Source organism: Lutjanus erythropterus, chromosome 3 (assembly GCF_056507025.1).
Source record: "Lutjanus erythropterus isolate fLutEry1 chromosome 3, fLutEry1.hap2, whole genome shotgun sequence".
Classification (NCBI taxonomy): Eukaryota; Metazoa; Chordata; class Actinopteri; order Lutjaniformes; family Lutjanidae; genus Lutjanus; species Lutjanus erythropterus.
The window spans coordinates 4,298,316-4,363,880 of NC_139319.1; the positions used below are offsets into that span (position 1 = coordinate 4,298,316).

Below are 65,565 nucleotides of genomic sequence, written 5' to 3' on the forward strand. Positions count from 1 at the left end.
TCTTCTGGCTGTGGCTGACAGCTCTGTCGCGTCTCCAGCATACTGAAAACATTGTCGCAGCTCATTTAAAATCGATGTGGGAATAAACACTCTGCGGTGGTACTCGGCTTGTTTTAATTTCTATCCTACAGCACGTTTCCTTTCTTCCAAATCTATTTTTCAAATAGTGCATATTAGCCGAAACAAATAAACTGCATTCCTTGTCCTGCTTCACAGACTCAGTGAGCAGAAGTGACATATTTAAATAGTTAGTCACAAAAGAAAGTGCCTCGTTAAAGGAACAGTTTGAGTTTATTTTGGGAGGCTCGCTCATTCTCACATATTCTTGAAATGAGAGGGACAGTTTAGTTTGGCATAAAGGCTGGAAAAAGGGAGAAACAACCTGAACGCTCTGCCCAAAAGGTAACAAAATTTGCCAAATAGAACCACTAAAGCTCACCAATACCACGGCGGGGTCACGGTGTTAAGAACAAGATACCAGATGCAAGATAGCGTTATTGGTTTTCTTTTTTCAGGATTTATTTCTGGGGTATGCAGCCTACTGAATATACTCAGGCCATACGCTTTTCAGTGGCATCAAAGATTTTGTTTTTGTTGTTGGCTTAAGGAAAGTTTTACAAATATAAAACCTCAACAGGTCAAATATTCAACATGGAAAGTCATAACTGACCTTGTGTGCAGGATGAGGTGAACTTTGAACAGTTTTACAGGCATCTCTTAATAATTCTGGCTTACGGGGAAAATCATTTGTGAGCCACGGGGGAATCTGTTGCCGCAATATCACGAGTAGCCACCGGCAAAAACTGGAACCAAGGCTCACATCCACGCATCCATGGGCTGGGTTGGCGCACAGTTACAACCTGGAGCCTTGTCATCGCTGTGAGGTTGCCAGGCAACCAGCGGAGACTCAGGGAAATCACTGTGCCTGGCTCAGAAAAGGTCCTGCACACAACTGCTTAAAAACCATAAATAAGCTTGTTAATCACTGAGCTTTCGAGGTACTAGTAGGCAGATTTTGTTGCCTCTGGAAAGAGCCGGGCTCGCCGTTTCCAGTCTTTATGCTAAACTAAGCTAACCAGCTGCAGGCATTTAACATGCAAACAATAGTGCGGTCTCAGTCTTTTCATTCAACTCGACATTTTTATAAATTTGCAAGTGAAATGCATTGGTGGACATTAGCTGCGAAACTGAACTGAACTTTTGAAATGTCACCAAAAAGAAAATATGATTTATGTGCGTTTCCATCAACAGATTTGGAGCAAATAAGCTAAGTAACGTAAAGCCTATTTCTGTGAGACGTGGGCAGTTTAAGCTACGTCAATAAACAGAGTAGAAGAAGTAGAGGTTGCGAACTGGAAACAAAAACCAGCTGGACTCTTTTTTCGAAAAAGGCAAAAACCACCTCAAGCGAGTGTAAAATTCCATCAAACTTTTCTAAAGCAATACTTCAAAATGTTGCAGGAAAATACGATAATGGAAACATGGCTACGATGGCGGCCGATCGTCTCTGGCAGCTGCGACAGAGCCGCGACACAGCGCAGCCACATTCGGTGGACATGTGGGGTGTTCAGTTGTTCGAGGTACATCCTCCAAACAATCCACAAAAGTGACTAACAGAAGATCGAATACTTCTGGGCACAGATTTCTTCATTAGCAGCCCCGCTTAAACACTCGACATTTCAGGAACGTGGTGAGCTAAATCTCTCCTGTGTACATTTAACATCGAATGTGCTCTTGTCAAGCTGTCGCTGCCCCCCAATAAACCAGCTGAAGTGGATCCAGCCTCCACTACGAGGACAGAAAAACTCTCTCTTTCCTAAAAACTCTCCTTCTCAGAAAGAGGCAGTGACTGACAGTTTCAGGATTGTTTACTTCTCTCTTTTCTCTGGCAGACGGTGACACCCAACGAGGAAGCAACTCAGATAAGAATCATCCCGATTTATGCAGACTCACTGTCCATATTAGGTCACAGTTGGCTAAATGTGTGAGCTGAGAGCATCGGTTGCGTGTTCTTTAAGTTGCAGCTGTTCCTCGGTTGAACCGGGCTGAGCTCAGCCTGTGATGACCGCCATTAAACGGCCACATGACCCGACAGCAAACATCTTTAGGTCATTCCAGTTTCCCCCTCGCATATCTGCCTCCTGCTTCCAGGTACACATAAACACAAGCTTTCTGGGAAACTGAGTCAGGAATGTGAGCAGAGACAAGTGGCCTTGCCAGCAGTGGCCACTCCCCATTAAAGCTTTACAGTTAAAGGGATATTCCACGATACAAACATGTTTTTTTTTAAAAGAGGAATAATGCTACAGTTTCAATTTGAGCCCTTATGAGCTCAGAAGTCGCGTACACGGCGTCACGTCTTGTTTGTTGTTTGGATCTGTGGCAGGAATTCAATGTGTTACAACAGTTTTCTCTTCAGTTCAGTTTTTGGCATATAGATGAATGTACACAGCAGATGGTGTTTTGTGTTACATAACACCACTTTGGAGGAAGGAAAACATCAGGACAAACTTGTGCATTCAAAGTGGAATCCCTCTCAAACCCAAAGACGTCGCCCTCCGTCGACGTGCCAGATGGTTTGCACAAGATTTCAAACTTCGGGATGATGTACGCAGTTGTTTTTCAGCTGTTTCCTCTCTTTTTGTTTGTTGTTGTGCGAGGGCATGTGAAGGCTGCCGCTGCCAGCATGAGATCCTGTGACTCCGCTGGCAGCGTCGCCAGCTTCCCGAGCCTCCAGAGAAAGTGGGAGGTGGGAGGGGCCGTTTCTCAGCACCTTCAACCAAACATTATTATTCTACTGGCCTCAGTGACCTCGGCTGAGATCATCTGTGTTTTCTTTTTTTTTTTTTTCACTGTAAAATGATCACATGAAAACCCGACCAGGTTTCTGTGGTGATGTTTAATGTGACATCAGAGCCTCTTGCTCTTGCACCAGGCATCTTGTCTTGCAAAGCCACAGCAGCAGAGCTTAAAGGGCTAATTCAGATTATTTAATGGAGGGTTGCGTGATGTATTTAGGCAGTGTATTACCTACAGTAAGTGCGGGTCACTCTAAGTTTGGAGAAGCAGAGACGAGTCTGAGCATGGAGCAATGAACTGCTGTGGACGAAAATGTTGTTTTTAGCCACTTAAAAATGTCCAACTAAAAAGAATCAATATCAGTTTAAGTGTATGCTTCAATTAGGCTAGTTTCATCGCTTTACTTTGACGTCAGAAGCCTTTTCTGATGGGAAACCACCATCACGTAAGCCAAATATCGCTCTCTCCAAACCAACCAAACTCCATTGGCAAAATCAGTCATTTTAATTTGCACTAACTAACTAAACTAACTAACAGATCAAGGTAACTAAAGACCAGAAACTCCTGTGTTCTGCAAAGTAAAATAACTGATTTTGCCTGTGAAGTTTGGTTGGTTTGGAGAGAGCGATATTTGACTTTTAACAGCATTCTCCTGTCAGAAAAGGCTGTCTGATGGCAAGTTAAAGGGGTGAAAATATTCTAAATATAGCATACACTTAAAGGGATACAATTTTTTTTTTAGGCGGACCTTTTTCAAGGGTCTAAAATACATTTTGTTGCTGAACCCGTCCAGTCATTCATTGTTTAGCTTCCATGCTAGTGCCACACCATCTATGGACAAGTGCCTCATATTAACCACACATCAAGTAATCTGAACTCTCCCTTTAAAAGCTCTGTTCACCAGCTGAACGACAGGAATCCTGTGTTTACAGAACATGTCTGTACTCATACGACTGTGGGCAACGTTTCCCAGAATGAAAAGGAAACAGAAACTCAAACAGGAGCAAGAAAAAACTGCTCTGGATTCATGTATCCACAGTTTCCAACATGAGCAGGAGAAAAAAAAAAAGATCTCCTGGAGGTGAAGAGTTTAAGGTTAACTGCTCCTCTCTCTCCTGGATGAGACAGGAAATGGAGTTTCCATAGGAGGGGAACAGTACGTTATAGAGCAGCAGCTTTGGAACGCAGCCCAGGCGGGAGCTCATCAAGGTTGAAAAACAAAAGGGGATTGCTTAACTAAACGCCACTCCTCCACTTATAATTCCCAGAGATGATGTTCACAGAAACCGGTGCCAGCTACTGTTTCCATGTAGAAGTTTGAATCTAAAAGCAAAATATTTTGGTTGTCTTTTTTTGGCTGAATGCGTGACAGGACCTAACACAGGCCTGCAGTTTTTTTTTTCCACTAAGTAAAGTCAAGTGAGGCCAAGCTGGGAGCAGTAGTCATGGGTTACGTTTTACCTTGTAATAGGGTTTAAGATCAGGCATAATAACACAGGTCCCTGTGGCTTCCAGCTCCAGGCACTTCAGAAAGGCGTCATTATGCAAACAAACTGCCTATTACAACAGTACGTGCTCGCAGGCCAAAACCCAGTCAGCAGTTACTGCCTGATGCCTCTGCTCAGGTTTGCATTGCTTTTTATTTTTTTTCAGCGAACAGTAGCACCATACGGAAACAAACCGAGACCACCAGTCGCTCACGAAGCGAGTCTCTCAAACAATATCTATCTTTAGACAAAAGGTGCCAAGAGTCTTTTTTTTTCTCTTTTGGAGGATCTGAAGCCCTCTTCAAAGGTGCTTAGTTGCTTTTACCACAGTGCAATTCAAAGGGTCCTTGACATTTTTTTTTATGTCCAACAACATTTAGAGACCTTGGACAGGTTGGTCTTCAGCTTCAGCAAAGACCACAGAAGAAAAGGCAGATTTCAAAACTCTCAAGACTGACGCCCACCGTGTGGGCTGTGGCATTGCCAAATAACAACAAAATCATAATAATAAAAAAAAAGAAAAACAAATCAAACTTATTTGCTTTCTAGATCTACAAGTGTTTTTCTCTATTTGTCATTGCAATTCAGGAAGGTGCGCTACATAATCAGGTCAGGGGTTGAGGAGAGGGCTTGGGGAAGGCATTGAGGACACTTCCCTTTTTTTGTGGGTGAAAATAAAGTCACTGCAGATCAGCAAAAGGAGCACCAGGCTGCAGAGCTAAAAGGCTGACCAGATAATAAGCTGCAACACCGCTTCCTAACTGGAAGTGATGCGAACAAGCGAGCGAACATCAGATTGTTTCTGTTTCTCCCAATGAAGATGTCTTAATCCGCTTCGTGTGTCAGCGAACAGGCTAAGCGAATTTTTTCACACTTACTTCACCTCCAACCTATTTTCTTTGGTCAAAATTGGTGCCGATGTTTCAGTTTTCTCTCATCAAAGCAGTCAGTAAGGGGCCATTTTAAACCAAGTTCAGTTCAAGATTGTTGGAACCTTCCATCCAGCAAACCAGCCTGCATTTCAACCAGTTTGTAATCTAGGATGCCACCAACAGAGGGCGCTGCACAATGCACCACAACCTGTGGAGCAGCCGCTTGAAAACTTAAGAATGTCACAGCCAAATTTGAGGTCTAAAGATCTTCTGCAGGACACCGAAATGTTTAATCACAACTCTGATCAACACACAAGACTAATAACGATATAAAATACATTACGGTGTGACAGGTCACCAAATACGATGTAACACCTGCTAAGATAGGCCAGATATTCCTAAATTTAGATTAATTTTCATGACCTCTCAAGGCCCACCGGCAGGGCCCTCATGGCCCACCAGTGGGCCGCAGCCCTCACTTTGGGAATCGCTGCTGCATTATTTTATGCTGCATTATTTTCTGCTGGGGCAACTTTTTTAGGTTCTGAACCAGTTAACCGTTGGTGGAAATTGTTCAAAATTAGGCGCCTGAACTGTAACAGGGCTGGTTCCATGTTGGTGGAGAAGGCCTAAGGACAAGAAACTAATTAACGAGGTCGAGAAGTGGCACAATTTATATGATCCGCAGCAGTCTTTTTACAGGAATAACCTCAAAAAGGACGAAGTTTGGAAGAAAAACTAGGAGTTGCTGGGAGTTACAAGTGAGTAAACTGTCCCCAACTCTATAGAAAGGAGGCTCACTTAAGAAAATGACTTTAATAACTTAATTACACATCTGCAGAGGGAGAAATCACAAGCTGCGCTGCTGCTGGAGTTCGCTCGCTCGCAGTGTGTTAGGAAGCGGCGTCGGTCTCTCAGGTCCATGACAGTAGTGCATTTAAGTGAGGGGGAATTAAAGTCCGTTCAGTAACGTCATCCTTTGCGGATGCATGCGGGTAAACATGACAACAATCAAAACGTTTCAGTCACTTCTCCCTCACGTCCCCCCAAAACAGAACAATGGTGTTAATGGTTGGCAGCAGTGAGCGGTTTTGGTGTCCGAGTGGTTCAGCAGTATCAGTTATCTTTGGTCGGTTTGAATTAAGGTGCAGTTTTTCTCTTTCGTTTTTGACTTTGCTTACATTTTGATGGGGTGTTAAAGAGGGAGGAGGGGGGTATTAAAGCTCCAAGGACTTTTCCACAACAAACAGGCTGTTGTTTCCACCAACAGCTGGTCTGCCGTCGGGACTCCATCACTTGTTGTGTGTCACAACATTTACTGACATTTCAGATGCCGATGCAACCCGAATGGTATGCAGTGCTTCTATAGGAGCCCGGCCAAACATAAAAAAACACACACCCAACTCTTTGTCTTCGAGGCCTGGGCTCCTCCCACTTCCTTATTTTAGCACTTCCTCTATCCTCAAATGCCCCCTCGCCCTCGGCTCACTACCGGGCCCCTGCCGGCAACTACGACCATCTACAAAACAGTGCAATGTCTATTCATAGGCACACTGGGATACAAATACAGCACACAGAGGGAGAGAGGAACACTATACACGCTCATACAGTATGTTACATGTCCAACACACACACACACACACACACGCACGCTCACACACACACACACATGCACACACACAGACAGACACAGAACACAGAGACATCAGCAGCAGCAGCAGCAGCTCTGGCCTGGTGGTGGTTGCGGTGCAGCCTGCAGGGACAGAGCGGTGAAGACGGCTGCTGTTTGTTTGGAGGGCCGACAGGAGAGGAGCAGGAGCAGGGTGGCAATTTACTCCCATTTTTGTTTAGGCTACTCCTTCCTCCTCCTCCTTCCTCCTCCTCGTCCTCCTCCTTCCTCCGCTTTCCCAGCATCTCCACCTCTTCATCTCTTACTCAAATGTGTACAACGTGAGAGTGGAGGCGGCGCAGAGAAGCTTGGTCAGGTCGGCGGTGCTGGGAGGGGAAGGCGTGGAAGAGGGAGGAGGAGGAGGAGGAGGAGGAGGTGGAGGGGGGAGGACGCTGGGTGAGTTTAGCCCGCCGCCTCATCATCTCCCTGCGGGGGCTCTTTGCGCTGGTTCTGACCGCCCGCGCTGGCCGCCAAAATCCTCTGCACAAAGTCTTTGGTCCGCCCGGCAACTAAAGGACCTGCAGTTGTCATGGAGATAAATTAGGACGTGACAGAAATAGCTCCTTACCAGAAAAAAAAAAAAAAGACAATATGAGGGTAAAAATACAATGACTATGAGTGCAGACATCAAAACCTAAAAAAAATGCTGCTTTCTTTGTTCTTAACTATGAAATTTGAATATAAATATTTTTGACTCTTGGTGATAAACCTTATTATAAAGTTCAATTTCAGTTAAGTGGGCTGCACACAGTTCCAAATAAACTAGAGCAAAAATGAGCATCAGTGGTAAGAAATACAAACATGAAATAAAGAAAAGATTAAGAACATGAGATATTTGAAAAAGAAGCAATGGACATGCAGGCAGGTTGATAACCATGGAGGAGCCAGAAGGAAAAAGGAGGAGGAGGTCCGATATTATTAAAGTAATAAAGTCTCAAGACCAAGTAAGTTGTGAGCCACCAGGTAATGTTTTTCAAGTTTGCTTTTAGAAGTGTTGTTTGCTTGCAGCATGTGGTTAGCTGACAGCGTGGGATATTTGGTGCAATTAAAGGTTTGAGAATGTTTTTGGGTTATTAAAGGTTCACAGCTCACCCCCAAAATTAAAAATGCATGTTTTTCCTCGGGCTTGCAGTGCTATTTATCCATTTAAACCGTGAGTTGCAGAGTTTTAGAGGTGTTGGCCGTAGAGATGCACCAAAAAATACATTTGAAAAGCTGAAAAGCAATGTTTCTTCCCAGAAATCATGACCCAGTTACTCAACATTATCCACAGATCTTGTTGTTTCATGTAGAAACTACTTTCTTTCTAGTAAAAAAAAGAAAGTAGTTCCTATATGAAACTGGTCACAGGGTTGTGATTTTTGGAAGGAGACGCTGGTTTTGAGTTTTTCAAATGTGTTTTTTGGTGCTTTGAGCACCACAAACCAAGTGCCGCCTACTCTCATTATACTGGAGAGAAGAAAGCCGATATCTCCAAAACTCTGCAACTCACACAAAAAGAAATCTAGATGGATAAACAGCACTACAGGAGGAACCTCAGACCCCCCGGCTCAAGGCGTTCCTCCCAGTCTTCAAATGGAATCTGAATGAAGCTCACAATCAGTCGTTCTACCAGTAGGTTTGTAATTATCATACAACAGGACAAAATGTATGTATTTCCTAAAGATCTGGGGTCTTGGTGTGTTTACGTCTCTCACCGCTGGACTCTCGGAGGATGTCTTCCAGGCGCTTGGTCATCCCTCGCTCGTCCGTGTCCTCCTCCTCGCTGCTCTCCACCCGCCGTCGGATCACCTCCTTGATCCGCAGCAGAGCACCCAACAAGTTCTCTGTGCAACGACAGGCGAAATAAAAAAAAATCTTCATCTCAAATAAACTAAATCTGGGCACAGAACTGATGCCGAAGCAGGTGCTCTGACAGCGTGGAGAGCAGAGCCACAGCGATAGACAAGAAACTACATGCAGGGCTGGTGATTGAGACAAAAACAATGTGTATTTTTTCAATATCTCACTCTGAAGAATATTGGCATAATTATTTTAAAACCTATTAAAACAAATCAATGTTTAACACTGTCTCAACACAAAGTGGCCAAAATAAGAAACTCAAAAAGGATCAAAATTAGGATTTAAAAGATCATTCTGACAAAGAATTCAATGCCAACTTTGGGTATTGGACAATTCTTCCAGCCGTAGCTCCGCACAGCATTTTATCTCTCAAAAATTATATTTCCCAAAATCCCTGTGGGATGGAAGGGATGTTTGTTTTAAAGAGCAAAAGGGAAAGTACAAGAAAACGAAAGTAAACTTCAGTTAAAACTAACAGTTGTGAAAGTGTAATGGGGGGGGGAAGCTGTGGCTGAAACATTAGAAAGGCGGTGAACAGACTCCAGCAGGCTTCCTTCCAGCAAAACCCAGCAACATGCTCCTACACTGGGCCTCAACTATTCTGATAATAGATTAATCGTTTCAGGCTTCTTTTTTTTTTCCAAGTCAAAAACCTTTAAACTGTCTTTGCCTCCAGCTCATCCAATGTGGAAACTTGCTACATTTCTGAAAAATGTTTGTGTTTTTCAACCAGGACCCTATTTTCCCATGTTTCTGTGTCTATTGTGGACAACAGTTTGGTGTCCCGTCAGACTGCAATGTAATCCTTACGGGCAATTGTGAAACGTTAAAGTACGTCCAATAAAAGTGCTTGTTTTTGCCACCGACAGCCTCAGATTGTTAATCCAAGTATCTGCAATGATCCTTTTCATAATGTTATCAGAGAGAGACCTTTTTTTTTTTTTTGTTTGACGAGAAACAGATGATTTGTTGCTCTCGCCAAAGCCACCAGACTCCATTTACAGAAAGGGTAATTTTATCATCATTAAACAAACTTCATTTAACCACAACAGAAACAAAATAAAACCGACAAACACTTTGTTGGTTGGTCTTGCCGTTGTTCCAACAATCACCAGCCCTTGCCGATTCCCCAGGCTACATGTGAAAATATTGAGAGGAGCGAGCGGGAGGACGGACATCAGAGAAGCAGCACAGGCAGAGAAATGGAGCGTAGAGCCAGAATATTTTCACATCTAATTCTGTGGATTAAGGGTAAGGGTAATAAATTTGAGCTGGTGATTACTGAAACAGTAGAAAGATGAGCAAATACGGTTTCATCTTGTTTCTGTCGAGTTTGAATTAAGTGTTTTATGATGATAAAATGACTGTTTCTGTTCAGGTCAAACAAAAAGCATCGTACTCTCTCTGCAGGGATCCTTTCCATGATGATGCCGCTAAGTGGTGAGAACTTTTAGAATGGAATTTTTCCCAGAAGCAGAGGGTATTTTAACGTGAATAACTCACATAAATTAAGCCGACCTACCGTCTAATAGCAAACCTTGTAAACAGCATAAAGTAACTTACAGGAATGCAGGAAGTGGGACTAAACTGACCTGTTCTCTACTTCTCCCAGCTCGTAGTAAAAGTTCATGAAATAAGCACAAACTCCTCCGCTCAGCTTCACTTCTGCTCTGGAGTGTTTACACACACAAAAAAAAATCAACTGAAGGTGTCATTGTGGACTCTGGGGAACTGTGATTCCTCACATTTTTTCAGATTTTATACTGACAATGAAAATATTTGTTAAAAAGAGGTTTTAACCAACTATAGAGCGCATCTAATCTTCCCTTTCTCTCTAAGATCACCAATCCGTTGTGTAATTTTCTGCAAAACAACTGTATTTGAGGTAACAGCACTGGTGGAAGTTACAAAAGACCGTCAGCTTGCGTCAGACAACCGCCTTGTTTCTGTACGTGTCTTGCTATATCTTAGTGCTGTGTTCAGTACCACTGACCATGTTATCCTATTACTGAGAACTGAACACTTAATTGGGATTACGGGAACAGCACTAAACTGGTTTAAGTCCTATTTATCAGGTCGATCTTGGTTTGGGCAATGATGAATCTTCTTTGTGCACTGAAGTCGGTCACGGTGGAGTTCCACACGGTTCTGTGCTTGGACCGATTCTATTTACCTAATATATGCTCCCTTTAGGAAATATTATTCATCATTGTTACGCAGATGATACCCAATTATATCAATCGATCAAGCCAGATGTAACAATCAGTAAGTTACCATTACTATGACTTTGAATCTTTGAGTGAAAGTTGCACAGTGCCACTGCATGTTTTCCCTCCCTCTCTCGTTCTGCTTTCTGATTCTCTTTGCCACACTCGCCTCTCGCCTGTTTTTGGTGGGAACAATTTGGCTCATAAAGAGCATTGTTTGGAAACTGCCCTGAAAAACTTTGTTAGAATTTGGCGCCGTATAAATAAAATCACAAGCCACATCAGATCACGTACCTTGCAGGCAGAAAACTAACAAAATACATTTAATAAACACTTCTAGCATCTTACAGGGTGTTTTTCTAATGTGGCAGCTACTGCACGTTAATGCCAGATCAGCTGTCTCTTCTCACTCCAAAAAAACAGATTTGCTTGAGGCTCATCTCTGCTGCTGACGGTGTGAATCATCAGCACCTTCTGTGATTCTGGCTCCTCCCTCCCCTCGGTGGGGTCATGTGACCTGATGGTGCCGTGACACCCCTCCTGTCAGAGTACATTATTCTCGGATGGATCTGACGCCTCTTTAGTCCGGCGCTCGTCTCAGCGGGGAGTATGTTTATGTGGGCGAAGGACCTCGGTGGGTCTGACGATTTCTTTTTTATTTTCTGTATCTCTATCACACACAGTAACTGAAATCAGGAGGCACTGGCGCGGCGCCAAATTCCTACTTGTTTGAAGTTTTCTGTTGACTCTGCTGCTAGGCATGTAAATTGAGTTTTGTATAGATGCAAAATGCAGTGATGGAGAGAAAGAGGACAGAGAGAGCAAGTGGAAAAAAAGAGGAGAAAGAGTCACAGGAGGGAGGGGAGGGAGGGAAAGAGGAAGGGAGGCGATGTGTGAGGTTAAGCCCTGTGTGTTTTGGCTCCCCGCCAACAGGACAAAAATTTGCGGGAGCCACAACTGAAGCCTCTGCAATGAAATGCCGGTTCGGGATCAGGAATGACTGGAATGTTAAAAAATGGGAGGAAAAAAAAGGGACAAAGGAAGTTGGACGCTGGTTGGGGTTGAATTTAAAGAAGTCGAAGGGAACCAGAGGAGGAGGAGGAGGAGGAGGAGGAGGAGGAGGAGGCAGTGGGCTGACAGATTTGGCAGAGTAGAGGTGTTGATTATCAGGGATGAGGTGAAGTCACCTCTTCTCAGGTTTTTTCCCCTCAATCGGTGTGTTTACATGCTCTTCAGTGATCTTGTTGTTATCAGCGTTCTGCAGTGACCTGATTTCTTAAACAGGTCGTCTTCAAAGCGGCCTTGAAAAGATGTTTTTTCAGTCTTTTAATAGCTTAATCTTTATTTTATTTTTCTTATAAAGCAGGGCTGAAACACCTCGGCTTTTCGACTCTGCAGCTGTGAGTGTGTTATTCGCTGCAAGTTGGAGGACTAAAATGGAAATGAGCCATTAGGTTTCGTTGTGATTTTATCCTCAATGATCATAACTGCTGCTGTGTGTAAAATAAATTCAATCAATCATTTAAACATTGTGTAAACTTGGCTCCCTCCACGAGAAAAGCATTTAAAGCAGCTAAATGTCTGCTGAAGATGCCTGATTTATAAATACTTTAACTTTAAGTATAAATAAGACACATTTCAGGAAAAACTGGGTGCTCTCTTCCAACGGAGCCTGTTCTTTCAGTGTGAGGGTTTTTTACATTGGAGGCACACAGCGTTGTCTGAAATAAGAGCGCCGCCGCCAACGTCAGATGAAATATAACACACTTTTATGAAAAATAACATTAACCTTGAGGGAAAGAGAGCGAAAGCGGTTCTAAGTTGGGAAAACGAGCAGGGCGCCGTAAAGACAAACAGCTCAATAACACTCAGAGTCGGTTAATAACACATTTCCACAGGTAAACTGCACCAGCAGAGACGCACAAGCAGCTCTGCTGGTCAAACACCAGGAAAACGAAAGTTTGATATGATAATGATAACTGATGCTGGACACAGCAGAGCAGTGAAGTTCAGTTACAACGAGCGATTTCCAGTTTCCTGTAGACACACGCTGCATCGTCGGTGGAAATGCTCCAGGAAAAAATAAAAATATAAACAAAGTAGAGTTACCGTCTCGCTGTTGCATGCCTCTGTCAGGTTGTATTTAACATCCATGTCTGTCCAAACTCATGTACAGTTACTCAGTTTGCTTTGCACAGGGACACTTTTGCAAATTGACAGGAGGCCGGGACAAGTTCATAAAGAAATATTAATGATAATGTTATTTATCAGCTACATACTATACACTGTGGTGAAGCTCGCATGTTTTGACTCATGATGGTGCCTTTGCAAACAGCAGTTTAGGACTGGACCATTTTAATGCCGACGACACACAGCTGTACATTTCCGTCTCACCGAATGATCCCACTGCACTACACACACTTATCGTCTGTCTCACCGACATTAATGTTTGGATGAGCAAGAACTTTTTAAAGCTAAATGAGGAAAAAAACTGAGATCCTTTTAACTGGACCAAACGCAGAAAGAGAAATACTGCACTCAATGCTCGGTGATCTTAACAGACAGATTAGAAAAAGCATCACAAATTTAGGAGTGATTTTAGATTCAGATTAAAATGTTAATTCTCATTATGACAACATCTTAGAAATCTTAGAAATATTGCTAAAATCAGACCCTTTTTAACTCAGAAGGATGCAGAAATTCTCAGCTGTTTAGATTAATGCAATTCACTTTGTACTGGACTACCTCTGCGGCCAGAGTTTTAACCAAAACCAAGAAAATCATCACATTACTCTGCATTACTCTTGAGAATTGATTTTAAAGTTCTTTTGCTGGTTTCTAAAGCTTTGACAAATCAGGGATCTCCTTTCATTTTATGTTCCAGCCGGATCACTGAGGTCCACCACTGCTTTTCTTCTCAGTGTTCCTTATGTATCCCACAGACGTACTGGCAATAGTTCCTTCTGTTTTTATGCCCCTAAACTGTGGAACTCTTTGACTTTGGACATTAGATCGACAAGCTCTCTCTGTATTTTTAAGAAGAAAGTAAGGAATCTTTTTAGTTTGGCTTTTAATTATTAATTTGGGAGTAATGTTATAATCTTGGTATTTTAACATCAATCATTTTATATTATTCTTTGTCTCAGTGTTCCTTTTACTTAATTCTAATAACTTTAATTTTACTGTTGTATTTTTATTTGTTTTTGTTTATTTGGATTTTTAACATTCTTTGCTTGATTTTATTTGTTTCCCGTCTGTTGTTTTAATTTTGCTAGGTGAAGCACTTTGGGCTGCATGTTTGTATGAAAGGTGCTATATAAATAAAACTGAATTGAGTTGAGTACGAGGTGGCAATAATAATTTATTTCTACTGTTGATTAAAAATGATTGGAGGGCCACCTGGCACCGTCTCAGGGGCCAGACTTGGCCCACAGGCCACCAGTTGAGCATCCCTGTCCTTCAGGATCACTGCTAGATGTCCTGCAAACTTTTTCTTCAATACAGAAAGAGAAATGTGATCCTTCAGCAGGAGTTAAATCATATAAAAACAGAGGTTATATGTGTGGTTTGTACTGACCATACTCCTGGTTGAGCCCCCACAGCTTGATCTTGTTGGCTTCGTGCTGGGCCTTCTTCTTCAGCCGGCAGGCCCTGGAAACGGAGCAGACGAGAGCACCGTCATCCTCTGGAACAAGAAAGTCTGTTCCGGTGTTACCACTCGCCACACGACCCTGTTAGTGTGTCTGCTGGTTCACACTGAGAGCAGCTGGAGAGCGATGAGAGGAGGATGTGCTTCCAAACTGCGAGGCAGATTGACTGGAAACCTCCCCTCATCCCTCCACTCCGCCAGTCACCACTTGACATCAAGAGTTTGAAGCGAGAACGGCCGCTCTGGTTTCAGATTATTTGGGCCTGAGAAACGGCAGCGGGGAATGAATCGATCAATGCATGTTAAATATTAATGCCTCTCGTGGGGACTATTCTCTGCAGCTTGCACAGAATTTCTTTTTTCCTGCAGCTGTGAGTCAGCTAAATGAAACTTAAGGAAACAACACTTTGCAGGCCAGCGGCGTTGGACAGAATACTCCTCCTTTGTTTTTTTGCATGCTGAAATGTTGCCCTCAGTCACGATTTTCCCAATTTGTACCACAGTCGCTGCTGGTTTGGGGAGGATGTAGACAACCACACAGCTATTTAACTGTTCCTAATCATTTTGGGGATGGGACTGATAAAAGTTGAGAGGATGTTCCAACGTGTACCACAGGTTTTTAAATTTCCTACCTTCCCACAAGCCCCTAAACACACCGTCAATATGGAGTTTTTTTTTCGAAATGATCCCTGCTCTCAATTCAAAACCAAAAATAGCCCCAGAGAAGACATGCTGTTTACCTACAGCTGCAAATTGATTTAAGTGGCATGCCGAAAGAGAAGAAACCAGCAGCTGCCTGGAAGGTAGGAAAAACATATTCACCAAATTAAAAGCTTCTGGTGCTCGGATGGGTTTGGAAAATGGCCGCTGCGGTTTCTCTATAAGATATTTGGGAGGTGAATCCACACCCGGGGCTTTACCTGTTTTTGAGATCAGGCCTCGCGTGATGAGAGCTAACCGGGAGGGAAGAATGACTCAGAGCGCACGTGGGGTCTCCGTGGACGTCGCAGGGAGGAAATTACAAAACAGGCTCTAGCTATGTTTACATAAATATGTCGTCAATCAGATCTCTTATCTGAGCTTCTCCAACTTAACTGTTGACATGGAAAAAAACGTGATCCAATAAAATGTGTATTTACACGCCCCAAAGAATTAATCAGAATTTTTTGACATGTGCAAACTGGTTCCACCCACAGTTAAGTGCCTAATCTAACAGAAATATAACAGAAGAAGAAGAAATCAAGCCAAGAATCAAGGTTTTTTTAAGCTCAGAAAATGTGCAACTTCACTACAAGACAAGACATTTGAGACACCGTGTACGGTCACCTGCGTTCTGTTTGTTGGTCAGTACGCAGCTCCAGGGTAAACACAGGTGTTACTAATAATCTGATTGAGGTGCTTGTCGCGTATCGTGTCCCGTGAGACGCCAACACGCAATTAGTATCATTGGTGACACCTGTGTTTACCCTGCTATTTATGTCAAAATGGCAGCTGTGAAAAAAAAGGTCCATTGTTTTCTATTTCTATGCATGCTACATACACAAGATCTCCTGTACATTTACATTTATTCATTTGGGCCGAGTGGCATACAAATGAGGAACAATCCAGCAACAACAGGTCGAGGCCCTACGTCCACCGAGATATTTTGTTTTTCTGTTTTTTGAACAGTTTCCAATGGGAATGCTGCGTATTTACACTCTGCTACAAACACCCACAGTGTGACGAGCCCCTGTGTGTCTGCTCTAGGCTGAACATTTAGCTTTTAATGTTTTTTTCTGGCTCCCAAGAGTTGAATAATGTTCAACTTTTAGTGAAACAGTACAGCCACGGTTGTCAGTTTTTAACCCAGCTGACCAATCACAGTGGAGGAGGAGCTCGTGGCTCACTCCTTGAACCAGGCTCTGTCTAATCTTCAGCTCAGCAGTGCCACAAGTCTGCAGGTGCATTAACATAAGGGTGAAGAACAACTTTCATGAAAGAAAGAGATGAGCACTTCAGTTCGACTGAGTCGAGTTCAGGAACTCGTTCCACCGCCGAAGGACCGCGCGGGAGAAGGGAACTGGACTGAGATTTTTCTTTTTCACACAGTGATGGTAGGACTAGATGTTCATTTGCAGATTGCAGTGAAAGAAAAGGCCGATCCATGTTTTGTCTACACGACAGCTTCTGAGCAGCTTGAGGCATCTCTGATGGCGCCATGGCGACCGGTTTCCACCTACTCCCAGTCTGTGAGCTAAGCTAAGCTAAACACGTCCTCTTGAACCAGGCTCTGTACTGAACACACAGAGATTAAAATGATATCAATCTTCTCACGTTGCTCCCGGTGAGAAGATAACCAATCACATTATCCAAAATGATTGTATTCCTGTGAACTGGATACTTGAATTTCTTCCCACCGAGACTGTTCCGGCAAGCACCGCTACGACCATCACCCAGGAGACTGGCGTTCATGTCCTGTGTGATTATTTTCATTTTTTGAAACTTATTTTGAGTTTTCAGTCGCTGTTTGGTGAGACGCAGACAAGAAAAGTACTTGGTTAACTTTAGGAAAGGTCATGGTTTACATGAATATAGATCCTTTTACAAAAAAAAGCTATCTAGTAATCACAAGGACGGCCTGGGAAACAGGTAGTGGCCAATCACAGCACAGCGGGGCAGGACGAGGCAGAAGAAAACATAACGCCGCCTGAAAGCCCCGGGCAGGTTGTTTTAGGCAAGATTGAGAGAAAAGGATTCAAGGGACTGGAGGCGGTTATGATAGTCCCACTGCAAACTCTGATCTGTTCTCAGGCTGCCACAAGTACGACAGTACAAAAAGACGTGAATCTTCAGAGGAAATGTCTGCATATTAAATTAAAACGTGAACTCAGTCACACTACAGAATGAGTGATGTACTCTGTGACTTTAACTGTACGCTTCCTATCCACCCTCCTTCCCCCGGCAACTGTCTGTCTGATGTTGTGTTTGTGTTGTGTTTAATATACAGTATGTTTGGAATAATAAGATATTCCCAGAGTCCCTCTCCTCTTTAAACAGCCTGTAATAATGTCCTTTCCTCAAACTCCCGCCCCCCCACCTCCCTCCTCCTCCTCTCCACAGATGAACTCTCTATGACCCTCCTCTCCCTCCTCATCTAACTCCTTGTCTGCCTCCTCAATCCTGCCCTGATTTCCTCCCATTCAGCCTTTCATCCTGCCTCCCTCCGTCTCATCTCTTCTGTTGTTTTCCTCCGCTTCCCTCCATCTTTCCTCAATTTATTCCGTCATTTTCCTGCCCAAAGTAAACTCATTAAGCAGGGACAATCAACTCAAAACTACACTCGCGACCTACATTTTTAAATCATTTGCGTGTATACAATATACTGTATATGGTTTCCCTCAGAGGTTTGGTTTTAAAAAGGCCATCGGGTACATTGTGTTCCAGTGGGGAAGAGTTGTAAAGCTTCCAAACACTTCAAAATAAAAATGCAAGACAATGGAATTAAGACCATTTTCCATAAAGTTAAATCAACTGAGCCTTAAATTCCACGACAATTGGATGTTTTTCTCAACATATTCTTCTCTCTTCGTGTCCTCCAGAAACAGCATTAGGAGGTCAACTATTTAAATGCACCACATATTTGAAAACCGATCTTGACGAGGCAGAGGGCTGTCAGCAGATACCAAACCACAGCGCCCTGCAGGACTCTCTTCTGCAAACGCTTCACAAAAGACTGAAAACGCTCTAAAAAATATGCCCACTCACGCCTGACCGATCGATACGGAAAGTCTCCTGGGCTCTGACTCGGCGCAGAGGATGTGGGAGGGCAGTAAGTGGAGTCTGGTACCTGGAGGCCAGCTTGTTCTTCTCTTTACGGGACCGGGCTCGAGCCACGGCGGGAAGGTCGTTGACCGGGCCCATGCCGTCGATGGCGGCGTTGAGCTTCTGCAGCTGCTCTCCGATGTTGTGGAGCTTCTGAGGGTTCGGCGTCAGGTCGCTGGCATCTGTCTTACGAGCTTTGCGGCGCCCTTTTTTGCCTGGACAAAGGACCACAGAATTAATTCAGTACCGTAAATCCTCTTTGGTTCAGTCTTTTCTTTTTAAGTCCAAATTTATGCTTTCCAACCAAACGATGTCACTTGAAATTCTTGTCAAGCTCCAAAATCTTCAAAAGTTTGTTAGCAATTAAATCTAACATTTGTTCTCATGATTAATTGATAAAATGTCACAAAATCAGATCAGATTCACTTAACTTTGTCTTAAAATTCTTGTTACGAACTGAAATGTAAAAGGATAAAAAGATGACCGGTTTCTCGATAAAACACAATAAAATTCCAGACAAAGTTCTTGGCGAATGTTTTTCAATGTGTGTATCTGTGCTTTTTGAACATTTTCAGCACATTATAAAGAAAATGCAATAATGCTGATAAGTGTCATTATTTTGGTCACTAAAATCATATAATCATCAGGAAACATCTCGAACATCTGTAATCTAAGTTTTTTCAACTGTAATACTGCAGCAGCTAATTCTTATGAATGTGTGTTTACTCCAAGAAAAGAGTTTAACCACTTTATCATGGAGCAACATTCAGAGGCCACAGGTGGGCCAATGGATGAGAGACATGACTAACTGTTATGTTATGGTGAAGATTACTTATATCCTGAAAATGAAAGGTGAAACTAGTGGGGGATGTTTGTGAATCAGATGTGCTACAAAGTGAGGACAAAGGCCGTCTGTTTCTTTCTACTTGAAAGAAAGCAGTTCTGACATGAAGCTGCTCACGACCAGATCTGTGGATTATCTTGAGTAACTGCGTCATGATTTTTGGAAAGATTTTGAATTTTTAAAACTTTTTTTTGGTGCTGTGAGCACCACACACCGAGTGTCATTTAGTTCCGTCATACTGGAGAGAAGGCAGACATCTCTACAGCTGATGTCTCCAAAAACTCTGCAACCTGCACCAGAATAATCTAGATGGATAAACAGCACTACAGACCAGAGGAAAAATATGTATTTTTGATTTTGGGGTGAACTGTCCCTTTAAAGCACCTCTTAATCTGACATGATTATGTGCACTTTCTAGGATAATGTAATTTTATTTTTATTTAAATTCTAAAAAATGAATTTATATGCAGATTTTGTTACTATCTTAACGCTTGGCTATTAATATCTGAATGAAAAGCTGTAAGAGGCTTTTAGAGGCTGATTAATCGGTTTGGCCGGATCTGTATCGGCATAACTTGGCTCCGATATTGGCTGAAGCAGCCGCCAACCTAAATGACATCCATCCTTTTCCTCACGACAGGCAGAGAAACCATCTTACTGGAGAGAATGCAGACTGGAATTACTGAATTTTGAGGAAAGATAATAACTCTAAAAATAAAAATCGGTCCCACCTAGATTTTTTACAGTCAGTTTGATCTCAAGTTCCAGATTTATTTATTTATTTATTTGGGCATTTACTTCTTTGACTCTGACTTTATTAGAAACAGAATAACTGTTGAACTGAACCTCAAAGGATGGCCAAAAGCAGTAGTTTGTGATTCTACTGCACTGTATGACATTAATAAACTGGATTATGTTGGATTCTTCTGCCAGACTGCGTCAGGCTCAGCTCCACATGTGCCTGACGCGAGACTCGCTGATCAAGGAAACGCTGAAAAATTCAGAATTTGACATAAAAGTTGTATGTAGGGCACATGCCTGAGGGTCCCGATCCGATTTGTGTCACATGAGAGAAAAGAAATTGGGACACTTTGAGCTGCAGTGTGAATGTCGTTTTAATGAACTCCTGCTGCTTAAAGGCTCCTCATTCAGCGGATCTTTAAACTTTCATCTCCAGCTTCACCTCTCTGCGACGACGGCTGCAACTAGCAGCTAATCAGTTCATCAGATTGACAGACTGCTTACTCTGTCTACATGAAAACAGTTTGTTTTACCTAATAAATTAACATCAATAAATTCTCTTGTTCATTCATTGATCTCTGAATGGTGTCATTGTTTCAGCTCTGTGACAGTGAGTCAGGACTGCGGTGTTCTCACCCTCTCGGCGGTACAGCGTGCTGGGTAGAGTGCTGGAGCTCCACGACAGAGACCAGTGGACGTCTCCGCCCAGTTTCTTCTTCGTGGCCGTCTCCCGGGCGCGCCGGTACTCCCAGAAACAGCGACGCTTCGACGGGCGCTCGCCTGGCTGCCTCGCTGGCTCGGCCTCCACCTCTGATTAAAAAAAAAAGAAAAGAAAAAACACATCTAAACATGCACAGAAGTTTGAATTTGTGCACCGAGGCAAAGAAAGTAAAGGCTCTGCAGCTGTGACACGTATCTTCAAGCAACACAGTCACTGATTTCCATGATGTAAAAATAGTTAATGAATTCTTTTTCAGTCCAGAGGCAGACGACAAACAAGCAAGATTAGGAAATAAATGTATGTACAGCAATTTATGAAGGAAGATGGCAAGTCTACAGCTGCACCATGAGTCTCAACCACGGTTCAGCACACATGTGAACCGCAGATCAAGTGCAACATTTAGCTATCATAGTGTGAAATACAGTTTTACTGCAGCTGTTACCTTTAAAAGTAGTAATTCCCTAAATTTTGAGGCAGAGTTGCGGGTAAATTTGTGACAATACAGATGTGTGTTTTATTCCGAAGCACAATGACTGTGCCAGCGAAGAGCGACAGCTTCAGCTTCAGGCATTTAGCGCTTTAATCATGCCTGAAAAGTTGAGCCCGTTGAGGCCCTGTCCGAACCCGACCCTCATTAGCGAATTTAAGCCCAAACCCGATTACAGCCCGATAATTTTCCTAACAACATTTTCCCTCTACACACCAAACGGGGACAACACATGCATGGAATTGGAACTGTTAAAAACTAAATTGAGGGGGAAAATGTGAAATGTGTGAGAAATAAGGCCCGACCCAACCCGAACATGTCGGGTCCGGTCGGCGATGCGTCAGGTTCGGGCACAGATCTCAAGCTCTACAGGCATTTTCAGTTGTGTAACTGGGCATGATGATCATTACAAAATGAAATTAAATAAATCATAAAACTAAAATTCCAAAAACAAGTTGGGAGGTTAAGTTGAATGGAAATAAAAAACAGAATAAACCACTGCAAGACTTACAGACTTACAAGACTTTTAATGTTCAAACTGATAAACTTGGTCGTTTTGTTGTAAATATACACTCATGCTGAATTTGATGCCTGCAGCACGTTTCATAAAAAGCTGGAACAGAGGCAACGAAAGACTGGGAAAGTTTCACAGGCCAAAGGTTTAATTGGTAACAGGAGACAGTATTATGATTAGGTATTAAAGGGGTATCCTCAAAAGGCTCAGTTGTTCACCAGCAAGGAGGTGAGGGGTGAGGTTCACCACTTTGTGAAAAACTGTGTGGGCAAACAGTCCAACAGTTTAAGAACTTGGAAGTTTTCTAAACACAAAACTGCAGAGATTTATGGATTTCAGCATCTACAATCCATAATATCATGAAAGTTTCAGTGAAACCAGAGGAATATCTGCACTTAGGGGCGAGGCTGAAAACCTTTGACCTTTGACCCCTGAGGGGTGACTGCATAAAAAAAACTGCATTAAAGACCCACATAATTCTATAAAGGAAAACCGTTGTCAGTAAACACAGTTTGTCGCAGCGTCTACAAATGAAAGTTAAGACTCTACCATGATCATGATCATGAACATCCAGAAACGCTGCAGACTTCTTTGGGCCCGAGCTCATCTGAGGTGGACTGACGCAACATGTGATGTGGTCAGACGAGTCCACATTTCACGTCATTTTCTGAAATCATGGATGTTGTGGCCTCTGGGATAAAGAGGAAAAGGACCATCCAGATTGTTACCAGCATCAACTTCAAAAGACAGCATCTGTGTTAGTGTCCATGGCATCATGGGTAACTGTAACATCTGTGAAGACCTCATTAATGCTGAAATGTACGTACAGCTTTTGGAGCAACACGTGCTGCCATCTAGACGACGTCTTTTTCAGCAAGAAAGAGTTCAGGTACAAGACTGACCTGCCTGCAGTCCAGACCCGCCTCACGCTGGAAATGTGTGGTGCATTATGAAGCGACAACAGAGACTCAAAACTGTTCAGCAACTAGAGTCGTATATCAGGCAAGAGAGAGAGAGAGATTTCACTTTCAAAGCTTCAAAAATTAGTGTCCCCAATTCCCAAACACGTACGGCTTAAACGCCACATCAGTCGGAGCTGATCGCAACTGTTCTCGGCGCGTCCCTGCAGCGGCTCTCCGCTCCGCTCCACTTCAAATATGCACTGAGTCTATTTTTGAAGGATGGCGCACCAATTAGCACAGAGCAGATCGAACGGGCAGGAAGTCAGACACAGAGAAGGCAGGGAGAATCTAGTTAATTTTCAAAATAAAAGACCTCGTGCAGAATCATAAAGACGGACAGAAAAGAAGCTATTTAACCACATGGTAGAAGCACAAAGAGCAAGGAAAGAGGATCTAAGCGACAAAATCTGAGCAAGTAAACATAATCAGGCGGGCAAAAGGCTTCACTGCTGAATCGCTTCTGAAACGCCGCTGGTGGGAGGAAGAATCTGATGTTTCACGGTTGTAAATGTGTCCCCACGCCAATATTTTTGAAGCACGCTGCAGGCATCAAAATTAGAATGAGTGTCTTTTTGCAAAAAAACAACTATCAGTCTGAACATCAATTATCTTCTCTTGCTTCTATATTAAATTGAATAAATGTACAAAAGTTTTTGCAAATCATTCCATTCTTTTTTTATTTACATTTTACACAATGTCCCAACTGTTTTGGAACCGAGGTCATCGATGTTTATTGCAGTTTTGTCGATATCTTGGACACACAGACTTCATTTATTCATTTTACTATTGAATTATTGTCCCTTATTCCTGACACGAAAAAATTATCTCATCTGCGGCTAAAAACTGTAATAGAAACAATAATTGATGGATAAAAAAATGGACAACTTTGCTACTCTCAGATCCTGTGAAACATCACGGAAATCTGTCTGACAGAAGAAAAGTATTTTTAAATTTGGTTACAGTCCAATAAAGTGTTTGTGTTGGCGAGACAAGACAAAAAGTTATTGTATCTTCAAAATGATTCAGAATCCATCCTCTGGGTAACACTAATGTCCGTACAAAGTCTGATGGTAATCCATCAAGTAGTGGTTTAGATATTTCCCTCTGGTGTCGGCCCAGCAGAGAAAAACAAAAGTGAACTCTGTGACTTCCCCGACAGTTTACAGTTTCTGCTCTAGTTCTCTTATCTCATCTGATTGAATCTTCTGTCTTTATTTCGCTGTGAAGCCCAATGCGCCGAATTACAATTATGTTCCTACTGAATATAAGACAGACAGTCTGTTTAAACTCTGACTGACCTGTGATAACACATTTCATAACATCTCCCTCAGATCACAGAGATTTGGGTGTCAGACTCTGGTGCAACTTTTAGTTTCATCTGATGTAATCGCTCCAATTCCAGCAACTCCAGCTCAACAGAAACAGCTTTAACACCTGCATGAATCTCTCCAGCATCCAGCATCTTCGGGCTACAAAAAGAACTCACAGCTCTTCATTAACGTTTCCAAAATGTAATCTTAGAAAGGCAGGAAAGTTTAACCTCTTAAACTTGGCCGGGACGCCTTTTTCCCCCTGCAGACATCACCATCTTTCAGAGGTTTTAAGTTCTAAAACTAAAGTGAAGATATCATGAAACTAGAAGACCTGAGAAATCCATTAGTACCAACCACATCATGCTAAGCCACGTTTTGGCAAACTGAGCATTTTCAAAGGCATCCCTTGAACTTTCATCTGAAGATAACTAAATGAAAATGGTTTCTATGGAGACAGACGTGCCCACGTCATGCTGATCCCATGCAGTTTTGGGTAGAAAGCATGCAGTTTTCAACCACGCAGTATGAATGTGTTATTTTCGCCTCTTCTATTTGAATATTCCTGCATACTGGGGTCCCTGAACAGTATTGTAATTGCATAAAGTGGGCATGACTGGAAAGCTGAGATTCTTCTGGATTCAATGAGCCCAGTTGTAATCATGTGAGACGGTGTTAGGCCCCACTGTAGTGAGACCATTTCTGTAAACTTGACCTCTCTGTATAAAATCACCTCTAAGATGATCGCAGCCTCATGAAACTTTGCAACCACAAACCAGAGACCTGCAGTGTTCAGAGGACGGATGGCTTTCTTAGATATACTGACAGTGCACGGGTCTCCGAAATGTCAAAGGTTTTTTGACACCAAATCACAGCATGAATTTCTCTGGATGCTTCATGTAGTTTTTGGAGGGATTTCTGATCATTTTGATCAATTGTTGAGCGATGAAAAATGGTTAAATCCAGCACCAAATCTAATCAAACACTCCTAAACACACACTCTAAGGCCTTACTGAATGTGTGCTGTGGCTGGGGAATGTATTGATATTATATTGATATTGAATTGTGACATGAGGCAGTATATCATCTTAGATTCATGATATCATGTTGTCTTTTCCTGGTTTTAAAGGTTGCATTACAGTAAAGTGGTGTCATTTTCTGAACTTGGCAGACTGTTCTAGCTGTTCCATTGTTTGCATTTACCCACTTAATCATTATATTTTGTGCAATGTTATCATGTTTCATCTATGCACATTATTAAATATGAAGCAATATTAGTGTTTATTAGATTTCAATATCACTGTCAGTGTGACTTTTAATGTCACTGATACTGAACCTTTTCTATTTTAGTTTATTTTCTACATAAATTACCACACTTCTATTGTTATTTCTATTTGGCACTGTTTCTTTCTCCTTATACACTTAAATTTTTGTATTTCACTTATTATTTAACACTAGATTTTATTCTTATGTAACGGTTGTTTTGGAGCAAACTCTGGCACAAGAGTTTCCTTCAAGATTAGTAAAGCCTCATTTTATTACATGCATGCACAGTGTTCTTTAAGATCATAACTATTTGAGAAGTTATGATATGTTATTTTAGAGGAGACGTGCATATCAAGGGATATATTGTATATGGCGGCATACTGAGATATTATTTATAAGCCTTATCGCCCAGCTGTAAGACGTGCCTGACCAAAACACAAAGTTCATTACAGATTTATGACCAGAACAACCTGACGCAGAGTGCCGGGATGCATCTGAAATGGATCTATATCACTTCTATGTGGCAAATATTGTTGACCTGCAAAAAATGACCAAAACTGGTCAGTGGCAGGGAGAGGGGAATGGAAGAGGTTCAAGCTTGAGAAACAGCATTTAAAAAATGAAATCCTCAATAAAAGTCAGTTTTAGGAACAAAGAGATAACAAGACCTGTAACAATTAATTGATTAGGCAAAAGAAAATTGGTTGCTATTAATTGTTTTAGTCATTTTTCAAGCAAAATGTCAAACATTTGTCGGTTACAGCTTCTTAAATGTGAGGATTTGCTGCTTTTCTGATGAAATGAAGGGTTTTAGACTGTTGGTTGGACAAAAGAAGCTCTGGGAAACTGTGATAAGCATTTTTCAGATTTTATAAACTAAACAACAGATTGATTATTCAATGAAATAATCTTCTGATTATTTTCATAATCAGAAGATCTATCAATAATGAAAATAATTGTCAGTTGCAGCCCTAGAAAGAGCAACTCTTGAGCATAATCTGGTTCTGATGTTGCATCAGGATCACTTGAGGTTGGGGACCTAATATAGAGAAGCGGTGATGCAATTATCCAAAAACAGAATCAATAGTGCGGGCTGTTTTATCAATATATAATGAAGAAAAACAGACTCCAATCCGTCAATACGGAGGTGGACAACATTGACAGCCATATACAAGATATTCAATAGTAGAGAAATACCCTTCACGTTAATATGACAGATGAACCTTAATCATAACTGACAGGTATTAATGTTTACGTTCCCCTGGTATGAAAGCACGCTGTGAACCCTAATCCACAAACACACGCCGTATGTCCTAACGACAAAGCCACCAGCAGCTATAACTGTACACATGTATGCCGTTTCAGAGGCAGACACCTACACGAGCACACAGACGTCACACAAGATTAGCCTCAGGCGTGCAGAGCCATGAATAATGGCATCATAAATAATACAACATGCAAAGCTCCACCAGCGGGAGCAGAGAGGAGACGCTTCTTCGCATCCACCGGCGCTGAGTTACAGAAAACATGCCGCAAATAATGAAACGGTAACGGGATTAAATCAAAGTTAAAGTTAATAACCATGAAGCCCTGTCCGAGCCGTCAGCCAGGGCTGGCCATTTCTCTCTCACACACACACGCACACAGATGGCTTATGTAACATCATGTCGACTGGGCCGGTCTGCAGATAGCGCCATTGTCTTCACTCTCCCCTCAATTCGATCTTTTTGCTTCAAGGTTCTTTTTATAGTTTTATATACACACACACTCACTTTTCCATCCATCACACAGCCCTTTGCGATCACTATAGGGTGACGGTAAGAATAGCCTGACTGGGTGAACACACACACACACACACACACACACAGCCACAACAATAGAGAGCGACAATGGTGTCTCGCGACGGTGGAAATATGACCCAGGCCGGTCTTTGAGAGCGAGCCAACGACCTCTCCATTACCTTGCAACAAGAAGCCTGAGATTTGTTTATCTGACGCGAGGACGATCAGAGGCGGAGAGGGCCTGGGAAAAGATGGCAATCTGGAGTGAAGTCAGTTTACATGTGCGTTATCTAATATACATGTTTATATTTCATGTCCTGCGGTCTGGACGTGAAATCACCGCCGACATATAAGCCCTTCAGCTGAAGCTCTGAGCTCTGCAGATTCATCTGCATAACAAGCTTTAGTTTATTAATGTGGAACAGCACCGCTTTGATCTCCTAAAGGATGCTTTATTACCTCTGATAAGAACTCTTACATTTAGTTAAGTTTTTTTGTCTGCATGTTCATTTTCACTATAGCTTAAAAATAATGAAACTGAAGGGACAGGCCAGTGATTAATTATTCCATTTCCTGGCAGGGGATCAGTTAAAAATGTAGGATATCAGTAACCTTCCATTAAAGGAACAGTTTGAATTAGGGCTGCAGGATTCTTGCTAAAATATAAATCAACATTTTCACTCAAAGAATTGTGAGTTGGCTGCGACTAAAACCATAGAAATTAATTATTAGGTAATTAGTTGTCGACAAATTATATTAGTTGCCAAATATTTAGATAATCTGTTGATTGGTTCTATGCCTTTTAAAGGATATGACAGCTAAAGATATGACAGGAAATGGGGAGAGAGAGTGGAGGCAGCAAAGGGCCGCAGGCGAGACTCAAACCCACGGCCGCTGTATCTGTCCATCTTTGAGTTGGGGACAAAACAAGACATTTGAGAAAAATGCTGATCAACGTTTTTCACCATTTTCTGGAATTTTATAGACCGAAAAGTGAACGAGTTCATTGAGAAAATGATTGACAGATCAAGTGATGATGAGAAAAGTTTTTAGCTGTAGCCATAAAGTCGTTTTCTCTAGATCTGGGGGCAAAAAGGATCAAACTCAGACATCATTTGACTTGAGAATTTTCAATAGCTCTTGGTACTGGGTTATTCTGGTTGATACCTTAAAGGTATCCAGTACTGTTGCATCAGTTTCAGAGGCTGAGATACAGTACCTACTATGTGCTAAGCTCAAAAAACATTCAATCCTACAATTCCCACAATGCAACTGGATAGCATCTTTTATTAAACCCTACATGCCTGACAAACACTCTTATCTTTCTAACTATATAATGCAGGTTTTATACAAAACAAAAGGTTCAAGGTTCTGCTCCACATGACTTTAGTCTGTTTAGAATTAGTGAGACTTTTGGTGCAGATCCAGGAGTTTTTCAAAGTTTTCTTAACGTAGGGTGATATGGACTTCAGTTACTGGTAAAATACCAACAAAAACCCCCAACTATTTTTATTCAATTAAGCGGCAGATTAAACATTTATGAACATTTTCTAAAACTTTCGGGAGGGAATTGTTTCCTGAGCCACCGCCAGGACTTCAGAAACACCGAGGTCGTGATTATGCCAACGCCTTGACCACGCTGGCAGGAATAAAATTCTGGTGTAGAAAATACTGAATGATTTATTCATTTTTGTTCATCAGAAATTAGTCAAAATTAACATGTATTGAGTGTAAAAGTACAGAAATATATTGTAGAAGGCCGACTGCCCCCCTGGGGCAATAATAATTACCACTGCGATGTTGTACACCTCTGTGAACCAGACAAGTTCCAATTTATTCATGTCTGTGTAATATATGTAGTGAGGCTTTAAGGAAATTTAATAAGATGTATTCAGTGCATTTTAATCACTATATTTAATTTTATCATTCCAGTGAATAATTTCCAATGAGAAACAAGCCGTCTTCACTCTGAGACTATTTTTTACAAAGAGGACAGAGGACTGATAGAGAGATGAACATTATGTTGTCACAGTGACGCTGACCTTTGACCTTTTGGATATTAAGTGTTATCACATCATTTTATCCTGTTAGGCATTTGTGTGAAATTTCGGCGAAAACACGTTTTGTGAGGTCACAATGACCTTTGACCCCTAAAATCTAATCAGTTCATCCTCGAGTCCAAACGATCATTTGTTAGTTTATGTACGACCCAACCCGGAAACATAACGCCTCCAGCCTCAGCTGTCGCCGGCTAGGAGGCATAAAAACACCTAAATCCCGAGACGCGTCCTCCTTAAATTTACTTTAACATGATGTAAATGTGTCTGAGTCACAGAGGCAGATAAAATGTTACTATTAAAGTTCTGAGGTTTCAGTATGATTCAGTGAAAACCAACCCATACCTCTGTTAGAGTTTGTTCATTTAGGATTAAACTCACTCAGAAGCTCTACAGCCTCCGTCTGCTGCATATGTCAGGACATTAAAGTATATCTGCACATCCTGCCCATGTGTATATGGTGTGTATTAAATGTGTCTCACAGGGATGCATGATGTTCTATTTTTTCTGACCAATTTTCCAATATTTTGCAACTCATGTTGGCTGATTGCTACTGATGTTCATGGACATCTTGGACATCTAAATTTGTTGTGTTAACAGTGTGATTGGACCCTCCTTGTACATTTGATGCTAAGCAATCATTGCAAACAGCGACTCTGTTATCTGTTTCAGACTCCTCAAAAAACCTCCACACCACAGACAAACTTGCACCACATGTGCATCATTAAAGCGTCCTCTTATCGGCCTGTTAGATCAGCAGGCTGCGAAAAGAAATGTTTCTCAGGGAAGGAATGATTCAAGTCAGCGAGTAAGACAGTAAATTAATCAGTCGGTCAGTATGTGTTTCAGTATCATCATCTACATTTCGTTTTTCCATCATGAAATGTGTTTTTGGCAGCATGTGAATGCACATGAAGTCAGGAGGTCAACGATCAGGACCAGGACTGAAGCCGCGTGCTGTGCAACACGAGGGCCGCAAGAATTCTAACTATCAAAAAGATCTGCTAATTATTTACCTAATTAAGCGATTGTCAGTTTGTTTATGAAACACTGAAATTATGCCCAAATTAGATGGAGCAACAGTCCAAACCCCAAAGATAATCAGTTTGCTGTGATATCAAACAGAGAGAAGCAGCAAATCCAAACATTTCAGAAGCTGAAACAAAGCAAATGTTTGTCATTTTCCCTTGAAAATAATTCACGATTAATCAATTATCAGTGCACAGTAATTAAAACTGCTCATATGGATCAAAAAAGCTCAGGGAAGAATCTCTCCTATACAAATCCTGTTTACACAGTTAGCTTGTAGTCGTCTTACTCTTTTTAAAACTTTACTCCCATAATACACACAGAAATCACGATGCAAAAAGTCTTTTCTGACAACGAAAAATAATTACTTTCATTATTGGTTAATCTGCCAATTATATTCAGGGTTAATCGATTATTTTTTGAGTCCATAAAATGTCAAAAATACTCATCACAATTTCACAGAGCCCAAATCAACACCACGATTTATCAATGATCAAAATAGCGACCAAATAATTTTCTTTCCATTGACAAATCAATCCATTAATCGATTAATTATTGCATCTCTAGTGACCACCCTAATCTCCTTAAAGCGTATGACAAACTGCCAAAAAAAAAAGTCATTTTATACATGAAACAATTTTCATATACTGGTGAGGGCTCACCATTTGGCAACATCTTTTTATTGCTTTCTACTGATTTATCTTACTTATCAGTTCCTACCATTTATAACCGGCAAAGGGAGCATTATTTTAAAGTGTAAAATGGTGCATGCTGAAAATGTCAAGATAAACAATATTGCTAAAGCCTTAGTGTAGTTTGTGTGTGTATTTGATTTGCCAGATGAATTTTTTTTTTACTATTAAAATATGTTAATGGTGCTTAAATACTGGTAGTTTATTAACACATTTATCTGATGAAGCTGACAGGTATAAATGCTGCTGATGAGGGAGACAAAGTAAGATAAGTGAGGAATCCTCAAGTTCTGAGGCTTAACAGTATATATATGAATGTGGGCTCACTATGTGGCAAGTAACGGGTCACTGTTGCCCTTTTTATCTAATGTGTTGTAACAGTTTATTAATGATTTATAAAGGTTAGGTTTACAACCTAAAGTAAAGTGGAACTAGCGATTTTCAAAACTTTCCCTTTGTACAGTTTCTTAAAGGAGCAATCCATAGCAATTGCGCATACAGAAATGAGGACTGCAGTCCAGTAAATGAGTTGAAGCAACAGACGGTATTATTAAATAGGCTGAAATTCTATTTAATATGCAATCAGTGGTTGAGGGAAGTTGTTTCTCCCCGCTGCTCCCTCCTCGCCAGACTCGAGGAAGCTCAGGCAGGCTGCAGGAACACTGCAGGAGCGCAAGACAAGTGAGGAAGAGTCCCTCGCTGTAAGCTGATCAGTCGTTTGTAACTGTCAGTTGCCTGTCGATGTAAAGTTAAGCATGTTATCCTGAAAACTGCTCCTAAGTTTAATGACTGCCTTCCAGACTCCATTAATGATGTGCTCAATTTAACTGTTATAAACATCTACTCCTTCTAAAAGATTATTAATGACTTCTTACGGCTCATAAACAGACACTTACTCATTCAGAGAACATTCAGCATTAATTTGAACACTAATTCATGTAAAACAGGCAAAACTAAAACAGATATTATGGCCCGGAATACGAATTTCAAAGGTGGAGGCCGCAGCTGTATGTGGCTATGATGTGTGATGATGTTTGATAACATAACATGGTCATTTTATGATTTATTACAGTAAATAGATTTCTCTTATTCAGTACACACTGAGGACAGAAAATCTGTTGAGTTTGTTTCATGTTGCAGCTTGTTTGAGGCTGACCCACACCGGGGGGTAAAATGTCTGTTTTTCACCGTAGCTGCAGGTTCAACTGATCAAGTAATCGTTCCAGCTCTCCTGTGTATCTGCACTGTCTGTGACTGAGAGATAAGTGAAGTATAAAGAAATAATGAGGCAAAAAAAAAGGATTATTTTCTGTAATGAGACACCGGCTGAATGCTGCAGTCTGTAGCTGCATGTTTGTGTTGCCTTTGAAGCTACTTAAAAATCCAGCTTTACTGTAACGCTCGTTTAACAATCTGTATCAACTTTCATAGCCTATTTAACATGTTCAACTACAAGGCCCCCGCCCCCCTTGACAAAGACGGAGCGGCGTGGCGGTCACAGATGGTATTTGAATACATGAAGAGGTTCCAGCCCTCAAAGCCATCTCATAACAGTAAAAGTGCAGCCACTGAAGCGGTATGTTGTCCGGGAATTACACCCGCAACTTTGGTATTTAATGCGCCTCTGCACAGCCAACCGAGTCTGAGGTCTCGTCTGGACCTGAGACAGGTTCTGTTGGTTTCCGTGTGGGCAGACGGGCTGCTGGCAGCGCCGTGATGAGCCGAGATGTCCTCGCTGCTGCACAGATACACAAACACACAAGCCTCAACTCACCACATTCAGTTTCTGAGGAGCTGGAGAGTTCAGCTTCCACCGCCGTCTCCTCCGCTCCCTCCTCTCCTTCCTCCTCCTCCTCTTCGTCCTCCTCCTCCTCTTCCTCCTGCTCCTCTTCCTCCTCCTCCTCCTCCAGATCCAGCTCGGTCTTGGCCTGGCTCTCCTCCCTGCCCCGCGCCTCCTGCTGCGTCTCCCCCTCCGTCTGGGAGTTGTGACCGGGCCCCGCCCCCAGCTCCTCTCCCTGGCTCAGGGAGTAGTTGTGCTCCTCGCTGCAGTGCTCCAGAGCCAAACCCGCCGCCGCTGCGGCCGCCGCCACCACCTCCTCTTCCTCCTGCGCCACCTGATACACCTCCACCGTACGCTCCCGTGACATCCCCCCATCCTGTCCTCCTCCGGTTGGTCTTCCTGCAACACATAGCTCCCTCTCTGTTGTCGTGGCAACCGAGGTGCGCCCCTCCTCCCTCCCTGCGGCGGTGGCCTGGACTTCCTGGGTGACGGGTGGTGCCGCGTGTCTGTTCCTCCTCCTCCTCTCCTCTTCCTCCTCCTCCTCCTGCTCCTCCCGGCTCCTCCCCCAGCGGCCCATCAGGACGGCCTCCTCGGAGCAAGCCAGCAGCTCCCCTCCCACCCCGAGGCCCAGCTTGGTGTAGCGAGCCATCTCGTCCAGCGCAGACACATCCCAGCGCTCCGGGTGCAGGTCCTCCCCGAAGCCTCCGTCGTCCACCAGGTCGCTTAGCAACTCAAAGGGCCGTTTCCTTGGCGATGCCGGGGAGCCCAGCATGAGGAGCACGCTCTGAAGAGGGACAGAGATGCACTTAAATACGACTGATTTAAAAACAAAAAAACAGACTCTAGGTTTCACCATACATTGTATTTTTGTGATTACACCTGTATCACACTTCGGCATGTGCTGTAATATTACAGAAGGAGGTCAGCCGTAAAATATTTACCCTGCTGTGTGGTAATTAAACTCATCATTCCAGGTGGCATGTTAGTCATTTGGAAATTACACAAGTTTCTTCTAAAGACCTATAATCTACAGGAAAATCATGTGGTCTTCGTCACAGGGAGGCTTATAAAATCATTTAATATTACAGACATTATTATCAATCTGTAATTTAATTATCTACGCTGTCAGCTGCAAGCTCTTTCCAGATGCCTATATGCTTTAAAGGGATAATTTGGATTATTTGAAGTGGAGTTGTATGAGGTACTTATCCATAGTCACTGTAACAGCTACAGTAGAGGCTGGTTGGAAACTCAGTAACGTACTGCTGTGGACAGGGTGAGCAACAAAAGCTTTTTAGTCACTAAAACCTAAAAATATCACTCTTCAAACCAACCAGACCTGAGTGGGGAAATCACTCATTTCACCTCGCAGAACACAGGAGCTGCTGGTCTGCTGGTTGCTCGATCGGTTACTTCGGTTGTGTTATTCACCAATTCGCACAATAATGTGAACAAACTAACTGATCGAGGCAGCGATACACCAGGAACTCCTGTGTTCTGCAAAGGTAAAATTACAGATTTCGCTCATGGAGTTTTTTTGGTTTGTAGTGAGCGATATTTAGTTTCCTGTCAGAAAATGCTGTCTGCAGGTAAAGTAAAGCAGGTGCTGGGAGTCGACCACATTTTCAATTATGTGTTGTAGAAAAAAATTTAATTCGGGAAATGCATCTCGCCTTTAGGCCCGGGGGAACTGTTGTGACATGGATTTTTTTTTTTCAGGTGATTTTTTAACAGTTTGATTTGTCAGTTCACATTAGGGCTGCATGATTTGTTTTAAATAAAGAACAAAAAAAATGGTGATAATGTGTTATTTCTTGGGGTCTGTATCATCTAAAGAACAAGATTTCTAGGTCAGGGCATTTATGCAACGCTGCAGGACTCATAATGCTGTTTTTTCATACATTTTTCAGAAAAACAAATGAAGCAATTATGCAATATGGATATTGCACATGGCCATATTGTAATTTCGATAATATCCTGATTAATTGAGCAACCCGAGAACAAATCATCTATAGTGTCGGTAAGTCTGCAAGCATTTCTGTGTTTTACAGAAACACATTTTTGCGTTGAAATAATCTCCTGCTGGTCGTTCCGACACATTCAGAGTCATTACCCTGTTTGCTGTTAGCATTTAACATGCAGCACACTTCTAAATATAGCGAACCCATAATCTAGTATCGTATATATTTTAGGTGGACCTTTTTAAGTGTCTGAAATACCTTCACAGGACACTGCTTAGTATCCATGCTGGTATTTCTGCTTCTTCTCCTGACTCAGCGCGTGCCTCCAAACTATCCATTTAAAAATAAAACAGTTTTAAATATGTGTAGCTTAATACGGCTGTACAAAGGCTATAAAATGGCGACACAATGACCCATTTAATACGCTTGCAGGTTCTTGCTCCTGCTTATTTCCCTTCATCATACGAGTTAAACGGATGCCGTCGTCGCTGAGCCGGCATCGATTCAAGTTATCAAAAATCCTTTTCTACGTCTTCAGCTGTGACACAGAACTCAAATTGTGCTGCTGAGTTCCACAGCCGGATCAACCAGCTGCAGGGTGGGGGTGGGGGTGGGGGTTTCTACTGTGAGCTCCACTCTGACTTATCAGACACTTTCAAGGTCTCGATAAGTGAATTCTAAAATTAGACGTTACACAGACCAACTTCTGTATCCATTACTGTAAACTAGAGTGTGACTGGATTTTGGCCCCGTGTTGTAAATGAACTCAGGGAAAACTTTCCAGAACCAGAGGAGTACAAACAAACTGTAACCCAAACAGGCATTTTAACACATTAAAGTACGATAAGCACATTTGTGAATAATCAAATTAATGAATGGATGAAGGCTGAATTCCATTTAGCTGCTTTAGTTTTCAGGCTCATGGCTTACTGGGAGACCTGAATAGAATGGAGCCATTGTTAATGTCATTAGTTAACACCTTTTCATACAACAAGTAAAATTAGCCAACCTCTCTAGAGGATTAATCACACCAGAATGGAGCTTAAAGGGACAGTTCTGTGTTTTTTTGTGTGTGTGTGTGGTTGTATGAGGTTCTTATCCATAGTTACAGCTGGTTCACACTACACGCTTGAGCAGCACGTGTACACGGCGTTATCTGCTGGTTTTCATTTCAATGCCTATTTTAGCTGGTTAGAGCGCCAACACAGCCCGCGCGTCAGACGCTGCTCTCGCCACGCTTCATCTAGAGATTGGGAGGTTTGCCTATTTTTTCCCGCATGGCAAAAATACACATTAAAAATGATTTATTGATGGTTACATTGACCTTATGTCAGCACCTCTCACTACAGATTTATTGTCTATATCTGTGCAGTTTGTCACATAAACATGATAAAAAAAAAGTCAAGTGCAAGGCAGTGTTTTTTTTTTCCTTTCTCCCTTTTCTTTTCTCCTTCTGTCCGTTCATCCCTCCCTCACTCTCTGAATGAAGAGAAAATTGCCGATTGTGTTCAGAAAACAGCTATTTTATTTTCTTCAAACTCTTCTGCAAACCCTAAAATGATCTCGCCTGATACCAAACAGAAATTGTCGTCTCATCAATTTCCACCTTCAATCTGACGTTGCCACCACTCTGTCCAATTTCTGTTGGGGAGGAGGGTTCAATATTCCCTAACCAATCACTAGAGACCAACATATTGATGAGAGTGACTCATCCAGGGACTTTGCTCCTGCGTCATGGCCCCGCCCATTTTTGGGTGAAAACAACCACTCTAATTTTGCTGACGTTCAGTACTACGGGGGGGTTGTTGGATGTGACGTACAACTGTTCTCATCCATACGGATTAGCAGCAGCCTGACAACACTGTTCCTGCCCATGGCTAATCATAAGTCCCCTCGCAACCCTCACTGGATCGACTGCTTCTTCAGAAGCCGCCGCTTCACATCAAGATGCCAGATGAATCAGTCAACTCGGTGAAGAGGGCAGAGTCAAAGGTCTGGACCCGGACAACACACTGTTTTGAAGTCCTGATGAAAACTCAAATGTTCCACAGGATGTGTGTGAGTCCTGGGGTTGAGCATGGACTCCTAGAAGTCTGAGTCATAATGGTGAATTTGAATTTTAATAAAAAATAAACCATAAAAAGCCATGAACTCATTTCCCCAGAAGCCCAAGGGCTGTACTTTGGTGTTTTCATGCTATTTGAACCATTTTCAAGGACGTTCAAAGCCCTCTGGAATTCTAACTATTTGCCATGTGAAATTTGCGTCTGTCGATGTCACAAGTCGTCTCACCTGGTCGTACTCGGTCCTGCCCCCTTGTGGCGACATGGCCAGAGGGTAGGGGCTCAGCAGACCCCTGTGCCCCCCGTAGGCCTCGCCAAACGCAGGCTCCATCCCATTCATACCCGGCTGAGAGGGAGGAAAGCACATACAGAGGCACAAAGTGAGAAAGGGCGACTGTGGGGGAGTGTCACACAGAGGTGATGACGACTGCACGTTATCAGCAGCGTTCCTGCTTTACCTGAGGCATGCCCGAGGCAGGAGGGTGTCAGGTCGCGGTCACAACGTCAGTTCAAGAGAGTTCTGCTGCAAAAAAGAAAAAAAACATCAAAAACAAGTTCAGATGTGAACAGATGAAACAAGCAGAGGAAAGAGGGAGGGAGGAGAAAGAAGAGTCGGGAGACGACAGCAGAGGAAGACGACACGGGGATGTGATTTACCGAAGGTTGAGAGTTGAGAGGGTCAAGAGGTGGAGCTCTTTTCACATGTCGCAGCCCTGCAGCTCTCAGCCTCCCAGCCTGGAGAGAGAGAGAAAAAAAAAACACAAGGAAATCAGACTTGGGTTCAACAGAGGCCACCGTGCAAATTATAGGGTGATAAAATAGAGAAAGCAAACACATCGTCAAACCAGAGATATGAGGATGTGTCTGCGCAGAGTCTTGAGTGTCAGCGTGATGTGGACATTGTCAGTTTTCTGTGTAAGTTGTAACTGAATTCACTGGGTTTGTTTGGCACAATAAGAAGAGATGACAGCAGTAAAATGCATGTTTAAATGTGTCATTTCTCTCTTAGAGTAATGCACTTTTTTTAAAAAACCTTTCAATAGAAAAACTTCTCACGGACATGATCTGTGAAATTCAGCTTTGTTTTGTTTCTTCACTGATCTGTTTTTTTCTTCTTCTATTCTGTGTTTATGAAGTTAAACATTAATGACTGCAGCTCTTTTTTGTCTGTTGAGCCGTGCCGGTTCCTGGTTCTTACGTTTGCTGGCTAGTTTTTCTATTAATACTTCTATTTATTCGACATGAAAAAACATGCAGCTGCCAGGAATGTAGGACATATCATTTCCTGAAAAAGACCTGCCAACCGTCAGCATTTAAAATAGCAAACGCAGAAGCTTTTATGTGCTACACAAAGGTTGAATTTTACTGTGTGGAGTAGCAAAGTATTCATGTAACATTTGTAGATGAATATTGTGGGTAATTACCAACCAGCATTTGTCATTTCAGGCACCATGTGTTGTTACTATAACAAGCTGCATCAAAGGCTAACTTCAGTGTTATTTTGTTATAAAATAACACAACCTGCACAGGAGGAAATGAAGAAACAAAGAGCGAGCCGGAAAAAGGAGGAGAGTTTAGGACGATAAGGATGCAGATAAAAACAGATAAGATCTTGAGCTGAAACTTTTCTCAGAGGAAAAATTTCCTCAACGTTCGAGTTCAAGTTAAACCTCTGTGAGAGGAGTAAAAAGACACTTTTCTTACTCAGCGATGCAGTAATGAAGAGTCAGATCAAATGGGTAAAAGGACAGCAGAGGAGGAAGCTAACAGCTCCGGCTAAAGGCTCAGTGCTGTGTTGCATTCAGCAGCATTAGCTCGTCTCATGACTGCCACTGCTGTGAATGAACAAAAAAGGGAAGTCATTGTTGTTCTTATTTTGCTGTTTGCTCTTTGCTGCAGAGTCTAAAAGGATAAAACTGGTGTCACTTTTAGGGATGCACTGATTTTTTTCACTCAGCACCGATAAAATAATTACTTGCTTCTCATGGCTGATCATTTCACATTATTGTATTTTACAAAGAAGTTAATATAACCTGTATTTTATTCACACTTGAGGCTAATAAAGGCTAAGAAGTAGTGAGCAAAGATGATTGATTTAATACATCACAACCAGATCTGACTGACATCACTATGACGATGAAAACAAAGAACAGTTCTGACTCAGTCAAATCAGATGTTAGCATAGCTGGTATTTATTGGCTAATATAGACCAGTACTGATATAGGCAGATACAAACGGACAGGACCCGATATTTTTTGTGCATTCCAGGTTATTTGACCCATTTCCATGGTTCGCACAGCTCTTTGGAGTGAAATTTAAAACACTTTTAAAACACTTTGAAGGATCCCTGAACCAAAAATGTCCAGATTCTTGAGTTGAAGCCTTCATCACATCTAAACTGTGAATGCAATAGTCACTTTGATTATTTTACCAGCTGTTAATATTAACTTTGATCGCATGTTTTGAACATGCACTGTAAAACCAAACGCTCAAATTAATCAACAGTTTGTTTATAACTTAAAAATGCTGAGCGCCTGTAGAATCACTTTTCTTTTGTGTTCATTAAACTAATATTTTCTGATTAATATGAACGTTTTGCAAATTATGTAACCGCTTAATGTGATATGATAAAAACTCTGCAGTTTCAACATCATATATGATTATTCAGCGCTCGCTAATGCCATCTGCTGCAGATGGTCGCCCTTATGACGAACAGAATAAAAAAAATGGTGAAACGCCCCCTTTTCATTTCAGCTCCCATGTGAGTCAGTCTAGTTCTGCTCCCAACTGGTGTGAGATGTCAGGAGAAAACAAACAAATATGACAACAAATATATATATATATATATATATATTTTAAATATTAAAAGTTTTTGGTTTACATGAGTCACTGTGTGGATGATGTTAAGCATTTTTCAAGGCGTATATTTGACTAAACCTAATCCTGAAAATATAAAGTTAAAAATTTTCCAAGCTTTATACAAACCATGTATTACTAAGACTGTTTTTTACACCGAAATTAGCACATACACGCAGTTTTTTTAAGACACAGGTAACCCTGCTAATAATTGCCAGTTGTAATTTTTCTCATTGCCAGAACATGCTGACTAATTTGAAACGATGTTCCAGGGAACGTCAGACGGAGGCGGATGGAATTTCTGGCTGAGATGACAAAACATCACAGAAGTTACCCCCCCAAAGGAGACACGCCTTTGTTAGCATCGCACCGGGGTGGGGGGGACGACTGGAGCAAATGAATGCTGATTGTACCCCCTTCCCACTGCAGACAAGAGCCAGATGTTAGTGGGTGTTAGTGTGTCCAGGAACTCTGCTGTCAACAAATCCTATGAGAAGACCAAAACCAACAATGTGTTTGTCCACCTCTCAGCACTGTCTATCCCGCCTTCCCTCTGGTTCTTACTGAAGATGCAGACCACATGCTCTTGTGAGTCAAAATAAACTACGGCGTGTGTGTTGGTTATAATGAAGGGACATGTCACCAGGGCAACAGTGTGGCTCACTGATGGGTTTTAATAGTTTCTGAACAACAAAGGGCTCTATTGCACAGAGGAACAGGATATACAAGGCTTTAGAATTACGCTTTCATCTGTCCCAGACTTTACAACCATTGTCCCAAACTGAAGTTCTTTTATTTCATTCTGAAACTGCTCCTCTTTGAACCTCTCCTTAAGACGAGCACAATAGGTTTCACACAGCTACATAATTTCTAACAGTGCAGTTATTGTGCAGACACTTTCATACTTCATGCAAATTACATGACATGTAAGAAAACATGTATTGACAATGAGCAATATGCTGCAGCTCAATTAGCATGTGCAACGCATCCTTTTACAGTTTGTAAACAGTGAGCAAGCGGCGCGTGCAGGTTGGCAACAGAAGCATGGTGGATCACAACAGCTTGTCAGTGTGCGCTGCAAACATGAGCCGTGATGATCACGTCCTCAGGCCGGTCAATACGTTTAGTAGCTTGCAGCTACAGACGCCGCCGATTGCTCTGCAACGGTCATGATTCTGTCAGGACTTGAGTCGACTTGAGTGGAATATCGATTCTGACAGCCGTACACGCAACATTTTGGTGATTTTGGTGCTGGTAAAACACCTCATTCAGTGTTTACAGCTTGCCTGGACGACCGGACATGTCTTATTTCTCAGGATATATCATCATAATGCTTTTCAAATCATGACAATAGCAATATTATGATTTGTTGGTGGTCGGACGCCAACACACAGCAGCAAAAAGCATGGCTGAAAGTGAAAGTAATGGTGCCACAGCCTCTATGGTGGAGGAGTTCCAAAAAGGAGTTGTGTGAAAGAGGTTTGGTCACAAAAGATCAGATGTACAACAAACCACGGTCATATGGAAGAACTGCAACAAGACTGTAACAGCAAAAGGGTCCAATACAACAAACTAATCTCACCAAATCAAGCAGAGGCACTCTGTCAAGTACAAGGAGAACCAAAAATATCCCACAAGGCACTACTGTGACTTCTAAACCAAAAATATTTTACAGTACAAGACAGACTACATGGTCCTCATTTTAAGGATTGTTATTCAATTTAATAACGAAATTGTTGCATTCTCACCATTTATAAACACAGAGGTAAATGCTACACACCTCAGTCTGTTTACCAAGAGTGTAACATGTGGGGAAAATTTGCATTAACTGATATCATGTAGGAACTACTTTCTTTTTCTGGCAGAAAAGAAAGTATTTCCAGTACATTCTACTGCAGAGAGAAAGTAGTCCCTACATAAAAGTGCTTACAACGAGGTCTGTAAATTATCTGGAGTAATTGGGCCATGATTTCTGGAAAGAGACGCTGGCTTTGAGTTTTTCCAAATGTAATTTTTGGTGCTTAGAGCACCACAAGCTGAGTGCCATTTAGTTCCATTATACTGGAGGGAAGGCAGATATCTCCAGGACTCTGCAACTCACACCTGAAAAATCTAGGTAGCACTACAGACGAGGGGAAAAATACTTATTTTTGATTTTGGGGTGAACTGTCACTTTAAAAGGCTCACGTTTGTGTTGCGTGCAGGTTTGAGGGGCTCTATTTCATTTGGTGTAACATCTTATTTTATTCATTACTTTCTTATAGCATCAGCTTGATGAGTATGTAGCAGTTTACTTTGAAAAGTATTTTATTTACTACATTATAGAAATTACGCTGCTAAAATAAAACTGACTGCATCATTTTCAGAAATATAACTAAAGATAAAGTCTCTAAAACTGTATGATTCCACTCTTTCCCATGGTCTGGTGTTAAAAAAGCAAACAAACATCGCAATAAATTGCAATACTTGAAGGAACAGTTCACTCTAAAAACAAAAGTATAGATTTCTCGTCTTACATGTAGTGCTGTTGATCCATCTAGATTGTTTTGGCCTGAGCTGCAGAATTTTGGAGATATCAATATAGTTCTTGATCATGGTTTTCAGACAGGGACACTGTTTTTGAGAGTTTTTCAAATGTATGTTTTTAGTGCTTTGTGCCGGGGCTGCGACCTATCATTGTTTTCAAACTTGACTGGTTGATTATTTTCTCCATTAATACTCGCAGGTTTTTAAAATGGGAGCAAATGAAGAAAGAAATGTCAATCAGACGACATCCTCAAACGTCTTGTTTTGCTCACAACCCAGAGAGATTTAGAGAATTAAAGAAACCAAAACATTTTGACTAATTTGACTTTGACAACAACAAGCCGAGTGCTTTTTAGTTCCATTATATTGCAGAGACGGTAGACTCTGCAAGTCACACCAAAAAAATCTAGATGGATAAACAGCCCTACTGGCCAGGGGAAAATGTTTATTTTGTTTTTTGGGGTGAACTGTCCCTTTAAGAACTGCAATTCATAAGTGTATTGTCCCAGCGCTATAAATCATTGTCAGGTTTTGCTCTTTTCGCGGCATTTCTTGATGAAAATTTCCAGCTTCATCCTTTAACCTTGCTAACTCGTCCTCTGTAGAACTGCTCCTTCGACTCCGCCCAATACGGTTAAACTCGGCCAATGGAGTCTCTTCTGCATCAGTTAATGTTTGTGTAACCAAAACTCCAATTCTCCATGAGCGAGAGGAGGCCACAGTGAGCGAGCTCCTTTCAGACGGGGACATGATGAAACGCAGAGCAACACTAACACACACACACACACACACACACACACACACACACACACACGCACAGAGTCACACACTGAGGGAACAATGCAGACCTACTGTTCAGTACCTGTGGAAAACCAGCAGAAAGCGGCTCACGGTGACCCGGGTTCAGCCATTCAAGAACAATGCCATAATACGCTCTCTGTGGATTGACCTCAGGCACACAAGAATGAGGAAATGAGGAAATGAGGATTGGTTGGGCGGTTATGACACTGCCTTGGCACGCCACATGGAAAACTGGTATTTGGCACACAGAGCGAGCCAGCTACCAACATGCTGTGTACACAAACAGTTATCAGACACATACAGTGTTTTGAAGTAGATAACAAACTGGTGGAAGGGATGTAATAATCCCGGTGAGCTATGTGCGAACGTACAAAGCATACATACGCATCTTTATCATAGAGTTTCAGCAGCAGTGCAGCAGCAGGGCAGCGAAATATTTGAGATACAAAGCACTGCGAGTTTGCGTACGGATTAAGACTATGTACATTTTGTGGCATAGTTTGCTTGTATCAACAGTACAACTTGTCCAGGTACTGATTATGAGTGTTTCTTTCCTTATTCGGGATAATAATTAATAATAATAAAAAAAAAGACATGTGTGCAAACATCACCTGAGCGCAACACACGCAAACATGTCATAACACTCTGCACCATTTCCTTTTCCTCTCCCGGGCATTTTGCTGCTTTTACAGGGTAAATTTACACGACAGATTCTTATTTATATTTGCTCACGCTGTGGCTGATATAGGAGGCAGGCGCGCCTCCGAACAATAACAACCTCGCAGTCGTTTATTGTGTGTTGGTTCAACATAGGCTTGGTCCAAAGGTCTCTGTGCTCATAAATGCAGACAGTCCTGATGGAGCAACACAGAGACGAAGAGTTCACGGTAAGGCAACGGGGAAACAAAAAGGGAAACTGCTCCATCTCAAGCCACTGTGGGTCAATAACCACCAGTAACCGTTGGCTTTACGTTCAATGGTCCATTTAGGCCTTTATAAACAAGACTACGCAAGCAAAGTGGATGCCAACACACCTGCGGCTTACGTAACACCAAATACGTAGTGGCAAAACAAACATGTATATCTGCTTTCACAGTGGGTGAGACTGTCTCATGACAGAGGTCACTTTTACTTGTTATTAGAGATGGACAACATTATATATGAGGCTAGATACCGTCTTATATTGTTATATAATGATGTGGCATAAATGTTGTCTTTTCCTGGTTTTAAAAGCTGCATTATGTATTGTTTGCTCACTTGGTCAATATATTCACATCACTGATGATTATTTATCTACAATATTTTTGCAATATTGGGCAGTTTAACTTACAGCAGTGCATCAGATTCTAAAAGATCATGTCTGCACCAATTTGAGAATTTATGGTGTGTTATTTTAGAAAAAAAATTGTATAACGAGACAGATATCAGAAATGGCGGAAAGTCTGAAAATACTGAGTATCATAATGCAATCAGAATCATAATATGGGTAAGTGCAAGACCCAAATCGCAGAACCAGAACCACATCATGATTTTTTTTAAAAAGGACAAATGTGGGAGAAAGCAGCATCATAATGAGTTACTGTAGTGCTGCACAGACGCCCCGGCCTAAAAGTCTTGTTCTTCAGATGAAGAAAAAAAACATGTTTGTTCGCTACAGACCCCAAAACACGCGCCAGCCCCTTAATGACTTTTAACATACAGGACAAACTTAAAAATGTGTGGACAGTCACCTCAGTGATAATTCAAACTAGGAAGCAGAAGAGCCAATTAATATATCGATATTATATCGTATTTTTTTAAAAATTCCACCCCTTTGAGAACACAACATGTCATCAGTCACAACCTGCATGGTCAATAATTATTGACATCGACTGACATGTTTTCAGGTATATCGCCCAGGCCTGGAAAGCTGCACAAAAATGACAACCACGCTGCATTTTGTAATATAAAATATCAAACTTGACAAACTACTCAGTTTAGCAGTAGGCATGATGGGAAATGAGGGCCATATTTCAGACTGGGGAACCGTTTTAAAATCACATCGCCTGTACCATTAATATAATTTCCCTAAGAAGAGATTTTATTTAAATGTGTTTGTGAGAGTTCTGATTGGACACGTGAACTTTTGTGCCACAGTATCGTACTTAATTAAGCGGCTACGGCTAGTCTTGCTCGCTATATGGTACCACATGGAAGGAGTACTATGGAGCGATACCACTTTTTTATGTCTGACATCGATACTGCAACCTCGCATATCTGCTGATATCAATACCAATCCGATGCCATTTTTCCCCCCTTCTCTTAAACAGTTAAGCTGATAATAATTGATTTAACGTACTAACGCCTGTTAATGTATAGATTTTGCTTAAACTAACCATCTAAAAAACATTGTGCTCAAACTGTGACAAAAAATATTCTACTCTCCTAAAATAATAAATGCACAGCACACAACATGACTCAGTTATGCAACACTTCTGCTTCATTTTATTTAAACTTTTTCCACACACAGCAGCTTTGATTGGTCGGAACCGGTCAGGTTGACTGGACAGGAAATGGAGGCTGCGTCTCAAGGTGGGACACCTTAAAATCTGACTGCAGCACCAGAAACACGAGGACCCGGTGTTTCCTAACAGAGCCCCGAGCTCCCACCAAACTTTGTAAAATATCACCCTGACTTTACACAGTGTGGATTTTTAGTGTGTGTGTGTGTGTGTGCGTGTGTGTGTGTGTGTGTGTGTGTGTGTGTGTGTGTGTGTGTGTGTGTGTGTGTGTGTGTGTGTGTGTGTGTGATGATGTGGACTCATCCTCAGAGGAGATTCAAATGCTTAGGTTATTTCCAGCCATATGTGTACTCACAACTGACCTTTGTATGTGTGTATTAGTAATGCACTGGAGCAATTATCTCGAACTGTGTGGGCACAGGAAAAAGCTAAACAAAAATGACCCCAAATCCTTGCAGCAGCTTGTTATGTAACACAGGGCAGGGTAGTGAACTGAATCTGTATCATACATAACGTGCTCTACCAAAACATTTCTATATTCCAGAAACTAAAGATTATCTGCTGGATGATATTATTAGAATATCAGTATGTTGTCCTGCAGGGAGTGCTGCAGGAATGAGCCCTAAAACATGGAAATGAATTAACATGAGGCAAATGAGACCACAGTGATCCTCATTGACATGAAATCATCATCAAACCAGTAGAAGCCATCCTGAGTCACGTGACATGGCGTGGTTCGTATTTGTGTAAGTAATGATTAAGTTTCTGCACTAATACAAAATCCAGTGAGGTTTTTATTTGCCAGCTTTATAGATATTGTAGTCGATAATTTATAATATACTGTATATCTATAATTTCATAAATAACAAGAGATGATAGAACTTAGTCTATATCAAAGGTAGAACCAGACCAATATATCGGTCGGCCTATATTATCAGCCTGATATTGACCTGTCACAACTATATCGGTCTGTACTGGTATCAGCATGAATGTGGTCTGATATGTGTCAATATTAAAAGTTTTATTTAACAGAACATAATGCAACTGTTGTCATTTGTAAGCTTTATATACAACATTTGATGTAGATTTGATTTTTTTTCATAATTTATATTTAATATATACATATACTTGTTTTTTTATTTATAGTTTGTTGTTTAACTGTAAGATTTCCTGCTTTCGTTACGTCTTTGTCATAAGAGTTTGATGGCCACATTTGAGGGATCGTTGCAAGAAATGTGTTCAGTATTTTTTTGTTTTTTTAATCCTCCATAGGAATCAACCCCTAAAGTGGTGCCAAAAAAAAGGCCATTGAAATTTCCTAAAAGACTGAGGTGATGTCTTCAAGTTGCTTGTCTAAAATCCAAATATTTTCAGTTTACTAAGCAGAAAATCCTGACAACTGAGAAGCTGAAAATACAAACTTTTCTTTTGCTCAGAAATTAAACAATTACTCAATTACAAAAGAAAAAGCAGATTAATTTGTGTCAACAGCTAATTGACTAATTAACTTAGCTCTATGATATGGTACTATGATGAGTTTCTGGCAGAAAAAATACTATTATGGTATTTTTGTCATAACTGTAAGTGGTAAAATGTACAGAAAAGTCAGTTATTAAACTTTCTCAGTAGTATTCTGATGTGTGAGTAGTTTCTAATAACCTTTTAATGCTTAAAGGTGTTTCTATTCCATATGATATCAATGAAAACTTGTTTTATATAGAAACTTTCAAAATAAAGGCATTACAGAATATCTATATCTGATTATAACGCACAATTTCTTCCATCCAAACATGTGCCAAACATATCTGAGAGTGGAAGCAAGTCATCCTGACAGAGCACCATGAGGCAAATTTAGAGCATGAGCAGTCTGACCAGACAATGAACCTTTAGCAGCTGGAGGCCTCTTCAGAAAAAAAAAAAAAAAAAAAACACCTCCTCCAGTAAGATAGAGGACAGCTCGGTTACGGATGGATGGAGGTTACGCACGGAGAGACGAGATTGTAGCGGAGAAGGGTTGTGTAAAAAGTAAATTAGGCAGGAGTCCATAAAGAGGCTGCGATGGCGGAGTGTGTGCCCGAAAACAGCGAGGAGGAGACGGGAGAGCAAGGGGGGGGAGAGACGGTCTGGCTGTCGGTCTGTCTGGGAGGCCAATTTGCCAAATTAAAGCTCCCAAAAATCTGGGCGGCGGACAAAGCTCCGTCTCGCCTGGGAAATCTCTCCTCTAATTAAATAAAAAAAAAAAAAAAGACTTGAATCACAGCAAAGAAGGAACAAAATGAACAAACACTCTGAACGACCTGGATGCGCCCCCTGTCTCTCCTCTCCGTGTCCTTGGAGCTCCGTTTCCCGTAACGATGGAGAGCCAAAGTGGCCCCGTCTGCCGCCCCTCGCCTCGCCTCCGTCCAGTGCGCGTCCCGCTCCCTTCTTAAAAAAAAAGAAGCAAAAAAAGCAAAAAAAAAACCTGCCGATGAACCGATCAGTGCAACAGAACTGATGGGGCATGACGGCGGTGTGTGTCCGCACAGCTGGAGAGAACAGCAGCAGCACACGCAGAGCCAGAGCAGGGAAGAGAAGGTGCCATGGTGGCAGCCAGCAGTGTGTCCCGCATGGCACGGCGAGCAGCGGAGCCGCACTTCCACATCCAGACCCTCTTTTTCTAACCTATTCCACGCCGCACATGCACAATATATGCGTTTTTATGTGTTAAAAAAGAATAAAGCATAAATTCCTACCACAAGCAGCCACCACGCGTCGCGGAGTATCCAGCCGAGACAACAGGGATCCTTTCAGCGCAAGACAACAATAAAAATGGGGCGCAGCTGGCAGTGCCACCGGATGTCCAATATTAATTGTTAATACGGACGATTTCAGAGCATGTGGATCGGCTTCAGCGCTTAACAAATCCAAGGCGCACGCAGGTGTAAAGTCTGCTTTCTGCTTTGTGCCTCGGACTTTTGTTAAATATTAAAGTTGACGCGAAGAATAAATCACAGGACAAGTTTGGCTGCTGTTTGTCCACCTGCAGGTGCTGCTGCCGATTGGTGGTGGTAATGTTACTGTACAGGCCCAGGCAAGTTAGACTCAGTTTAACATGGGCTTACTGCAATAAAACTGCAAAGTGTGATAGGAAAAACACACTTCAAGCACATTTATCTGCCTGCAAATGCGCAAGAATATGAGAAATACGTGCAAAAATTTAATTCTAAATAGGTTACAGAAGTGTATTAGGCATTGGCACTAGTTTTAAAATATATATGTTAAAAATATTGATATATATGCTCATATTTCCAATAAATTCTTGGAGATGATGCATGTAAAATATTCCCAAGTAGCAGTTCTTCTGTGCCATGCATGCTACTGTATGTAAATCCGTGTGAAAGTAGCCATTTTTATCACATAAAGACCGTTAAAATCCTTTTATCTGTACAGTGTGAATATTTATCAATAATTTCCCAGTGTTTTAACTTCATGTAACCGCGTATTTAGTGCCTGGAGAGCAGTGAGGTGTGTCTTCTTTACCTTATCGCGTGTCCTCGGATGTCCCCTCGGAGTTAAGGCTCCTCCGGACCGGGGTAAAATGTCGGCCTCGGCCTCTCCAGATGATATTATTACGCACCACCATCCACAGAGAGGAGGCGAGGAGGAGAGGAGCCCACATGGACACCAGCAGCAGCAGCAGCGGCGGCCGCTCAAACCCCAGAAATCCCCGCTTCACCTACGGCCACATGCAGGAAGTTAGTGCACAGTGGTGGTGAGCTGAGCCGCTGGCCTATATGGCGGATAAACGGGACAGAAAATATGGTTGTAGGACTGTTGAACACCCCTCCTCCACCACCACCACCGCCTCCTCATGTCTCTCCCTCCCCACCATTGGTGCAGAAGCCTACCGTTTAGGAGGAGATGAGCGGGTGGGAGAATAAAAGCAGTTACCCCCCCCCCCTCCTCTCCCGAAGCTAATTCCTTTATTAATAAAGTTTTACGGGCTCGTACGGCAGCGTCTGACACGGTGCCGTCCGCAGGGCGCACACTACAACTCTTTCTCCACCGGCTCAGCTCTTTAAAACCACTTTTTTGTTAGGTGAGACAAACATAAAGATAGAGATGGAGGGCGTGGATGTGTTGTACAGGCTACGGGTGCTCTTTTGTTGTTGTTGTTGTTGTGTGCCGGTGTTGTTGTTGTTGTTTACGCAGCGGTTAGCTGCGTGCGTCAGGGTTCACCGGAGCGCAAAGGTAGAGAAATTAGTTGTGAGCGACTGACCTGATTGAAAAGGGAAGTGTGTCAGCTGTAAAAACAGTTGTAGCTCTCATCGGCGGATTGGGGGGCACTTGAGTTCACGAATAATCCCGTAGACCGACTGTCAATCTCGAGAGATTAGCGCGTCACGCTTCCTGCCGAGGGGTTTCAAAATAAAATGTCGTGATGAGGAATACGGTACAAAATGTAAACATGCAATTCAAAATTTAATTTGTAGGTTGATATTTTTTCTAATTTTCCTTTGAACGATAGCAATTTATTTAAACTGACCACTTTTGGAGGTATCAGTATTAGAAAATATAATAATTTTGTATTAAAGGGACAGTTCACCCCAAAACCAAAAAATACATATTCCCCCTGGTCTGTAGTGCTGTTAATCTATCTTTTTTTTTTGGGTGTGAGTTGCAGAGTTTGGTAAATATCTGCCATAGATAATGGGACTTAAATGGCACTTGTCCCCCAAAAAAGGGAACTAATATTTGAAAATTTCAAAATCAGTATTTTTTTTAATTTTTATTTTTTATTTCTTCTAACTTTGCTATTGGCAGTTTCATGTTGGAACAATTTTCTTTTTGTTGTTTGGAACTACTTTAGTAAATAAATAACTACATAGCTGATCCACTAATTCTTGTATGTTTTACTTATGCTTTTGCTTCGTTGCTTTTAAAGAAGGTTTTTATTCATATTTTTCTTGTTATACATACATGCCATCTTTCTTCATATATTCTAACAATAGTGTAATAATGTATTGAATATTGCAATTCAGTGCACAATAAAAAATGTCTTGATACCATTACAGACTTTGACAATATCTATCATGATATCACATTCAAGCATTCATGCATTTTTCTTTTTTGCAAATGCTTGGGTATTTTATTTTATTAAAGAAGGAAAGCCAAAGTTAAAAAAAAAAAAAAAAACATTCAGACACATCGCATATATTTTCTCAAATTGTCATTTTTGTTTTTTAATACTGTCATAAATATTGTATCATGAATGTTTTATTGTGGTGTTATCATGCCTCGAGTTTTTGATATAGTCACATTCTTATTTAAGAATCATTACAGACCAACTCTTAAAAGTTGCATATAAATAATGTTTTCTAACTTTTTTGATAGATGATAGAAGTGAATGTTCCAAATTTTATCAGCTACTCAATAGATTAAAACAAAACATTAAATATTATCTGATAATGGATATTTTGTAATATAGGCTATTGAGTCCAAATTACAAGCACTGAAATTTTGAAAACTATTGCAAAAAATGTACATATCAACACTCCCAGTAGTTCTGCTTCTCACTGAAAGGGTCCTGTTTTATCAAAGCTAAATTACATGGCTTGAATGGAGAGGCAATAAACATCTTTATTCTACATTAAACCATGACTGAAATTCTTGCCTACTAACCCTAATTTAAAAATCTTTCAAATTAAAGTTTGACTTTCACCAAATAAATACCAAAATAAATGAGTTGCTGTCATATGGATGTAAACAAAAATACTGTTGTCATTAAAACCAAATTGTTTTTTTTTTTGTTTTTTTGTTTTTTTTTGTAGGATGTCATAAAAGTAAAATATTTTAAGTAAATTTTGCAACACAGGCCTGCATAAAATAGACTTCAGTTTCGCCCATTTTCTGTGTAGCATTTATTTTGAAAAACACACTGTCGTGCTTCCGGTTTTGTGCTTTTTGACTGCTACTAGCTTGACTCGATTTGAAGGTAGTGAAAACGGATATGGTTTGTATCTACGACACGGTGTCGTCACAGGGGCGGGGTCACGCGACCCGTCTTTAAGGACACCGGGAGGACTGGGGCTGTGAACCCGCCGACCCCAGCAGGTTCCCGGGCTGCTTCCCCCCGGAGCCCCGCTGGAACCGCTGCACCGCAGCGCACCTCCTCAGCGAAGTGTTGAAGAGAGAGAGGCGGGCGGGCGGCCTCCACAGCGGGCTTACTGCAACTGAACCACCGCTGTACTGCTGCTGCTCGGTGCTCTGTGGTTTACTGACGAGTGATGAGTAAAAGTGATGAACGTTTGCTCTCATTGAGAAAAATGGGATGGACAAAATAATAGAAACTCCTTTCAGTATAATAAAATACTTCAACCACCACAAACTACAGCTTACATAATGATCAAGACCTCTATGAAACAGTTACAATAATAAAACTTAACATTATAATTTTAGTGTTTGCACTTACATTGGTAACTGATTTTAGAGCTGCAACGATTAATCAAATGTTAATCAACAATTAAAATAAGCTCCAATTATTTTGATAACTGAATGATCGTTTTCAGTCATGTTTTTAAAGAAAACATCCAAAATTCTGAGATGTCACCCTCTTAACTGTTAACATTTTCAGGTTTATTCACTCCACGAGACATTTTAGCGCGTCACCTCGGGTTTTAGGAAACATTTTCCCCCATTTCCTGACATTTTATGGACCAAAAACTTATTAAATGAGAAAATAATCAATAGATTGATTGACGATGACAACAATCATTACTTGCAGCTGTGTGTTTATAAGAACAAGAATGCAGAATTTAACTAATAATATGTTTATTTACATTACAGCACAGCCGATATACCATCTGCAGCCACACAAAGTATATCATTATCAGAATACACTAAATTGTAAGGAAATTAAAATTCAGAACTGCAAATAACCTGTAGTTTATGCATACCCAATCATTATTACAACAAAAACAAAGAACAGTTTTAACTATTCAAATGTTATTTATTTTTTGAGTGAAGTACATCAAAAAAACTTATATTTTCAAATATGATTAAATGCTTTGACATAATGTGATAAATCACATATTATTATAGCTGATATTTATATCAGAATAATAAATAATAATAGTATAAATAATAAAAAATGTCCCATTGTTGCAGACAATTTATGGTGCATTGTTAATTGTAAGTTATATTTGCTTTTATGCTTATGAAGTGTATTTTTTATTGTAGTGTCACACCCCAAACACATCTTAGTCTCAGTTCTTTAATGACCAAACTTAAGAGATCCACATCAAAATGATTTATTTATTTATGAAAAAAAAAAAAAAAAAAAAACATCAGCTGATGCATTATTACTGGGTTATTTTTAACTCGCGAACATGCACCTCAAAAGCTCTACTGTACTGTATATGTTAAAATTGTTTTTGTCAGTGTGTAGAGAGATTAAAATATGCATTAACAGGCTTTTAGCTGCTCCCTTGTGATGACAGTAACAACCCTCCATCATCCACTGCACAGCAAGTGTTATTTAGGGCAGCTCATATAGCTGTTTGCGTAAGGATTGTTAAATCTTAATGTCCTGTTGGAGAAAAGTAGGTTGTCATGGTGCATGAACGCATTAAGCCACATTTTATGAATATTACAGAGGATAAGCTGTGGGGTGTTTGTGTTTATCTGTGTCTGTCAGTTAAAGCCCATATGTGTAGGGCCTGTAGGCTGTGTGTGTGTGTGTGCCCTTAAATAATGTGTATTAATTTTCATCTGTTTAAACTGAAAAGTAGGCCAAAGCTTGGATATAATCATACTTAAAGGAAACTACCGCCATTTTTAGTCAGTGTGCTCTCATTCTCACTCTGTTGGTTAATCAGTTAGAAAAACTCTGCTGCTTTTTTTTCCCAAAATGTCATGTAGATATTATGTGCTGTTTATTCATTAATCTGCATCCACAGTGAGACAGCACCACCGCTCATTTATTTACAGCTGTGAACTACAAGAGGTCAGATGGTGAAGCACCTGCTGCAATGCCACCACAACTGCCAGATGCAACCAGCGGACATTTGCAAGTTCTGCCAACATTAACATGACCTCCACATGCAAGCTGAAACAAGATCTCAAACTGAAGCACTTGCTGATCACTTGCGCCCCCTAGTGGCCAGTTGAGAGGAGTGACAGCTCAGCTGTCAACGGTTGTATAAAACAGAGCAGTTTACTGAAAATAAAATTACTGCCTCGCACTTGTTTGTCTCCACCAACCAAGCTTGTGAAAATTTTCAGTCCATGTCTGCTCAGACTCTAAAGTATGGTGAAGACTTTCGACGAATTTAATATGCAACTCACTAAACATGTGTGTGCAGTGGATAGCGCTGTCGCCTCACAGCAAGAAGGTTCTCAGGACGAGGACCTCTCTGTGCGGAGTTTGCATGTTCTCCTCATGTCTGTGTGGGTTCTCTCTGGGTACTACAGCTCCCTCCCACAATCCAAACACATGCAGCACAACAGGTTAATTGATAACTCTAAAACTGCCTGCAGGTGTGAGAGTGAGTGGTTGTCTGTCTCTATGTGTCACCCCTGCGATGAATTGGCGACTTGTCCAGGGTGAACCCCGCCTCTCACCCCGCCACAACGCGTCACTATGAGCAGTCATGGACGATGGATAGATGGACGTCTGATAGAAAGCTGAACATCATGATGTCACAGCGAAGTTGACCTTTGACCTTTTGGATATAAAATGCTTTCGTAATGTCCATCATGTTGTAATTAGGCTTTGTGGGTGGGTGGGTGGTAGCGACGTAAATCTTTTTTTTGTATATGCTGAAAAAAGACAAAATAACAGGTCTGAGGCCAGCGTCCTCCCCTGGACCTGGGCGCGGCTCATTTACTGAGGCAATTTTTACAAGTACTGTGTGTTACATTGTGTCTATCTTCATGTCACTCTTTTGTTTGTCACATTTTTTCACCAATAAAAAAAGGGGAAAAAACGAAAATTGCAGGTCTTGGGGTGGGGTTATGCTTTATCAGAACTGATCCAAACGGCCTCACTGGAAGGTGGAGTGAAGAAGCGGCTGTCACAGAGAGGTGTGAGATGTGATAACACTTAAGATATGGAGAAACGGTGCACATTTTCAGAACAGCATTGCAAGCCCGGCTCCTTTCTCACGTCTGCTCAGATGGTTAATCTGCATGAAGTGGGTGTGAATGTCGGATCTTTGGCCTCGGAAAGTTACTGACTCAAGTTAATGCTATCCATCTACATCACAGAGAAGTCTGGAGTAAAAACCCTGCAGTAGAATTCTAATTGTAAATTTGCAATTATAAAAAGATAGTTTGTCAAATGTGTGCAAAGGAAGTGTCCATCTACTCATGGACGAGATGTTACAAGCACGAGCCTCTCCTCCATGAGTAGATGCACGCTTCCTTCTGCTTGATGATGCAGTTGACTGGTGTAGTTTGGTAGAAAGAAAATATTTCCTACATGAAACTGCTCACAACACCGTCTGTGGATTATCGTAAGCAACTGGGACATGATTCCTGAAAAGAGACATTGCTGAGACTCACACCAAAACAATCTAGATGTATTAGGTAATACACAGTATGAATTTTTTTTATTTTGGGGTGAACTGTCCTTGAATCCTCTTCAACCTTGATAAAATTCAAGAAAAAACCCTAAATCCTTGTTTTGGTTTGTCATGTAAGACACTGCCTGGCCCAAAAAAAAAGAGTCACCACCTGGATTTAACTACGGAAACAGGTAAGATCCTTACACTGGATAATTACTGTAATGATTAATATGTTTCAGCTAGTAACAAGTTATTTAACCCTAACTGATGCAGTGAGGAGCTTCTCATTTCTTAAACAACCATGTCAGAAGACAAATCCTGTGGTCGAGGAAAAGATGTGACTCTGTTTCAGAAGATTATTGACCTGCATCAAGCAAAGAAAACAACTAAGGAGACTGATGAAACTACTGAAACTGGGTAAAGAACTGTCCAACACATGATTAAAACCTGGAAGATTAGTGGTGAACCATCATCTTCCAGGAAGAAATGTGGAAAAAATCTTGAATGATCGTGTTCGGAGATCACTTAAACGTTTGGTGAAATCAAATCATAAAGAAAAAATCAACAGTAGAACTCACGGCTATGTTTAATAGTGAAAGTAAGAGAATTTCCACACATACAGTGTGAAGAGAACTGAAGAGACTGGGACTAAACAGCTGTGTAGCCTTAAGAAAATGGAAAAAGATCATGTGGTCTGATGAGTTCAGATTTACCCTGTTCCAGAGTGATGGGGGCATCAGGGTAAGAAGAGAGGCGAATGAAGTGATGCTCCCATCATGCCTAGTGCCTACTGTACAAGCCTGTGGGGGCAGAGTTATGATCTGGGGTTGCTTCAGTTGCTCAGGTCGAGGTTGAGCAACGTTATGAGCCCGAAAACGAACCTGAATATACTGAATGAACAGGTTTTTCCATCAATGGATTTTTTCTTCTCTGATGACACGGACATATTCCAAGATGACATGACATGAGACATAATTTTCACACATGGATTGTCCACCACAGAGTCCAGACCTGAACCCCACTGAGAATCTTTGAGATGTGCTGGAGAGGACTTTACGCAGTGGTCCGACTCTCCCATCATCAATACAAGATTTAGAAGAATGATGTCATGGCGAATGCATGCTGTAATCAAAGCTAAAGGCGGTCCAATGAAATATCAGAGTGTGTGACTTGCTTTTTGGCCAGGCGGTGTATAATAATGAATATCTGCTCAAATGGTCGGCTTTATTTCCAGCTTCAGTCCTGTAACACGGTTTTAAAAAGCGAAAAGCAAATCATCTCATTTATAAGAATCCACCTTACCTTTTGGTCTTTTACTTTGCAGCTCCTTTGGGTTTTACCGTCACAGAAAGGCCAGGCTCTCCCGATGTGTCAGACGCCTGCACCTGACACACAAGCTAATGGAAATGACTATTTGTGAATCGTGCCTGCTGTGTGAGAGTCAGCCTTGTCCTTCATTGCCAAGGTAACTTGAACAAATTGCCTCAGTCCTTCACCAGGAGCCCCTCCCTCTCACAGGCAGCGAAACAACATCAGCAGAAGGTCAACATGCATCGCAATTATTTTCTTCTCTGCAGCAGTGTGTGTTATTGTATCCTTGCAAGATAAGGTGAAGTTTGTCTGAGGGGTTAAGTAGAGGTTTTTCTGAAGTGCTGAGTCATTCAGAGAATCTTGATCATTTTAGGTGTGTACTGTGTGTGTCTTCTTGCATTTCATTCACAATCAAAACGCACGTTCCAGCTGCTCGGGAAGAATGCTAATAATGTCAACAGAGCTGCAGGATTTTATTAGACATATATCTTTTTTATTGGATGTTTCACACACAATCAAAATCAGGTATTACAGTTTGCTTACACGCTTGTTTCGCAGTTTGGCTCATTGTGTAGAAACTCCACGCACAAGCCAAATAAGACACGGCGCTCTGCAATCAAAACCTAACAATCCTTTTTCAAAATGGCACATTTGCAGAAAATGATTTACACATGCAACATCTGAACTGCTCTCTCAAAACAGCAACAACGCGCTTATGTGCTTTATGCAAAACACATGTTTAATTTTTTTCATACAGGTTTCTGTGAAGGACTGTTCCAGTACAGCGACTCTACTCACATTTCACTGAACACAAACATAATGAGGCTACAGAAAGAAAAAAAATGCATGGCCATCAGGTATAAAGACACAAGGTCGAGCCTGAAACATGTGCCCACTAGTACATGTGGTGTAGCCACCATACATAAAATATCATTACTTTTGGTACCAGCATTTTAAATTGGGAACGGTTCCTTGAACATTGTTCTGTCACATGTCTTTTGATTGGTCAGCAGCCAGTGATGTGGATGAAATGCTGTGGCCAGGTCCCGTTAGGTGAAGAGAAGATGCTTAGAGGTTTTTGTGTGCAAAATGCAACCTTTGGAAATGCATAGATGCAGTGACAGTGTGCAGCACCGGTCTTATGTGTTGTGTTTCGTCAATGCATTCATTAACTTTACTCTAATATATATATATATATATATATATATATATATATACATATATATATATATATTAGAGTAAAGTTATATATATATATATATATATATATATAATCAGATTATAAGAAATGTAGACATATTTTAGTGTGTTTTAGACTGAGGAGCACAGCAGCAGTGTGTGGCAGAATCATATGAACCATATACATGTCACATGATGACAAAATAGAGTTTTTACAAATTATTGTAAAGTTTTAAAGGAAGTGATTCATTTAGCAAAAGATCTGAGGTGTTCTGCTACTTGGATGTGTGGTTTTATGAATCACATTTAGCATTTTTTTTTTTTTTTTTTATGATTGCTTAGCACAATTTTAAAAACAGGGCTATGCATAATTCATAAACTTCCAAACACATAGTTCATAAGATCTGATGATCTTCATCTACATCACAGGCTTCAGACTGACCAAAATATGTAAAATGTCATAGAACAGCGTACGAGGTATCATTTCAAACATGGATTTTTAGTACCAAAAGTAGTGATATAACACATATAGTGGCTACAATTTACAGATTTTAAAGAAAAGTTGTTTTTCACTTGTGGGATTCGAGTACAGAGCTCATGCTGTAAGCCTTGCAAACCGTTGGCAGGTTGATTTGCCTACAGCACAGAGCCGACTGTGTGTCACAAACTGCAGTAAAAACCTCAACTGAGACACATACTCTGAATTTGCTGTTTACATGTCCAAAGATGCTCCTAAGAACCAGAATACATTACACCACAATACAGAATACAATACTAAAATTAAAAATAACACACAGGTAGTGAAACCTGACACTCAAGTAGCAAAACCTCAGCCCGGATTTGCACAATTATAAGAACGCAAAACTATAAGCGTGAAAGACCAAACAAAATCAAACTTTATTTCACTAAAACATCAAAAGTATAAATGTTAAATGTGTTTTAGATTGAGCAAACAAAATCAGGTCGCAAAATCAGTACATTTTTAATTGAAGTGTTTCATTTTGCAAAAGATCCAAGGTGTTCCGCTACTTGTGTGTGTGGTTGTGTAAATTGTGTGTAGTGTTTTGACAAAATGAGCCCTTTTTTCAATTCAAGCAATTTCAAGCAATTGTAAAAAATTGTAATATCCCGGTATTCCACATGTCTTCATCAGAATATGCTCCATTTAGAATAAGGCCTAATTCAGAGTATTCGACCAGAATATGCTGTTTACATGCTCGGTATTATATTCAGAGTACTGCCATATTCTGAATAATAATGGCCACTGTGTGCAGTATTTTGCAAAACGTGTGAGGCTGAGAATGTGCTGTCATGCAGATCTGGGCTGAGGTTTTGCTCCTTGCTGAGTGTCAGGTTTCACTAACCCAAACTATATGTTAATTATTTTTATGTTTAGTGTGTAAGCAGTTATAAAAAACTGTAAATGCCTGTATTGATGGGACCTTGTAGCAACACAGAGCTGGCCTCTCTGCCCGGCTCACCGAAGTGGATGTAAAGTTCTTGGAAATACGTCTCTCTCTATTGCCTGGTCCCCCTTTTCTTGATCTTGTCTTAAGTCCTCTCTCTTCCTCTTCCTCTTCCTCTTCCTCTTGCTGTGACTGCCTCCATGTTTGCAAAGTTCTCACAGAACAGCTGCACTTATCTGAGGTCTATATAAGTGTTTCCGTGTGGGTGTGTGTGTGTTTCTAATTTCATGTGTGTTTTGCATTTTGAAGAGAAGTGTTTTCCCAGTGATCGCAAGAAGTTATACTCTCGAACCAAGTGTCTAATGTGTGTTGAGAAGTGTGTTGCAGAATTGCAGACGAAGTGCAAAGATGAAAATGTGTTTGGTCTTTCGGTGCCATTGTTGAAGGCATGTTGTGGTCCAAATCTGTCCCCCTGATTGGGTTCTAGACGAATGAAAAGAAGAACTGATGCACTCTTTTCCCAGGAAGGAGGGACAGATATGACAGTTTTGTATGATGGTTTAAATTAGGCTGCTATTAATTAGCTGAAGAGGAGCAAATGTAACTCAGAAGCAAGGATAACTCTGCTCCAATAAATGTGTTTTTCATACTAAAAGAGCTTAAATATGCCCCTGGTAGGAGCAGTTTATGTTTATGAATCATTCCATCATTTCTGTGATTGCATGATAGAAGAGGCTCCAGCTCTGTTTAATGTTGTATTAACACAGTCAGAGCCATCCATCACCCATTCTTTATAGGGTTTCTAACAGATTACAGCTACTGAAAATGTGCAGTCTGTTGTTAAATGTACTTTTGTTCATTTGCTACTGAAAAGAGCACTTGACCCCAGAAGAATTAATTACCTGAAATTTAAATACAAGGAATTTGACCTAACTGCTGTGTCAAAGGCCGATTGTACTGAAAAATGTTTGAAAAGGATTTTTTGGCAGAATAAGTTTTTTAAGATAGCAGCTATTACGACCAAATCTATCAGCAGCACCAAACATATACATATACATGCACTCACTGGCCACTTTATTACGTACACCTGTTCAACTGCTCATTAATGTTAATATCTAATCAGCCAATCCTCCTCCTCCTGAGGATTGCAAAGCTGCTTTTTGCAGATTATGTGGTTCTGATGGCATCATCGGCCTGTGACCTCCAGCGCTCACTGGATCAGTTTGCATCTGAGTGTGAAGTGGCTGGGATGAGGATCAGCACCTCTAAGTGTGAGGCTGTGGTTCCCGGCAGGAAACTGGTGGATTGTCTACTCCAAGTAGGGAATGAGTCCTTACCCCAAGTGAGGGAGTTCAAGTATCTTGGGGTCTTGTTCTCAAGTGAGGGGACAATGGAGTGTGAGATGGGCCGGAGAATTGGAGCAGCAGGAGTAGTATTGCGTTTGCTTTACCACACTTTTGTGATGAAAAGAGAGCTTAGCCAGAAGGCGAAGCTCTCGATCTACCAGTCCATCTTTGTTTCTACTCTCAACTATAGTCATGAAGGGTGGGTTATGACCGAAAGAACAAGATCACGGATACAAGTGGTTTTCTGAGGAGGGTGGCTGGCATCTCCCTTAGGGACAGGGTGAGGGTGAGAAGCTCAGTCATCCGTGAGGAACTCGGAGTAGAGCAGCTGCTCCTTTGCATAGAAAGGAGCCAGTTGAGGTGGTTTGGGAGTCTTGTAAGGATGCCACCTGGTCGCCTCCCTAGGGAGGACTAGAGGGAGGGATTATATCTCTGCCCTGGCCTGGGAACGCCTCGGGATCCCCCAGTCAGAGCTGGCTAATGTAGCTGGGGAACGGGATGTCTGGGGTCCCCTGCTGGAACTGTTACCCCTGCGACCGGATTTTGGATAAGCAGTTGAAGATGGATGGATGGATGGATGGATGGACCTAATCAGCCAATCACATGGCAGCAACTCAATACATTTAGGCATGTAGACATGGTCAAGACAACCTGCTGAGGTTCAAACTGAGCATCGGAATGGGAAAGAAAGGTGATTTTAAGGGACTTTGAACGTGGCATGGTCGTTGGTGTCAGACAGGCTGGTCTGACTATTTCAGAAACTGCTGATCTACTGGGATTTTCACGCACAACATCTCTAGAGTTTACAGAGAAAGGTCTGAAAAAAAGAAAATATCCAGTGAGCGACAGTTCTCTGGGTAGAAATGCCTTGTTGATGCCAGAGTTCAGAGGAGAATGGTCAGACTGGTTCAAGATGATAGAAAGGCAGCAGTAACTCAAATAACCACTCGTTACAACCAAGGTATGCAGAAGACCATCTCTGAATGCACAACATGTCAAACCTTGAAGTAGATGGACTACAGCAGCAGAAGACCACACCAGCTGACACGCCTGTCAGCAAAGAACAGGAAACTGAGGCTACAATTCACACAGGCTCACCAAAATTGGACAATAGAAGATTGGAAAAACGTTGCCTGGTCTGATGAGTCTCGATTTCTGCTGTGACATTCAGATGGTAGGGTCAGAATTTGGCGTAAACAGCATGAAAGCATGGATCCATCCTGCCTTGTATCAACAGGTCAGGCTGGTGGTGACCATCATCTCAAAGTGGTTTCTTGAACATGACAATGAATTCAGTGTTCTCCAGTGGTCTTCACAGTCATCAGACCTGAATCCAGCAGAGCACCTTTGGGATATCGTGGAATCGGAGATTCACATCATGGATGTGCAGCCAACAAATCTGCAGCAATTGTGTGATGCTATCATGTCAATATGGACTAAAACCTCTGAGGAATGTTTCCAGCACCGTGTTGTCTATGACATGAAGAATTAAGGCACTTCTGAAGGCAAAAATGGGCCCAACCTGGTACTAACAAGGTGTGCCTAATTAAGTGGTTGGTGACTGTATACAATTTATATATAGAAGAAAAGAGATGTATTTTTTGTTTCACAGGTTTCAATTTATATTTGATAATTTTTTGTAATTCAAGTTGTTGTTATTTATGATGATTAAAAACACTATTGAAAGTTTGCAGTTTCAGTGCCCTGATGTCATTTTGGACTTTATAATTGTCCCCTGTGCAGAGCTGTATTTTGAAATTTAATGTTGCAGGTCCTTCCAACATGCCAAATGCCTGCACCTGATACATGAGATGACTGGAACGATAAAGATTAAGTCGAGGTATTTGTGATGTGCTGAGTCACGTAGAGAACCTTGATCATTTAAGTGTGTACTGTGTGTCTGTGTCTCCTTGCGTTTCGTTCCAGCCTCCTCAGGAGGAATGTTAATAATGTCAAGAGAACAGCAGGGTTGTATTAGACATTTCTCTTTTTATTGGGTGTTTCACATACAATGTCACTCACATAGAAGCATTTACTTCACAGCAATACGAGGTCACATATAGGATCTCATCTCCACCAACAATCAGATCTGTGATTTAGTAGAATTTTTTGTAACCATGGTGACTCTTCACACACTCAAAAAAATCTGTTTCCATCTATGTTGCCAGGAATATTTAACAGACAGGCAGCAGCCAGTTATCAAAAGAACTAAACAGATTCATAAGAGAAGGAAAAGAAAGTGAAGGATTTGAAATGTTCAGGGCCAGTTCACACGCAGACGTCTGGTCGGGTTTATCCAAAGCGTGAAATGTTCACTACTTTAGTTCTGTTTGTCCGTGAGAACAATGCCATTTGTTGTCTGATGATTCACTGACACTGAAGATGTGACTGTCAGTGTACAGGCTAACTGTAGCACGTCTCATTCTGAGTGGGATTGGGAATGCGATCCAAACCGACTACAGAAACAGACCCAAAACACAAGGGGTTTATGGGTAAATGTGATAGCCAGCAGTTAATGGTTGGAAATCCTGACAGAACAAAATGAAGTGAGAGCAAACCGCAGTCTGGACCGACGTTCATGCTCAGCTTTTTTCTTCACAGACAAGAGAGTCCTAAACACACCACTGAGCTCAGATTTGTTTTGACTCTCCATCCTCGCCAACATCTCTAACTTGGCAGGTCGTCAGGTGACCAAAACTCCGGCCAATAACTGTGACTTTCGTTTACGAGCTCTGCTTTACTTGGATCTGCACAGAGTGGAACTAAATACCTGGCAGGGAGAGCCTCGCTTTGTTGGGCGTGATCAGGTGTGATCGCGCTCTGTTTGATGCGGGGCCCCTTGCTTGCTCGTGTAGCTGACTGCGCAGCACACTGCTGCGTGTCCACTTTTAGTTGCACGCCACCACCACAACTACCGAAGAGGGCTGGAGGAAAAGATACAACGCAATTTGGTCTTTCTAAAAAGTAGCTGTATATTGATTTTGATTCTTTTTGGCTGAAGCAAAGTGGTTTTAGAGAGGAAGACAGGGAGGGACGGTGCAAAGGGGGGACGGAAGGAGGGAGGGAAGGAGGGATTCTCAGGGGAGTGGAAGAGGGAGAGGTAGTTGTGGTAGTGGCTGGCAGCTATGACTCTTAAAGCATCAGGAGGAGGCAGGTGTGTCACACCAGCCTCCAATTCAAAGTTTAAAAAATGTTAAAAATGATAAAATAGGCAAGCTTTCTGAGGCAAGTTATGTATGTAAATATGTACCCAAGAACAACCACAAAGTTTGGTGGTGTTGGCGACTTCATATGACCTTAAAAACTGTTATCAGTTACCAGTTAATGTTCAAACTGCTGCTGCCCATGGACTAGCTGATACTGCACAGAGGATGGTATACCAGTGCTAGGCTGGAAATGCTAGAGTTTGATTGGTTATCGGTGGGCAATCTCGTAATCCATCGACTGTCATTCGACGACGTTTTAGCCTCTGGTGGTTGCGGCCAACGTTTCAGGGCTTTCTGGGGTTTGCCAGTAAATATCCAGATACCTGGGCCAAGACTCTCTCTTCCGTTTGCTGGTCTTTGTTTACAGTTTGATAAGCAACTTGAGACTCGTCATCAAACAATAGCTGATGGGTTCCGAAATTGCATTTAGCCTCTTTTGCTCTCCACACGGAGTGTTTACATGAATGCAACTAAAGCCTGCGCAAACCTGCTCATACCAGCGTTGGGGCTAGCTTAGTACTTAGTTTACTTTTTTGTTGTAACAAGCAACGTAATGTAATAATTTTGCTGTCATCGAAAGACATTTTTTTGCATTTGAGATGGAGAAGAGACAGCCTACAGTCTAAAATTGCAGAGTATCTCATGTCAGGTCTCGAAATGTATGTATTGAACAGATTCCCCATGATCAAATCTTTCTTTGAACCATTGCTGCAACAATATCCAGACTTCTGTTGCCTGTGGTGAGGACCTTTAGCCTTGAAAACACATTTTAAAAAAACTTCACCTACGTTCTACAAGAGTAAACCACAGAGAACATTGGTTGAGTGAGTCTACATGATTTGAAAAGATGGTCAACTTCTATAGTTTGTAGGCTAAACTGGTTCATTAGCAACATGTTGAAATAAGATTTACTGCAGGCTATATGAGCTTGTGTTTTTATTGTTTTCAGCTGTGTTACGCCGCCACTCAGTTTGCTCTTGGATCATCACGGCAATATAAGAAACGTGCACAAAGAATTTTTTTAATTTTGGTAAAAGTACTCCAGTGACTTTTTCCAGTTGGTACTGAGTTATTTCTAAAAGTAAAGTTCCCCAACCCTGGTCAACACGACTCGATTACAAACTGAAACCAGAACACCAAAATCTTGTTCCTTGCCTCCAGATGCTGCCCCAACATGCAGACATCTGTTTGTAGAGATGAACCAGCGGGTGATCAGCTGCAGCCGACAGTCAAAAGTCATAACCTCAACCTCTTGACCTTTGGCGACTGACTTTTTCCAGTTGGTCGTAGTGTGACTGTGCACTAACTTGCTCCATAATCACAAGCATGTGTACAGATTAACATGTGGGCAGCACAGTCAGTGCAGTGCAGCGCAGCCATATACAGTCAACAGATGCTGTTTGTTCCTGACTCTTAATCACAATGATTACAGTCTTGTTCTTATGAACATTAACTTGGAGCATTTTGTGCTCCGACGCCAACATTTGTAATATTTCCCGCAACTTGACTTCCTCAGTAAATTAGATGAATCCTTTCTAGTACTTCACATATTCTGCAGAAAACAATTCAATATGCAGCCCTGTAAACAACAAACTACAAACTAGTGTTTGCTGCTCTGTGATCTGATAACACTGTTTGCCTTTGATTAAATATCCTGCACCAGCCAGTCAGAGACATCCATCACTCGTATGATTCTTTTTAGGGTTTCTAACACACTGCAGCTGCTGAAAATGTCTGGAAAATGTGCACTTTCTTTTGTTAAATTTACTTTTTTGTTCATCTGCTACTGAAAAGATGTGACGGGTCACTCTGTTTTTAAGAGCACCTGACCCCCGAAAGAATTAATTAGCTGAAGTTTAAATGGAGGAATGTGGTGTAGCTGCTGTTTCAAGGCTGATTATGAGGGAAAGAATGTTTGAAAAGGTTTTTGTTTTTTGGCTGAATGAAATTTTTTTAAACAGTTGATATGACAAAATCTATCAGCAGCTACCAGCAGCTCCAACATGTCCCTACAGTACAACCTACAGTACATCTGTACACAAGCAGGCGAGAATGGGCAGGATTTCATCAAAAAGGGTCGAGTGGAGAGCGACTGAATTGGGCGATGAGATCACCATGGCAACGAGGACCTCCGCGGTGTGGAGCATGAGGGGAATGTGGGAGGGAGTTTCATGCTGAAGTGGTCTAAAGTGGGAGGGAATCGCTCTTCACTTTTTACGGTTTTGGGAGATTCTCATGGCCGCAGTCCAAGCACTCACAGTAATGAACTCTTCACATACACACACACACACACTCATGCTTACACACACTCATACACACACACACACACACACACACACACACACACACTCGCA

General features: G+C 41.5%; 1 protein-coding gene across 6 annotated transcripts; it reads right to left on the minus strand.

Annotated features, from left to right (window-relative positions):
• Window positions 1-3,645: 3,645 nt before the first annotated feature.
• LOC146329473 (uncharacterized) lies at window positions 3,646-49,860 on the minus strand. 6 transcript variants are annotated; one of them, XM_084714740.1, is made up of 11 exons: window positions 49,477-49,860; window positions 48,738-48,933; window positions 37,192-37,269; window positions 36,993-37,057; window positions 36,764-36,880; window positions 32,505-33,294; window positions 20,548-20,721; window positions 18,352-18,541; window positions 14,454-14,527; window positions 8,525-8,653; window positions 3,646-7,345 (listed from the first exon to the last, which is right to left on the minus strand). In XM_084714740.1, the coding sequence occupies exons 4-11, from the start codon at window positions 36,999-37,001 to the stop codon at window positions 7,230-7,232; spliced, it is 1,599 nt and encodes a 532-aa protein (XP_084570866.1). In that variant the 5' UTR covers window positions 37,002-37,057; window positions 37,192-37,269; window positions 48,738-48,933; window positions 49,477-49,860; the 3' UTR covers window positions 3,646-7,229. The 6 variants fall into 6 exon arrangements, with proteins under 6 accessions (XP_084570866.1, XP_084570868.1, XP_084570865.1 ...); XM_084714742.1 differs by having other exon boundaries at window positions 36,993-37,054; window positions 48,738-48,987; XM_084714739.1 differs by having other exon boundaries at window positions 48,738-48,987.
• Between the last annotated feature and the right edge of the window lie 15,705 nt (window positions 49,861-65,565).

Coding starts and splice junctions, on each gene's coding strand:
- LOC146329473 (XM_084714743.1), bottom strand. Junction 33,295..36,763: donor GCAGGACCGAGTACGACCAG/GTGAGACGACTT, acceptor GTCCCTCTTCAG/AGCGTGCTCCTCATGCTGGG. Junction 7,346..8,524: donor CATCCTCCGAGAGTCCAGCG/GTGAGAGACGTA, acceptor TGACAACTGCAG/GTCCTTTAGTTGCCGGGCGG.